This window comes from Chionomys nivalis, chromosome 19 (assembly GCF_950005125.1).
Source record: "Chionomys nivalis chromosome 19, mChiNiv1.1, whole genome shotgun sequence".
NCBI lineage: Eukaryota > Metazoa > Chordata > Mammalia > Rodentia > Cricetidae > Chionomys > Chionomys nivalis.
Window position 1 is genome coordinate 12,556,989 of NC_080104.1, and position 66,168 is coordinate 12,623,156.

Consider the following 66,168-nt stretch of genomic DNA (forward strand, 5'->3'; position numbering starts at 1 on the left):
TGTGGATGCTGGGAACTGAACCTGGTTCCTCTGCAAGGGCAGCTAACTGCTTTGATCCACAGAGCCATCCATCCTCCAGTCACCAGCCTCTTATTCCTGCCTGTCTTACTGTCTACTCCAGGCAGGCCTGGCCGCCTTACCGTTCCTTCATTATGCCTGAGAGAACAGTAAATTCTGCCTAAGGCTTTCCTGTGTCCCTTGATTTCCCAAAATTCTTTGCCTAGTGTATAAATTAAACTGATCTGAAAACAGATTGGTGGGGGAAATCAATTTTAATTATGTATGGACTCATGGGAGTTCTATAGGGAAAAAAACGTAAGGATGCAAGCATTGTGGCCCATGTAATATCCTGAGCTACAGAAAGGAACAGCATCACGATGTTCCTGGAGCAAGAGACAAAGTAGGGGCGGCAGATACACAGAACAGCACGGAGAATAAGTAGATTGTCTTGTTATGTAGATAAAAGTCTCAGGATAGGGCTCAGTGTGCCTTCCTTGATCCCATCTCCTCCTCTGGTTTCTTGGGTCTGTGATGTCGCTGTAGGGGCTCAGCTGCCACTGTCCTTGCCGTCCCCATATGCACCCAGCTGGCACAGGGAGGAGGCCCCGGGTGTCTGGTGTGCAAGGTTGGCTGTCCTCCTGCTCTCGGGGGCGCCCACGGTGGGCATCTGGAGCTGCTCTGAGCCCACGTTGGCTTCTGCCTTCACCTTCTTTGGCACCAGCAATCCGGCCAGCTGTGCCCTGCTGCCCACTGCCTCTGCCTTCCTCTTGGTCTTCGGTGCCTCGTCCAGAATGGCTGTGAGGTTGGGTTTTGCTGCTAGCGTGGTCGGGAAGGCAGAGCTTCATTTTCTGAATCGGAATCCTCCAGAAGCCTGCGCTGGCAGTGGTGAGCCTCCTCCAGCAAGGCCACAGTCTCAAGCTCATCTTCCTCCTCCTGCTCCTGTCGCCACTGTTCCTGTGACAGGCAGTGCTGCGGCAGCATGGACTCAAAGTCCACGTGTGCCTGCCGCTGGTTCAGGTCCTTCAGCTCCTGCAAGTTTTCCAGCACCTCCATCTCCAGCTTCGAGTCTTTGGTGCAGTTCTCTAGGACCTTCATGGGGTTGTTCAGCTCCTCATCCTCGCGCTCCTTCTGCACACGCTTTTCCTCCTCCTCCAGGAGCTTCTTGGCCTGGAAGCTGCGTGTGGCTCCATGCTCCACGGTGTAGTCCGTGTTCTCAGGGTCTGTCTTGAAGGTGATCTCAGCCAAGCAGCGCGTGCACTTGAAGTAGAGCTGAATATAGGTAGGCCCAGGTAGGCCTCATTCAGGACAGTTTCCATGCACGCAGTGAACTTCTTCCCTCTATAGATGTATTCTCCACACGTCTTGCACCTCATGTTGAAGGGGCCATCAGGTGAACCACGTACTGCCGGTCCTCGGGTCCCTTGAGTTTCGGGATAGTGATGGGTCGAATTCAAGGGGGTAGTAGTTTTTGTTTCCCTGTGTAGTGGAGAAAAAATGAAGGATGTGATAGCTCATTCCTGCTGGCTTTTGCTTATATGGGCCTACCTAATGTTATTAAAATAGATAATGGTCTTTCAGAGACAAGTAGAAAATTTCTATCTTTTTGTGTAAATAATGATATTAAACATCTTCCAGGTATTCCATAAAACCCTACTGGACAAGCTATAGTAGAAAGAATGCATATGGTCATAAAACAGTATTCCACACAAATAAATAGGGGGGAGTATATTCTCTCTCCCAATACACAATTGGCTTCTATTTTATTTATTCTAAATTTTTTGACTGAGGGTTGTGAGGGTCGCTAAGACATGGAAAGACATTGTATAAAAATTCTCAGTTCTTAGGATTGGGACGATAGAAAGACCTAATTACAGGACAACAGAAGGAGCCCACGCCCCTGTTGGCTAGGGTGTGAGGAGCTGTTTGTGTTTTTCCTCCAGGAATAGACAAGCCCATTTGGGTACGAGAGCGATATGTTCGGGCTGTGGAAAAGGATGGGAAAGGATCCTGTGATGAGCCTGAAAATGTGGATAACTGAATCCACAGAAAGCTTGAGAAAGCTTGGGAAAGAATAGAGTAAAGCATGGTTTCTTGGTAGCAGCAATTTCTCAGGTCTGTTCTGTTTGCTAGAGGCCAGCAAGTGCTCTCATCTAAGTGAGGCTTCCTGACTCAGCTTTAGCTGCGAAACCCTGCAGCTCTTTTAAGTGGTCCTGCCACGAAACACCTTAATGGTGTTGATGAAAAGCTGAATGCATTTTTTTGTTTTCAGCTGTAGCAGGAAAAGGTGCGTGGAATGAAAATGCTGGCTTTCTGGGCTGTCCTGCCAGGGCAAACTCTACTCTTTTTTCAGGCAGTCAGTCCGACTGTGTGTGGTCTGGGAGCAGAATGGTGCAATTTCCTTGCTGGCAGAGACCTTGAAACACCATAGAGTTGTGGCAATAAAAATGGCTACAGCTGGTACCTCTGCCATGAGGCTGGGAAGCCAAGGAATGGGCTGGATCCAGCCCTCAAAGTTACAGCTTTAATCCTCCCCTAAAAGAGTCACGTGGTCAGAAAGAGAGATATACTGTAAATAGTGATTCAAAGACGAAGTAAACATCTAAATGGCTTACAGTGTGTTAAAAATATATGCAGAGAAGGGTTAAAGTTCTTAAAAGTAAAAAAGAAAGAAAGAGAGTAGTTGGGTGTGGTGGTACACAGTTTTAATTCCAACACTTGGGAGGCTAAGGTAGATTGACCTCTGTCACTTCAAGGTGTGGTAGCATGCAGCTTTAATCCCAAAGCCTGGGAGGCAGAGGCAAATGGATCTCTGTGAATTCAAGGTATCATAGCACACACCTTTAATCATAGCACTGGGGAGTCAGAGACCGTTGGATCTCTGTGAGTTCAAGGACATCCTGGTCTACAGAACTATTCCAGGACAAAGATATACAGAGGGATTAGAGGTTAAAATAAAGCCGCATATATTTGGAAAATACACAGAGAATCTTAATTTTATGCTATTATGCTCTTTTTGAATTGTTTGAATGCTGAGGAAGGAGCAACAGCTGCTAAAAGACTTTTGTTTATAAATGCTGCTGAACTAACCCAAGATAGGTATTTTGAAAATACCTTGGCTTCAAAACTGAAGTCAAAAGGTATGTTACTTTGGAGAAGAGATTTTGCTTTTGTTTCCAAAGAAAATGAGAGTCTGTGGATTCATTCTTAGTTAAGAAAAATCCAATTTGATCAAGGAAGAACACCTGAGAAATTCAAGGCAATTTTTTAAAATTAAAATCACAAGAGGAAAAAAATACAGCCACATTAAAGCGACAAGAAAATAGTTGATGCAATTCTAGCCAAATACCAAACAGTGACTTGTGTTTTCTTTTCTTTCTGGGTCTGAGTAAGTTGGTCAAAAAATGTGTTATGAAGATCTGGGTATGGCAGTGTAATGTTTATAATCCCAGAATTTGAGGGGTAGAGGCAGGAGAATCAAGAGTTCAAGGTCATCCTCACTTAAAGTTCATTGCCACCAAGCCTGAGGAACTGAGCAAGAGAACCAAGCTTCACAAGCTGTCCTCTGTCCTGTCTTTCCTAGGTTCTTATTGTTGTGATAAACACCAAAAGCAACGTGGGGAGGAGAAGGCTTACTCCAGCTCACAGTTCTAAGTCATGATCCATCAATAAAGGAAGTCAGGGCAAGAACTCAAGGCCAGAACCTGAAGGCATGGGTTGAAACAGGCCACAGAGGAGTGCTGCTTACTCGCTTGTTCCCATGGTTTGTTCAGCCTGCTTTATTATTCCGCGGAGGACCACCTGACCAGGGATGGCACCAACCCTGCCTGCCTTGGATTGGCCCTCCCAATTCAATCATTAATGAAGAATATGCACCAGCTGGGCAGTGGTGGCACACGCCTTTAATCCCAGCACTTGGGAAGCAGAAGAAGCTGGATCTCTTAGTTCGATGCCAGCCTGGTTTAAAGAGGAAAAGGAAAACCGAACAGTGTAAACAACCAGTAAATAGGAATTTGTGCATGTGTGTGTGTGGATTTTCAAGACAGGGCTTCTCCGTGTAGCTTTGGCTGTCCTGAAACTCACTCTGTAGACCAGTGGGCCTTAAAACCACAGAGATCTGCCTGCCTCTGCCTCCCAAGTGCTGGGATTAAACGCATTTGCTACCATGCACAGCTAGGAACATTTTCTTATAATGGACCTGATAGGGGTGGTGGAACAACACAAGTACTACAGCACATTCCTGCTGCCCCATAAGGACAAAAGTAAGGGGGCTGGAGAGATGGCTCAGTGGTTATGAGCACTGGCTGCTCTTCCAAAGCACCTGGGTTCAATTCCCAGCACCCACTTGACAGTTTACAACTGTCTGTAGCTCCACTTCCAAAGTGATCTCACATTCTCAAACAGACATATACATAGGCAGAACACCAATACCCATAAATAGTTTATTAAAAAGTGTTAAAATATGCATTCAAACAATTCAAAGAGAGCATAATAGCATACAGTATCAAGATTTTCTGTGTATTTTCCATGTATATGCAGCTTTACTTTAACCTCTGAGTTCTCTGTATATCTTTATCCTGGAATAACTCTGTAGAAAAAGCTGTCCTTGAACTAAAAGAGATCCACCTGTCTCTGCCTCCCCAGTGCTAGGATTAAAGGTGTGTACTACCACACCTTGAATTCAGAGTTCCATGCCTCTGCCCCCCCCCCAGGCATTGGGATTAAAGGTACATACTACCACACCTTGAAGAAACAGAGGTCAATCTACCTCAGCCTCCCAAGTGTTGGGATTAAAGGTGCATGCAACCACACCCAACTGCTCTCTTTCTTTCTTCTTTATTTTAAGAACTTTAACCTTTAGTCTGCATATATTTTTAACACACTGTAAACCATTTAGAGGTTTACTTCGTCTTTGAATCCCTCTTTAGAGTATGTCTCTCTTTCTGACCACATGAGTCTTTTAGGGAAGGATTAAAACCGTGACTTTGGCGGCTGATTCCAGCCCATTCCTTAGCTTCCCAGCCTCATGGCAGAGGTACCGGCTGTAGCCATTTTTATTGCCACAACTCTATGGTGTTTCAAGTTCCCTGCCCGCAAGCAAGTTGCAACAGTCTGCTCACAGACCACACTCAGTCGGACTGCCTGACTGAAAAAAGAGTCAGAGTTTGCCCTGGCAGGACAGCCAAGAAATTCAGCATTTTAAAACGGCGCTACTTTTTTTCTGCTGCAGCAAAAAACCGAAAAGCATGCATTCAGCTTTTCATCAACACCTTTTAAATTTTTCGCGGCACGATCTCTTAAAAGAGCTGCAGAGTTTCGCAGCTAAAGCTAAGTCAGGAAGCCTCACAAGATGAGAGCACTTGCTTGCCTCTAGCAAGCAGAGCAGACCTGAGAAATTTCTGCTACCAAGAAACCATGCTTTACTCTATTCTTTCCCAAGCTTTCTCAAGCTTTCTGTGGACTCAGTTATCCACATTCTCAGGCTCATCACAGGATCCTTTCCCATCCTTTTCCACAGCCAGAACATATCGCTCTGGTACCCAAATGAGCTTGTCCATTTCTGGAGGAAAAACACAAACAGTTCCTCTCACCCAAGCCAACAGGGGCATGGGCTCCTTCCATTGTCCTGTAAGAAGGTCTTTCCATTGTCTCCATCCTAAGGACTGAGAACTTTTATTCCAATGTTTTTCCATGGCCGGATGACCCTCAAAACCCACAGTTAAATAATTTAGAATAAATAAAATAGAAGCCAATTTTGTACTGGGAGAAGGAATATACTTCCCCCTATTTATTTGTGTGTAATACTGTTTTATGACCACAGGCATTCTTTCTACTATAGCTTGTCCACTAGTATTATATGGAATACCTGGAATATGTTTAATATCATTATTTACACAAAAAGTTTGAAATTTTCCCCAATATATGCAGGACCATTATCTGTTTTAATGACATTAGGTAAGCTCATATATGCAAAAGCCAGCAGGAATGAGCTATCACATCCTTCATTTTCTCTCCACTATGCAGAGAAGCAAAAACTACTTTAGAGTAAGTATCAGCTGAAACATGCATGTATTTCAGCTTTCCAGCTGAGGGTAGGTGCATAACATCCATCTGCCAAATGTCGTTTGGTGTAAGACCGCGAGGATTAACTCCAGCAATGGGTGTATTATGAAAAGGAGCACAGGTGGAACATTGGGTGGTCATTTGTAAGGCAGTGGCTCTGGAGCGACCAGTATGGTGCTGCAAAGAACGAGCATTTCCTTGATTTCTTTTATGGAGTTTAGGAGCCTTTTCTTCGGGGCTCCAAATAATATTCAAGTATATACATCTGCGAGTTGATTACCCTCGGTCAGAGGTCCAGGTAATTGAGTATGACCTCTAATAAGACTCACAAATATAGGATCCCGCCTGGACCATAATAAATACGGTAGACAGCATAAGTGTTGTTGTATTGTAGGGACACAGGAGAAATATAAGGAGCAGTTTCTAAAGAAACAATCATTTGAGACAAGTAAGTACTATCAGTAAATAAATTAATTGACTCATCAGGAAACATTTGTAATGCTAGAATACAGGCTATTATTTCAGCTGCTTGAGCAGAGACATTGCCAACAGGTGTTTGGAATATTACATAGACCTTGAGAAACTACCTTTTTCTCCAAAATTTCCCTTTGGAGAACGATTTGTAAAAGCTGTTGGAGCTCCCACCAGAGGCCTAGGTTTTCCTATTCGTGGAAAGTACTATTCGTGGTTGAAGAGTCAGATACCACAGCCAATGAGAATGCTAAAGCCTGTGAACTACGTCAGTAACCCAGCCCAGGAAGTGACGTCAAGAAAACTGCGGCGCCAGTCCTGATAAATTCCGAGGGACAGAAGAACACTGCTTCTTAGGGCTCGGCATTCGAACTAGGAGTTGTGTCGTCTGTAAGTTCGAAGGGTTAGAGTTCTAGCCACGATGATGTTTGAGGTGGTTTGCAATGACCGTCTGGGGAAGAAAGTCCGGGTCAAATGTAACACCGATGACACCATCGGGGACTTGAAAAAACTCATAGCGGCCCAAACCGGCACCCGGTGGACGAAGATAGTCCTGAAAAAATGGTACGGGATTTTTAAGGACCACGTGTGTCTGGGAGATTATGAAATCCATGATGGGTTGAACCTGGAGCTTTATTACCAGTAGACAGGAATTCCTTCTCCTTGCTTACCCTGTCTTCCTCTCCCACCCTCATTTTGACACTGGTATAGATGCCCATTTTCAACATTCACGTGGATCAAAACTTCAGTGCTGCTTATAAGTCAGAACGGAAAGTTCTAAAGAAATGCTATCCACCTGACTTTGACCCGTCAAAGATCCTGACACTCAAGCTGCCCAAGGACCAGGCAGCTCCATGCTTCAACTCTTCAAACTTCAATTCTGCTTCATGCTGATTTTTATTAAACTCTTTCTGTGTCAAAGGCTTTTCCTGAGTGGAAGTCTCTAGACTCTGATGCCCAGAGGATTAAGGGAACTGACTCTCAAGTGCCTGCAGACAAGGAACAGTGAGTGTCTCCACCCCTTTACTGTTGATTACTTTGTCTAGCCTGCAGCTGCAGAGTCTCTGATGCTATTGTAACTGGTCTCCTGAGAACTCTCTCTAGGATTACTGCAGTAGCCATTAGGCTATATTCCTACTTATTTTTTATGGCCCAAACGATCTTTAGAAAACATGAATTGAATCTGCCCTCCTCTCTTCCAATGGCCCCTGGTTCCCACCTCATCTTTAAGTCAGTTAAGGAGAGAATTTCATGATGAATAGCTCAGTAGGAGGCCTCTCACCGACAAAATTTGGGGACCTGGGTGTCACTCCCAGCTCTGAACCAGGCAAACAGAACCAAAAAAAAAAAAAAAAACCAAAGGGTCCTGGTATCACCCGCAGGGGCCATAGATTATGTGACCTCCCTTCCTGATTGGTTTACCTGATTTCGTTTCTAATTCCTCTAAAAAAAAATGTTTTATGGATTTGTAAGGATATTCATAATTTCTTTTCCTTTAAAAAGGTATGATGAGCCAGTTGGAGGTGGCACACGCCTTTAATCCCAGCACTCGGGAGGCAGAGGCAGGTAGATCTCTGAGTTCGAGGCCAGACTGGTCTACAAGAGCTAGTTCCAGGATGAGCCTCAAGGATACAGATAAACGCTGTCTCAAAAAAACAGAACATAAAATTATTGTGATTTTAGGTATATATACGTTTTGTTTTTGTTTGTGAGGGTGTCTATTTTTTATTTTTTTTTATTTATTATTTTTTTCTTTTGATTTTCGAGACAGGGTTTCTCCATAGCTTTTGGTTCCTGTCCTGGAACTAGCTCTTCTAACCAGGCTGGCCTCGAACTCACAGAGATCCGCCTACCTCTGCCTGCCGAGTGCTGGGATTAAAGGCGTGCGCCACCAGCGCCCGCTGAGGATGTCTATAAACTACAGGATTGCCCATGGAGGCCAAAAAAAAAAAAAAAAAAAAAAGGCATCAGATCCCCCGGGACTGGAATTTCATCTTTTGATAACCAACTGCCATTTTTCACAGATGCTCGCCACCTCCAGCAAGGCCGCAGTCTCAAGCTCCTTCCTCCTCCTGCTCCTGTCGCCGCTGTTCCTGCGACAGGCGGTGCTGCGGCAGCATGGACTCAAAGTCCACGTGTGCCTGCCGCTGGTTCAGGTCCTTCAGCTCCTGCAGGTTTTCCAGCACCTCCATCTCCAGCTTCGAGTCTTTGGTGCGGTTCTCTAGGACCTCATGGGGTTGTTCAGCTCCTCATCCTTGCGCTCCTTCTGCACACGCTTTTTCTCCTCCTCCAGCTTCTTGGCCTGGAAGCTGCGTGTGGCTCCGTGCTCCACGGTGTAGTCCGTGTTCTCAGGGTCTGTCTTGAAGGTGATCTCGGCCAAGCAGCGCGTGCACTTGATATAGAAGCAGAAGAGAGGCAGGCCCAGGTAGGCCTCGTTCTGGATGGTTTCCTTGCGCGCATTGAACTCCTTCCCCTTGGTGATGTATTCTCCACATGTCTTGCACCTGATGTTGAAGGGGCCATCAGTCGAATCACCTACTGCCGGTCCTTGGTTCGCTTGAGTTTCGGGTTCTTTGGCGGGTCGAAGTCAGGTGGGTAGTATTTGTCTAGAACTTTCCGTTCTGACATATTCGCTTCAGGAACAAAGCAGCACTGAACTTTTGATTCACGTGAATATTGAAAATGGGCATCTATACCAGTGTCAAAATGAGGATGGGAGAGGAAAGCAGGGTAGGCAAGGAGAAGGAATTCCCGTCTACTGGTAATAAAGCTCCAGGTTCATCCCATCATGGATTTCATAATCTCCCAGAGACACGTGGTCCTTAAAAATCCCGTACCAAAAAAAAAAAAATAAAAAAAATCCCGTACCACTTTTTCAGGACTATCTTCGTCCACCGGTTGCCGGTTTGGGCCGATATGAGTTTTTTCAAGTCCCCGATGGTGTCATGGGTGTTACATTTGACGCGGACTTTCTTCCCTAAATGGTCATTGCAAACCACCTCAATCATCATCGTGGCTAGAACTCTAACCCTTCGAACTTACAGACAACACAACTCCAAACTCGAAAGCCCAGACCTGAGGAGCTTTGGTTGCCTAGGAATTTATTCAGACAGCTTCCCCGGGACCCCCCCCCCGTGGTTCTCTTGACGTCACTTCCTGGGCTGGCTTAAGTAGTTCATAGGCTTTAGCGTTCTCATTGGCTGTGGTATCTGACTCTTCAACCACGAATAGTACTTTCCACGAATAGGAAAACCTAGGCCTCTGGTGGGAGCTCCAACAGTTTTTACAGACGGTTCTACAAAGGGAAAGGCTGTGGTAGTTTCTCAAGGTCTATCTAATATTCCAAACACCTGTTGGCAATGTCTGCCCAAGCAGCTGAAATAACAGTCTGTATTCTAACATTACAAATGTTTCCTGATTACTTGTCTCAAATGATTGCTCCTTTAGAAACTGCTCCTTATATTTCTCCTGTGTCCCGACAATAGAACGACAATTATGCTGTCTACAATATTTATTATGGTCCAGGCGGGATCCTATTTTTGTGAGTCTTATTAGAGGTCATACTCAATTACCTGGACCTCTGACCGAGGGTAATCAACTCGCAGATGTATATACTTGAATATTATTTGGAGCCCCGAAGAAAAGACTCCTAAACTCCATAAAAGATATCACTGAAATGCTCGTTCTTTGCAGCACCATACTGGTCGCTCCAGAGCCACTGCCTTACAAATGACCACCCAATGTTCCACCTGTGCTCCTTTTCATAATACACCCATTGCTGGAGTTAATCCTCATGGTCTTACACCAAATGACATTTGGCAGATGGATGTACCCACCTACCCTCAGCTGGAAAGCTGAAATATATGCATGTTTCAGTTGATATTTGTTCTAAAGTAGTTTTTCCTGCGCTGAATAGTGGAGAGAAAATGAAGGATGTGATAGCTCATTGCCTGCTTGCCTTTGCTTATATGGGCTTACCTAATGTTATTAAAACAAATAATGGTCTTACATATACTACTGGAAATTTTCAAACTTTTTGTGTAAATAATGATATTAAACATATTCCAGGTATTCCATAAAACCCTACTGGAAAAGCTATAGTAGAAAGAATGCATATGGTCATAAAACAGTATTCCACACAAATAAATAGGGGGGAGTATATTCTCTCTCCCAATACAAAATTGTCTTCTATTTTATTTATTCTATATTTTTTTAACTGTGGATTGTGAGGGTCACTCGGCCATGGAAAGACATTGGAATAAAAGTTCTCAGTCTTTAAGATGGGGAAGATGGAAAGACCTTCTTACAGGACAAGGGAAGGAGCCCACGCCCCTGTTGGCTTGGGTGAGAGGAACTGTTTGTGTTTTCCTCCCGGACTGGACAAGCCCATTTGGGTACCAGAGCCATATGTTCGGGCTGTGGAAAAGAATGGGAAAGGATCCTATGATGAGCCTGAGAATGTGGCTAACTGAATTCACATAAAGATTGAGAAAGCTTGGAAAAGAATAGAGTAAAGCATGGTTTCTTGGTAACAGCAATTTCTCAGGTCTGCTTTGCTTGCTAGAGGCAAGCATGTGTTCCTCTCATCTAAGAGAGGCTTCTTGACTCAGCTTTAGCTGCAAAACCCTGCAGGTCTTTTAAGAGATCCTGCCAGGAAATACTGAAATGGTGGTGATGAAAAGCTGAATGCATGCTTTTCGGTTTTCAGCCATAGCAGGAAAAAGGCTCCGCCATTTGAAAATGTTGGCTTTCTGGGCTGTCCTGCCAGAGCAAACTCTGACTCATTTTTAGGCAGGCAGTTGGACTGAATGTGGTCTGTGAGCAGAATGCTGCAGCTTGCTTGCCGGTAGCAACCTTGAAACACCATAGAGTTGTGGCAATAAAAATGGCTACAGCCAGTACCTCTGCCATGAGGCTAGGAAGCTAAGGAATGGGCTGGATTCAGCCGTTATGTCATGGCTTTAAGCGTCTCCAAAGAGAATCACGTGGTCAGAAAGAAAGATATACAGTAAAGAGAGATTCAAAGACGAAGAAACCTCCAAATGGTTTACAGTGTGTTGATGTGGGAAGGTCATTTGTCAATCTGTTGTTTCATTGGTTAATCAATAAAGAAAACTGCTTGTTTTGATAGGTCAGAAAATTAGGTAGGCGGAGTAGACAGAACAGAATGCTGGGAAGGAGGGAAGTGAGCCAGACGCCATGCCTCTCCTCTCCAGGCAGTCGTAATAACTCTCCTCTCCAAGATGGATGCAAGTTAAGATCTTCTGGTAAGCCACCACCTCGTGGTGCTACATACATTATTAGAAATGGGTTAATCAAGAGGTGAGAATTAGCCAATAAGAGGCTAAAACTAATGGGCCAGGCAGTGTTTAAAAGAATACAATTTGTGTGTTGTTAATTCGGGGCATAAGCTAGCCAGGCAGCCAGAAGATGGGTGGCAGGAACACAGCCCACTGCTCCCACTACAGTGTGTTAAAAATTTATGCAGGCTAAAGGTTAAAGTTCTTAAAAGTAAAGAAGAAAGAAAGAATAGTTGGGTGTGGTGGTACACACCTTTAATCCCAACACTTAGGAGGCAGAGGTAGATTGACCTCTGTGACTTCAAGGTGTGGTACCCATCACCTTGAATCCCTATGCCTGGGAGGCAGAGGCAGATAGACCTCTGTGAGTTCAAGGTGTGTTGGGTAGCTCACACCTTTAATCCTAGCACTGAGGAGGCAGAGACAGGTGGATCTACAGAGTTATTCACACCTTTAATCCTAGCACTGGGGAGGCAAGGATAGCCTAGTCCACAGAGTTATTCCTGGACTAAGATATACAGAGAACATAGAGGTTAAAATAAAGCTGCATAAAGATGGAAAATACACAGAAAATCTTGATACTGTATGCTATTATGCTCTCTTTGAATGGTTTGAATGCTGAGGAAGGAGCAACAGCTGCTAAAAGACTTTTGTTTAGAAATACTCCTGAACTAATCCAAGATAGGTATTTTGAAAAAGCCTTGTCTTCAAAACTGAAGTCAAAATGTATGTTACTTTGGAGAAGAGATTTTGCTTTTGTTTCCACAGAAAACTGAACCTGAATTCAATCCCAGCACCCACTTGACAGTGTGTGCATGCATGCGTGTGTGTGTGAATGCCTGCATGTATGTGTGTGTTTGTGCCTGCGTGTGTGTCCTCCTTTGAGAAAATCATACCCATAGTATGTTTCACTTTTTCCCTGAGTTCCTTTCTATTAATCCCCGTTCCTCAATCTGCTAAAACTGTCCTTTAATAAACTTAAACTCTGCTTCATCCTGATTTTTATGAAACTCTTTCTATGTCAAAGGCTTTTTCTGAGTGGAAGTCTCTAGACTCTGGGGCCCAGAGGATTAAGGGAACTAACTCCTCAATTGCCTGCAGACAAGGAACAGTGAGTGTCTCCACCCCTTTACTGTTGATTACTTTGTCTAGCCTGTGGCTGCAGAGTCTCTGATGCTATTGTAACTACTCTCCTGGGAACTCTCTCTAGGATTCCTGCAGTAGCCAATAGGCTATGTTCCTACTGATCTTTCATGGCCCAAATGGTCTTTAGAAAGCATGAATTGAATCTGCCCTCCTCTCTTCAAATGTCCCATGGTTCCCACCTATCTTTAAGTCAAGTTAAGGCCAGGGTTTCAAGATGTATAGCTCAGTAATGGGCCTCTCACCGACAAAATTTGGGGACCCAGGTTTCACTCCCAGCTCTGAACCAGGCAAACCAAAGCCAAAACATAAACAAAAAACCCCAAAGGGTCCTGGTATCACCCACAGGGGCCACAGATTATGTGACCTCCCTTCCTGATTGGTTTCTTCCTGATTTCGTTTCTAATTTCTCTAAAGAAATGTTTTATGGATTTGTAAGGATATTCATAAATTCTTTTCCATTTAAAACGTATGATGAGCTGGGTGGAGGTGGCACACGCCTTTAATCCCAGCACTCGGGAGGCAGAGGCAGGTTGATCTCTGTGAGTTCGAGGCCAGACTGGTCTACAAGAGCTAGTTCCAGAAAAGGCTACAAATATACAGCGAAACGCTGTTTCATAAAAAACAAAACAAAACAAAAATTATTATGATTATTTTAGGTATATTTATGTTTTGTTTTTGTTTGCCTGTGAGGATGTCTATAAACTACAGGATTGCCCATGGAGGCCAGAAAAAGGCATCAGATCACCTAGGACTGGAATTTTACAGACAGTTGTGAGCCACCATGTGGGTGCTAGGAACCAAATCCCAGATTCTCTGGAAGAGCAGTTAGTACTCTTAACTACTGAGCCTTCTCTCCAGCCCCTACTTATTTATTTTTAATTCATGCATATGAGGGTTTTGCCTACAGGTATATTTATGAACCGCATGCATGCAGTGCCTGCTGAAGCCAGAAGAGGGCATCAGATCTTCTGGACCTGGAGTTACACATGGTTGTGAACCACCATGTGGATGCTGGGAACTGAACCTGGTTCCTCTGCAAGGGCAGCTAACTGTTATGTACCACGGAGCCATCTCTCCAGTCCCCAGCCTCTGATTCTTGCCCCTCTTACTGTCTACTCCAGGCAGGCCTGGCCTCCTTACCGTTCCTTCATTATGCCTCAGAGAACAGTAAATTCTGCCTAAGGCTTTGTTGCGTCCCTTACTTTCCAAAATTCTTTGCCTAGTGTATAAATTAAACTGTTCAGAAAACAGATTGATGAGGGAAATTATTTTAATTACGTATGGACTCATGGGCGAAAACGTAAGGATGCAAGCATTGTGGCCCATGTACCATCCTGAGCTACAGAAAGGAATAGCATTGCGAGGCTTCCTGGAGCGAGAGACAAAGTAGGGGCGGCAGATACACAGAACAGCACGGAGAATAAGTAGATTGTCTTGTTATGTAGATAAAAGTCTCAGGAGTAGGGCTCAGTGACAGACTGCTGACCTTGCCGAGGACTCCTCTCACTGCGGAAACAGGAAGCGAGAAACCTCTGTGGCAAAAGTTGTCTTAGAGCTTCTGTTCTCCTAGTATGGATGACTTTACGAAAGGGCAGTTTTTCGGAGAGAGCTCTGTGTCTTCAGTTCCTCAAAATAGCCAGTTGAAATAATCAACATGCCAAAGAGGTAAGGTTTGGGGTAGTATAGGCAGGTATCCTGATCCCCAGCTGAAGCCTCCCATCTCCTCCATGCTGGCTACCATGGACAACAGAGAAAGCCAAGGCAGGCTGCTAAGGATGGAAGACCATCAGCAGTCTTACTCAGAGGGGGGCCCTGACCTGCCAGGCCAGTGGCACTGTAGGGGCATGAACATTACAGAAATAGCCAACCACTTCCTCACTGGATTTGAGGATTGTTTCGCAAGAGGAAATTCCTGCTTGGTACTGCAAACTTGGTCAAAAGCCCAGAGTTCTGGGGTCGCAGCCCCTAGTGGGAAACTTACTCTTGCTATTTTACTAAATGGACATGCTCTCAAAACACCTTATAAATAGTTATGTTTATACCCATAGGTGAGTACAGCCCTCAATCCTAGTCAAAGAAGCTTCCCCCTCACAGTGGGCAACAGTTAATGCAGAGACTCAACTCATCACCATGTTGAGAATAGTGACAGCCCCTAAAAGGACTTTCCTATTTACCCCTTCAATTTCAGTGGATGTCACAGAATAGGGGGCAGAGAGAATGTCAGAGCTGGAGCATGCAGAAGAGCACTGTGATGTGAAATACTGTCTTCTGGATACACCTAGCAAGGCACTCATGAACTCGTACATTGGGAAAGACCCATGCAAATCCACTAAGAGATCAGTCAGCACTGCAGCAGGCAGCACTACTCAGACTATATAGGCTCCCAAAATATGGGATAATGTGAAGGTGGATGTGTTGGTTGTCTGCGAGAGTGGGAGGGAACTTTTGGAGACATATATGTGCAAGACACATGTATAAATTTATAAAGTAATAATTGTTTTTTTTTAAGTTTCACATTCCAGAAACTGGGTCTGGAGATTGTGTCATAACCCACAGACAAAGCATTTCTGTCTATGGAAACAAAAGCCTAGGACCAGATGTAGCAATGCAAGCCTGTAATTTCAGGTTTCCAGAGGTGAAGGCAGGAGTGTAAAGGTCTGTCCTATTCCTTTAAAAGACAAGCCCCACCCACTTCCTCCCCCATGAGGAGAGGCAAGCAGAGCTTCCTTCCTTGGCCCTTTACTTCCAGCCTGAGCTCTCTTTTTTTTCTGACTCTCATCTCTTCTCCCCTCCCCTCCTCTCTCTGCCTATCTTTTCTCTTTTTCCTTCTCCCCTCCATAACCCACTGAATAAAATATACCAAAAACCCTCTCTGCATGGCGAGCCTATCCATCTCTGTCTCTCACCCCCTACTGCTCCTCGTGGGATGGGTCTCTCACCCACCCCCTCCCTCCTGCTTGGGACCCACAGAGGCCTCAGGTGGTGGGACTGGCTGCCCCTCATCGCTGGCTGCTGCCCTAAACCACCCTCAGTGGCCCACAGTCGCCCCCAGTCACCATGGAACTGTCATGCTTTACCATTACAAGGAGGATTAGAGTTTGAGGCCTTCTGAGGTTAAGTAGTGAGTTCATGAGTTCAAGACTAGCCTGGGTAATAAGACAAAATAAAATTTAAATTAAAATTGAGAAAGGTCTCCAAACAATAACACACCAACACCATCAAAACCAACAAACCAGAGTATACTATGAGTTGGTTTCTAAGTCTAGGAGGTGCCGCCAGTCTGAAGATTCTGGTTGTTGGGCACTAAGCGCTTTTCCCAAACTGTCGATGCTGAGAGCTTTGCGAATCACGCAGTACCAGGCTCACAGTGTGCTATCTTATTTCTCCAGAGCTGCTCTCAAGTCCACCCGCTTCCTCCTGCGGGACTTCCAGGAGAGAAGTCCTGGCTTGGGTGATGCAAGTCAGAAAGTCAGAAAAGCTGGGCGATGATGGCGCACTTCTTTAGTTCACGTACTCAAGAGGCAGATACAGGTGGATCTCTGTGAGTTCCAGGCCAGCCTGATCTACAGAGCGAGTTCCAGGACAGGCACTAGAGCTAAAGAGAAACATTTTCTCAAAAAAACAAAAGAAGAAAGAAAGAAAGAAAGAAAGAAAGAAAGAAAGAAAGAAAGAAAGAAAGAAAGAAAGAAAGAAAAGAAAGGAAGAAAGGAAGGAAAGTTAGTTAGAAAGCTCCAAGCCTGATATGGGGGCTCACATTCTGGGGGTGGGGTGGGGTAGATTTTCATTTCTTCAGTAGTCTGATAAACTGAGAGACACAAGTGTCTCTTTAGAATGTCTTCATTTTTTCCTGGTCAGCTAATAACTTGGAAGGCTCCCTCTGGGAGCCCCCAAACTGTGAAGAGCCATGAAGGCCCCACCAAGAACCTGCTTAACATCTCTGATGATTTCATGTCCACGCTCACACGCAACCACACACTATGTCACACTGCGCTGTTTCAGTGGCTTCAGGTCTATCCCTTCCCCACTCCTGTCTCAAGCAGGCGGGGAGCAGCTCAAGAACCCAGAGTAGAGTAAAGAGACCCAGAGAGGAAGCAAGCTATTGTTTCAGTATCAATGAGTAATCAAGCAGTGGGGAGGGAAAGGCAGTCAGAGGCTCCAAGGAATGCCGATAATCTTCATCCTTTGTCCCCCTCCACCCCATCCTGCTATTAATCCTCTGTCCAGCTCCTTCCCATGCCGTCCTGGAATAACCCACCCTAACGGACCCCTTTGGCCTGCCTCGAGCATTGTCCCTGCTGGCAACACTGCTTGCTGCCAGAGAGCAGTTTCTTCCAGCTCCTGGCTGCTCTTTGGGCAATGGTGTAATCTTCCTGGCAGAAGAGAAGATATTCTAAAGAGACCCACCCTTTGGCTATCAGACTAGTGAGGGAATGGGCCCGGAGGAACTGGAACTTCCCCAGGAATCACTGATGCTATCCAAAAGAGGGGCTTGTCTTCTGTGCCAGAACTTTCACCCAGTTCTGAGATCCCCCGGAGCAACAGGTTGGAGCATCTTCGTCAGGGCCGCCTACTTAGGCAAACCTCTTGCTCTTCTATGCGGATAGTTCTTGATAACAACACAAATATCTGGGTAAAGGGGACCTTGATTAGAAAAATTCCTCTGTCACATTGACCTGTGGGCAAGTCTGTGGGGCATTTTCTTGATTAATGATTGTTGGGAGGACCCAGCTCACTGTGGGTGATACCACTCGTGGGCAGGAAAGGAGGCTGGTGTTAAACCTGAAGAATGAGCCAGTAAGCAGCGTTCCTCCATGGCCTTCAGTCTCTGCCTCCAGGTCCTGCCCTGACTTCCCTTCAGGGTGGACAAGAAACTGAAGGATGAAATGTACTCCCCTGCAGGATCCTTTGGGTCACAGTGTTGTCACAGCAAGAAGGCAAGCTAGGACACCTTCTATTTAGACCTAATTTGTGCCAAGGCCATGACCATGGACTTGGGAACGCACTGGACCTCTGTGTTCCTCTCCCCTCCTTCAATATGTAGCCTACTGAACACATTCCTTCTTTACTCAGTCTTTCATTGTTAATCAATCACGTCTTGACCTCTTGGAGCCTGGTGACTGAGCCTAGCTTGTTGGGGCTCCCAGGACACAGGCTCTCTCTCACGCTAACAACACTAACATTGGGTCTAGCCTGTACTTCCGACCTGTGCTTCCTGTAATCGTAATCATGAGGGGGTGGAGGGCAGGGAGAGCAGGCTTCTTTGAGGAGATCAATCTGACCTTCTGTTTCCTCAAGGTCAATTAAAAACCACAGCAGTGTTTTAGCAGGCTGGAAATCCTTACAGCCTTCCAAATGGATAGCATTAAGCTAATCGGGCCATTGTGTTGCAAACAAGCATTTATGTACTTATTGCATACCAGTTACATGCAAGATGCTGCAACAGATGGTAAAGAGGCTGGACACGCTAAGGGTCAAAGAGGGTCATGGTCACTGTGCAGGCAAAGTGAAGCTGCCTTGGTGAGAGTGTGATAGAGCTGATGAGTTCTGGCCAGACTTGGGAGCACTGAGTTCCTCCTTATCACATGCTTGTCTGTATCTCTCCACCCAGGGACTCCAAAACATGCCATATTGGCCGCCGCATCTACTGGGACCTGCAATTAAAAATATATCTAGGGGCTGGATTGTAGCTCTGGAGGCAGAATGCGTGCTCAAATCCCTTGGCAGTTTGAACCACTAGCACAGTGGTTCTCAGCCTTACTAATGCTGTGACCTTCAGTACAGCTCCTCATGTTACGTTGACCCCCAACGGTAAAATTGTTTTCATTGCCACTTCATAACTCTAATTTTGCTACTGTTGTGAATGTAAATATCTGATATGCAACTCCTGTGAAAGGCTGTTCAACGCCCAAAGGGGTTATAACTTGCCCTTTAATCCAGCACTCAGGAGACAGAGGTGTTGGTGGAGACTGCTCATTCATTTCCCCACCACCCAGACCTAAATATACACAGAAACTGTATTGTTACAACATTGCTTGGCCTATTAGCTCATGCTTCTTATTGGCTAGCTCTTATATCTTAAATTAATCCATTTTATTAATCTGTGTATTGCCATGTGGTTGTGGCTGACCAGTAAGGTTCTGTCCAGCGTCTGTCTCCTGCTGCAGCTACATGGATTCTCCTTGACTCTGCCTACTCTCTACTCCTCTATCTGCATGGAATTCTTGCCTTGCCCTATTCTGTACTGCAATAGGCCCAAAGCAGTTTCTTTATTAACCAATGGTATTCACAGCTTCCAGAGGAGAATCCCACATCATAGAGGCAGGCAGATCAAGGGCAGCCTAGTCTACAGAGTAAGTTCCAGGACAACCAGGGCTACATAGAGAAACCCTGTCTTGAAAAAACAAAATAAATAAATAAAAATAAAGGCTGTCAATAAATGATGCTTGCCTATAATGTTTCTGATTTCAGTGTTGTTTTAGCACCCCCCTCTCGCCCTTCAACTTAGACATATACTCCATAAAAGGCACCTTACAATTTTATATGCAAAGAAGGGAATTCTTTAAGAGAAGAATGTTGTAATAGGAGTGGCAGGCCGCGTCCCGCAATGCGGCTAGCTTTACCAGAAATAATTACACGGAAACTGTATTCTTTTAAACACAGCCTGGCCCATTAGCTCCAGCCTCTTATTGGCTAGCTCTTACATATTGATCTAACCCATTTCTAATATTCTGTGTAGCACCGCGAGCTAGCTTACCAGGAAAGATCTTAACCTGCATCTCTCTGGAGTGGGAGAATCATGGCAACTGCCTGACTCGGCTTCTTTCTCCCAGCATTCTGTTCTGTTTACTCCACCCACCTAAGGGTTGGCCTATCAAATGGGCCTAGGCAGTTTCTTTATTAATTAACCAATGAAAACAACAGATTAGAAAGAAATCACCCCCACATCAGAAGAAAAATAGTCAGGGGCTAGTGCTGGGACCTAGCTAAACCTGGCTTTCTGACCATGCATGAGATTCTGGGTTTGTTCCCCAACACTGTATAAACTCGGTGTGGAATATGCCTATATTACCAGCATTCATGAGGTAAAAGCAGGATGATCAAACTGGAGGCCAGCCTGGGCTACATGGAACTTGTCTGAAGAGAGAGGGGACAGGATATATTAATTCAATCTTCAATCATTAGTTAATCTTGCTGGCAGTGGTGGCACTGCAAAGGCAGCAGATCTCTGTGAGCCTGAGGCCAGCCTGGTCCACAGAGTGATGTCCAGGATAGTCAGGGCTACACCAGGAAACCCTGATTCAGAAGATGATAGATAGATAGATAGATAGATAGATAGATAGATAGATAGATAGATAGATAGATACACCCGCATCCATCAACCTTTAAACCTGCTGTAAATTACATCCACTGAGCAATGTAACACAGAAGGACGAGAACCGTGGGTGACATCTAAGTATGACTCTCTTGAGACGCCTCTTTTTCTGTGTCCTTTTCTCTAGATGCCTGTCCCCAAATCTCTACATAATAAACTCATAAGCTTCTGGGTGTGGTGACATATGCTATTTGTTCCAGCATTCAGGAGGCAGAGGCAGGAGGATTTCTGTGAGTTCAAGGCCAGCCTGGAGTGTTCTAGGATAGCCAGGTCTATGTAGAGAAGTCCTATATCAGAGAAAAAAAATTATGAAAAAACCAACCTGTGTGCTTTGCTTCTCTCTGACCTCTGACGTATTCCTACCCTGCAGTCAGGGATCAGACTGCACTTGAACGGAGGGTCCATGTTCAGTTTCAATTTCATTTTTGAGACAGGGTTACACGTCGCCTCAAACTCAGTATGCAGATGAATGATGGCCTTGAATTTCCAGTCCTCCTGCTTCCACCTCCCGGGTGCTAAATGACAAGCAGGAGCCACCACACTTGTCTTATGTCAACATGGGAATCAAACACAGGGTTTTGCTGCGTGGAGGCAAATGCTGTACTCACTGAGCATTATCTACAACCTTCACAGCAAAATCTCTGAACAACAGCCAGGGCAGCCTTATCAGGGACTCGGGTGTCAAAATTTACTATGACCAAGAAGAAGGGTTGGTGACTTTTAGGCCAAGTCTAGGCAGAGTGGGCAGACACAAGGCAGAGTACTAGCCCCATCTCTAAACACAACAGTTTTCTGCTCAGATTGATAGATCTGCAACCAGCTACCAAAATGGAGCCTGTGTCTGAGCAGAGCAACTGGGTAGTTGTTCAGTGAATGGCAGTTCCTCCAAGGTGGAGGTGTCTCCCACCGGGTAACCTTAGACAATCCCAAGCCCATAGCAGGCAGCTGGGCAGGACATGCTGAATTCAGCACTGTAAGACATGAGTAGATAGGACCGAAGGAGGCAGAGGTTGCTGGAGGGGGTGACTAGAGCCGACAGGTGGGGCAAGGCTGTCACTGGGAACAGTTGCTCGGGTCAGAAAGAGGAGGCCGAGGGCGGCGTGTACAGAGTGCAACCATTGTGCCCACAGAGCCAGCTGTCAGTCACTCAAGCTCAGCCAACAGCCTAAGGATCAGGCCGACACCCTACATCAGCTGCTGGGTCTAGACAGCTGCTTCTAGGCCAGTGGGAGGGGAGGTGGGAGGTCAGAGTCTGTGAGAGGAGCCAAGGGAAGACATGCTGAACATATTCCATGAGGGGAGAGAAAACAGCATACACCACAAGCCCTAGGGGAAAACATATAAGAATGATTGGGCAAGACTCTAATGGGGAATGCAAATGCATTACTACAGAGCCCAAAAGAGGTTACTTAAAACCTGAAGTGTTCCCGGGAACGATCAGGAGTGCCACTTCATAAGTGATACAAAGAGATTTGCTCTCCTCCAGATTCATCTAGAGGTTCAAGGCATTTTTTTTTCAAAATAAAATCACAAGAGGAAAAAAACACCGCCACATTAAGGCGACAAGAAAATAGTTGATGCAGAGCTTGAGAGATGGCTCAGTGGTTAAGAGCATTGCCTGCTCTTTCAAAGGTCCTGAGTTCAATTCCCAGCAACCACATGATGGCTCACAACCATCTGTAATGGGGTCTTGTGCCCTCTTCTGGCTTGCAAACATACATGCAGACAGACTATTGTAGACATAATAAATAAATATTTAGAAAAAAAAAAAAGAAAATAGTTGATGCAGTTCCAGCCAAGTACCAAACAGTGACTTGTGTTTTCTTTTTTTTCTGGGTATGAGCAGGCTGGTCATAAAAATGTGTTATAAAGATCTGGATATGGCGGTGTAATGTTTATAACCCCAGAATTTGGGGGGTAGAGGCAGGAGAATCAAGAGTTCAAGGTCATCCTCACTTAAAGTTCATTGCCACCAAGCCTGAGGAACTGAGCAAGAGAACCAAGCTTCACAAGCTGACCTCTGCCCTGTCTTTCCTAGGTTCTTATTGTTGTGATAAACACCAAAAGCAACGTGGGAAGGAGAAGGCTTACTCTAGCTTACAGTTCTAAGTCACAGTCCGTCACTGAAGGAAGTCAGGGCAAGAACTCAAGGCCTTAACCTGGAGGCCTGGGTTGAAACAGGCCACAGGAGTGCTGCTACTGGACTGTGCCCATGGCTTGCTCAACCTGCTTTCTTATACCACGGAGGACCACCTGACCAGGGATGGAACCAACCCTGCCCACCATGGGCTGGGCCCCCCCAAGTCAATCATTAATGAAGAATATGCACCAGCCGGGCAGTGGTGGCAAACTCCTTTAATCCCAGCATTTGGGAGGCAGAGGAAGCTGGATCTCTGAGTTCGAGGCCAGTGTGTTTTAAAGAGAAAAAAGAAAACTGAACAGTGTAAACAACCAGTAAATAGGTATTTTTGCATATGTGTGTGTGTGGATTTTCAAGACAGGGCTTCTCCGTGTAGCTTTGACTGTCCTGAAACTCACTCTGTAGACCAGTGGGCCTTAAAATCACAGAGATCTGCCTGCCTCTGCCTCCCAAGTGCTGGGATTAAAGGCATTTGCTACCATGCACAGCTAGGAACATTTTCTTATTATGGACCTAATAGGGGTGGTGGAACAACACAAGCACTACAGCACATTCCTGCTGCCCCATAAGAACAAAAGTAAGGAGGCTGGAGAGATGGCTCAGTGGTTATGAGCACTGGCTGCTCTTCCAAAGCACCTGGGTTCAATTCTCAGCACCCACTTGACAGTTTACGACAGTCTGTAGCTCCAGTTCCAAGGTGATCTGACATTCTCAAACAGACATATACACAGGCAGAACACCAATATCCATAAAATAAATCGTTTTTTAAAAGGTATTCAAATATGCATTCAAACAATTCAAAGAGAGCATAATAACATACAGTATCAAGATTCTCTGTATATTTTCCATCTATATGCAACTTTATTTTCACCTCTGAATTCTCTGTGTATCTTTGTCCTGTAATAACTCTGTAGACCAGGCTGTCCTTGAACTCACAGAGATCCGCCTGTCTCTGCCTCCTCAGTGCTAGGATTAAAGGTGTGTGCTACCATACCTTGAACTCACAGAGATCCGTCAGTCTCTCCCTCCCAAGCATTGGGATTAAAGGTGCATGTTACCACACCTTGAAATCACAGAGATCCATCTGCCTCTACCTCCCAAGTGTTGGTATTAAAGGTGCATGCCACCACACCCAACTACTCTCTTTCTTTCTTCTTTACTTTTAAGAACTTTAACCTTTAGCCTGCATATATTTTTAACACACTGTAAACCATTTAGAGGTTTTCTTTGTCTTTGAATCTCTCTTTACTGTATATCTCTCTTTCTGACCACGTGAGTCTCTTTGGAGACAATTAAAGCCATGACGTAATGGCTGGATCCAGCCCATTCCTTAGCTTCCCAGCCTCATGGCAGAGGTACTGGCTGTAGCCATTTTTATTGTTACAACTCTATAGTGTTTCAAGGTCTCTGCAAGCAAGCAAGCTGCAGCATTCTGCTCACAGAACACACTCAGTAGGACTGACTGCCTGAAAAAAGAGTCAGACTTTGCCCTGGCAGGACAGCCAAGAAAGCCAGCATTTTCAAATGGCGCAGCTTTTTTTCTGCTATGACTAAAAACTGAAATGCATGCATTCAGCTTTTCATCAACACTATTTAAGTATTTTGTGGCAGGATCTCTTAAAAGACCTGCAGGGTTTCGCAGCTAAAGCTAAGTCAGGAAGCCTCTCTTAGATGAGAGTACTTGCTTGCCTCTAGCAAGCAGGACAGACCTGAGAAATTGTTGCTACCAAGAAACCATGCTTTACTCTATTCTTTCCCAAGCTTTCTCAAGCTTTCTGTGGACCTAGTTATCCACATTCTCAAGCTAATCACAGAATCCTTTCCCATCCTTTTCCAAAGCCCGAATATATCGCTCTGGTACCCAAATGGGCTTGTCGTTCCTGGAGGAAAACACAAAACAGCTTCTCACACCCTAGCCAACAGGGGTGTGGGCTCCTTCCGTTGTCCTGTAAGAAGGTCTTTCCATCATCCCCATCCTAAGGACTGAGAACTTTTATTCCAATGTCTTTCCATGGCCGAGTGACCCTCACAATCCACAGTTAAAAAATATAGAATAAATAAAATAGAAGCCAATTGTGTATTGGGAGAGAGAATATTCTCCCCCCCTATTTATTTTTGTGAAATACTGTTTTATGACCATATGCATTCTTTCTACTGTAGCTTGTCCAGTAGGGTTTTATGGAATACCTGGAATATGTTTAATATCATTATTTACACAAAAAGTTTGAAATTTTCTACTAGTATATGCAGGACCATTATCTGTTTTAATAACATTAGGTAAGCCCATATAAGTAAAAGCCAGCAGGAATGAGCTATCACATCCTTCATTTTCTCTCCACTACACAGGGAAACAAAAACTACTTTAGAGCAAGTATCAGCTGAAACATGCATGTATTTCAGCTTTTCAGCTGAGGATAGGTGCGTAACATCCATCTGCCAAAGGTCATTCGGTGTAAGACCACGAGGATTAACTGCAGCAATGGGTGTATTATGAAAAGGAGCACAGGCAGAACATTGGGTGGTCATTTGTAAGGCAGTGGCTCTGGAGCGACCAGTATGGTGCTGCAAAGAACGAGCATTTCAGTGATATTTTCTATGGAGTTTAGAAGCCTTTTCTTTGGGAATGGCAAATAATATTCGGGTATATGCATCTGCGAGTTGACTACCCTCGGTCAGAGGTCCAAGTAAATGAGTACGACCTCTAATATGATTCACAAATATAGGATTTTTTTGGACCATAATAAATATTGTAGACAGCATAATTGATGTTGTATTGTCGGGACTCAGGAGAAATATAAGGAGCAGTTTCTAAAGGAGCAATCATTTGAGACAAGTAAGTACTATCAGTATATAAATTAATTGAAACATCAGGAAACATATGTAATGCTAGAATACAGGCTGTTATTTCAGCTGCTTGAGCAGAGACATTGCCAACAGGTGTTTGGAATACTACATAGACCTTGAGAAACCACCTTTTTCTCCAAAGTATCGTTTTGGAGAACAATCTGTAAAAACTGTTGGAGCTCCCACCAGAGGCCTAGGTTTTCCTATTCGTGGAAAGTACTATTCGTGGTTGAAGAGTCAGATACCACAGCCAATGAGAACGCTAAAGCCTATGAACTACTTCAGTAAGCCAGCCCAGGAAGTGACGTCAAGAAAACTGCGGCGCCAGTCCTAATAAATTCCGAGGGGACAGAAGAACACTGCTTCTCAGGGCTTGGCATTCGAACTGGGACTTGTGTCGTCTGTAAGTCGAGGGGTTAGAAGTCCAGCCACGATGATGATTGAGGTGGTTTGCAATGACCGTCTGGGGAAGAAAGTCCGGGTCAAATGTAACACCGATGACACCATCGGGGACTTGAAAAAACTCATAGCGGCCCAAACTGGCACCCGGTGGACGAAGATAGTCCTGAAAAAATGGTACACGATTTTTAAGGACCACGTGTCTCTGGGAGATTATGAAATCCATGATGGGATGAACCTGGAGCTTTATTACCAGTAGACGGGAATTCCTTCTCCTTGCCTACCCTGCTTTCCCCTCCCACCCTCAGTTTGACACTGGTATAGATGCCCATTTTTAACATTCACGTGAATCAAAAGTTCAGTGCTGCTTTGTTCCTGAAGCGAATATGTCAGAACGGAAAGTTCTAGACAAATACTACCCACCTGACTTCGACCCGCCAAAGATCCCGAAACTCAAGCGAACCAAGGACCGGCCGTACGTGGTTCGCCTGATGGCCCCTTCAACATGAGGTGTAAGACGTGTGGAGAATACATCACCAAGGGAAGGAGTTTAATGCGCGCAAGGAAACCCTCCACAACGAGGCCTACCTGGGCCTGCCTCTCTTCTGCTTCTACTTCAATTGCACGCGCTGCTTGGCCAAGATCACCTTCAAGACAGACCCTGAGAACACGGACTACACCGTGGAGCATGGAGCCACACGCAGCTTCCAGGCCAAGAAGCTCCTAAAGGAGGAGGAAAAGCGTGTGCAGAAGAAGCGCGAGGATGAGGAGCTGAACAACCCCATGAAGGTCCTAGAGAACCGCACCAAAGACTCGAAGCTAGAGATGGAGGTGCTGGAAAACCTGTAGGAGCTGAAGGACCTGAACTAGCGGCTGGCACACATGGACTTTGAGGCCATGCTGCCGCAGCACCGCCTGTCGCAGGAACTGCGGCGACAGGAGCAGGAGGAGGAAGATGAGCTTGAGACTGCGGCCTGCTGGAGGAGGCTCACCACCGCCAGTGCAGGCTTCTGGAGGATTCCGATTCAGAAGATGAAGCTCTGCCTTCCCGACCACGCTCAGCAGCAAAACCCAACCCCATAGCAATCCTGGACGAGGCACCGAAGACCAAGAGGAAGGCAGAGGCAGTGGGCAGCAGGGCACAGCTGGCCGGATTGGTGTTGCCAAAGAAGGTGAAGGCAGAAGCCAACGTGGGCTCAGAGCAGCTCCAGATGCCCACCGTGGGCGCCCCCGAGAGCAGGAGTACTGCCAACCTTGCACCCCAGACACCCGGGGCCTCCTCCCTGAGCCAGCTGGGTGCATATGGGGACGGCAAGGACAGTGGCAGCTGAGTCCCTACAGTGACATCACAGACCCAAGAAACCAGGGGAGGAGATGGGATCAAGGAAGGCACACTGATCCCTACTCTTGAGACTTTTGTCTACATTAACAAGACAATCTACTTATTCTCCGTGCTGTTCTGTGTATCTGCTGCCCCTACTTTGTCTCTCGCTCCAGGAAGCCTTGTGATGCTATTCCTTTCTGTAGCTCAGGATAGTACATGGGCTTCAATGCTTGCATCCTTATGTTTTTCCCCATAGAACTCCCATGAGTCCATACGTAATTAAAATTGATTTCCCCCACCAATCTATTTTCAGATCAGTTTAATTTATACACTAGGCAAAGAATTTTGGAATGTCAAGGGACACAGCAAAGCCTTAGGCAGAATTTACTGTTCTCTGAGGCATACTTAAGGAACTGTTAGGAGGCCAGGCCTGCCTGGAGTAGACAGTAAGAGGGGCAAGAAACAGAGGCAGGGGACTGGAGAGATGGCTCCGTGGTTCATAGCAGTTAGCTGCCCTTGCAGAGGAACCAGGTTCAGTTCCCAGCATCCACATGGTGGTTCACAACCATGTGAAACTCCAGCTCCAGAAGATCTGATGCCCTCTTCTGGCTTCAGCAGGCACTCATTGCATGCATTCGGTTCATAAATATACCTGTAGGCAAAACCCTCATATGCATGAATTAAAAATAAATAAGTAGGGGCTGGAGAGAAGGCTCAGTAGTTAAGAGTACTAACTGCTCTTCCAGAGAATCTGGGATTTGGTTCCCAGCACCCACATGGTGGCTCACAACTGTCTGTAAAATTCCAGTCCTAGGTGATCTGATGCCTTTTTCTGGCCTCCATGGGCAATCCTGTAGGTTATAGACATCCTCACAGACAAACAAAAACAAAACATAAATATACCAAATATAATCATAATAATTTTTGTTTTGTTTTTTTGAGACAGGGTTTCTCTGTATCTTTGGAGCCTGTTCTAGAACAGCTCTTGTAGACCAGTCTGGCCTCGAACTCACAGAGATCCGCCTGCCTCTGCCTCCTGAGTGCTCGGATTAAAGGCGTGTGCCACCTCCACCCGGCTCGTCATACGTTTTTAAAGGAAAAGAAATTATGAATATCCTTACAAAGCCATAAAACATTTCTTTAGAGGAATTAGAAACGAAATCAGGAAGAAACCAATCAGGAAGAGAGGTCACATAATCTATGGCCCCTGTGGGTGATACTAGGACCCTTTGGGGGTGTTTGTTTATGTTTTGGCTTGGTTTGCCTGGTTCAGAGCTGGGAGTGAAACCTGGGTCCCCAAATTTTGTCAGTGAGAAGCCTCTTACTAAGCTATCCATCCTGAAACCCTGGCCTTAACTGTTAAGGCCTTAACTGACTTAAAGATGAGGTGGTAACCAGGGGCCATTGGAAGAGAGGAGGGCAGATTCAATTAATGCTTTCTAAAGACCGTTTGAGCCATAAAAGATAAAGTAGGAATATAGCCTATTGGCTACTGCAGTAATCCTAGAGAGAGTTCTCAGGAGAGTAGTTACAATAGCATCAGAGACTCAGCTGCTGCAGGCTAGACAAAGTAATCAACAGTAAAGGGGTGGAGACACTCACTGTTCCTTGTCTGCAGGCACTTGAGAGTCAGTTCCCTTAATCCTCTGGGCCCCAGAGTCTAGAGACTTCCACTCAGGAAAAGCCTTTGACATAGAAAGAGTTTCATAAAAATCAGCATGAAGCAGAGTTGAAGTTTATTAAAGGACATTTTTAGCAGATTGAAGAACAGGGATTAATAGAAAGGAACTCAGGGAAAAAGTGAAACATAAGTGTGGGTATGATTTCCCCAGAGGAGTACACACACACGCATGCACACACATACACACACACACACACGCACGCAATGCACACACGCATACACACATACACGCGCGCGCACGCACACACACACAGAAGCATAGTTATGGTGGTTTTTAAAGCTATTATGTTTAAATCCTAATCATTCAGATGAGATCACAGGACAGTTCCTGAAATATCAGGGAAGATCAGACGGAACACTAGATCAAGATTAGCGATATTGGTCACTTGGTAGAGTGAATTCCTGGGTTTGACCCCTAGCACCACACAGGGATGCTGGTGCAACCCTGTAATCCTAGCACATTGGAGATAGAGACAAGAGGATAAGAACTTCAACGTGCCGGGCGGTGGTGGCGCACGCCTTTAATCCCAGCACTCGGGAGGCAGAGGCAGGCGGATCTCTGTGAGTTCGAGACCAGCCTGGTCTACAAGAGCTAGTTCCAGGACAGGCTCCAAAACCACAGAGAAACCCTGTCTCGAAAAACCAAAAAAAAAAAAAAAAAAAAAAGAACTTCAACGTCATCCTTGCTACAAAGTCAGTTCATGGTTGTGGTGGCTTGAATAGATATGGCCCCCATACACTCATGTCTTTAAATGCTTGGCCCATAGGGATTGCCACTATTAGGAGGTGTGGCCTTGTTGGAGTAAGTGTGTCACTGCAGAGGTGGGCTTTGAGGTGTCCCCTATGCTCAATCCATGCCCAATATGACAGTTACTTACCATTGCCTGTGGATCAAGATGTAGAACTTTTCTGCTTCTTCTCCAGCACCAGGTCAGCCTGCACCACACCATGCTTCTCACCATGATGATAATGGACTAAATCCACGAAACTGTAAGCCACACCAATTAAATGTTTTCCTTTATGAGAGTTGCCACAGTCATGGTGTCTCTTCACAGCAGTAGAAACCCGAACCAAGACAAAGACTAACCTGGGCTATGTAAGATCCTCTCTGGAAAATAAAACAAAAATCCCACCCGATCCCGGGGATGTAGGAGGTCAGGGTAGCTGTGAACCAAGGTGAGTCGTCTTGTTTGTGAGACTCCCACAAAATATCTGGGGAAGAGTGAGGCCCTAACCGAGATCATATGAATCGAGGCATTAAGTTTGGTTTATTGCCATTTCAACATTTTTATTTGAAAACATAGATATATAAAAGAAATATTGTCCCTGTGTGGGCTGCTTTCACAGCAAGTGTTGTTAATTATGCCGGAATTCCTGCTTTTCAGCAGCGAGAGCTTTAACTAGACTCTAGATGGAGAGGTTCCTTTCCGTTCTCATGCTCCCATAATTCTCCTATTTTATCCCAGCTTGAGCTCTCTGCCACTGAGCTTCACCCTCAGCCCCAGATTTCTTTTTGGTCCAGACTGGCCTCAAACTCTATGGAGCCCAGGAAAGTCTTGAACTGTTCATCCTCCTGTCTCCACCTTCCAAATGTTGGGATTTTAAGTATAAGCCACCATGTGTGCTCACAGGTTCCATTTTTTAAAGGATCTGATTTTGGGGGCTGGAGAGATGGCTCAGTGGTTAAGAGCAGTGGCTGCTCTTCCAGAAGACCTGGTTTCAATTCCCATCACCCACATTAAAAATTATCTGATTTTATTTATTTATATTTTTCTTCTTCTTGAGACAGGGTTTCTCTGTGTAGCCCTGGCTGTCCTGGAACCTGATCTGTAGACCAGACTGACCCAATACTTAGAGAGCCACCTGCCTCTGCCTCCTACCTGCCTCTGCCTCTGCCTCCCAAGTGCTAGGATTATAGGCATTTTTTTTTTTTAAAGGTGAGTGTACGGTGGCACTTACTTTTAATCCCAGAAAGGCAAAGGCAGGCAGATCTTCAAGAGTCAGCTTGGTCTACATACTGAGTTCCAGTACAGCTAGGGCTATGTAGAATTTTTTGTTTTGTTTTTAATAAATTGTGTGTGTCTGTCTGTGTCTGATTGTGAGTGCAATACCAGGGGAGGCCAGAAGATGTTGGATCCCCTGAAGCTGCAGTGGTTCTGAGACACCTGACATGGGTGCTGGGAACAGAACTCAGGTCCTCCTGAGGAACAGTATGTGCTTTTAACTGCTGAGCCGTCCCTCCATCCTCCCAAATCCATTTTGAAAGTTAAGCCATGTAGATTTACTGATGAGCAGAAACAGCATCAGGAGGAAGCAAGGAATCTAGGGAAACACCCCAAATCACTGGAAAATGCAAACCCCAGTTACAGAAGTTGGGGAAACCTGCAGAAAGGGCAGACCTGTCCATTCATCCCGTGACCCTGAGGGGGTACTTGGACCCTCAACCTCAGGTCCCTCACTTCTGAGACAGCTGTAACTGAGGCTTCCTCCAAGGTGGAGGAGAGATTGAGCAGGATCAGCAGCAGGCTGACAAGGGTGGTTTGAGGGGTGGGGAAGGGGTGGGGGTTGGGCCGGGTGGGGCAAACTTGTGACTCCTGAACCTGTTCACAGAAGGAAGAGAGCAACTGGTTGCCTGGAAATCTGCCTTCTCGCCTCTGTCCATGTTTTCCTTCTTATTCTTTAACACGGTCTCCTCCAGGGTCTTTGATGCTGATGGGTACAGTTAATGACAAGCGGCCATATTCCCACAGCTTTGAAGTTTGCAAAAACACTTCATGGCGAACAGAACCAATCGGATGACTATATCAAACTAAAGATTAAAAATTTTTTTAGAGATATACATAGATCTAATCTACATGGGAAGTAGAAAAAGACAAGATCTCCTGAGTAAATTGAGAGCATGGGGACCTTGGAGGAGGGTTGAAGGGGAGGGGAGAGGCAGGGAGGGGAGCAGAGAGAAATGTAGAGCGCAATAAAAATCAATTTTAAAAAAATTTAAAACAATTAAAAACAGAAAAAAAATTTTTACTGTTCCAAAAAGCTTTTTTTTTTTTTGCTGAGATTTTTCAAGATATTTTTATTTTTTAATGAGTATTGAGTGGTATGTTGCCTGCATGTATGTCTGTGTGAAAGGAAAGGTGTCAGATTCCCTGGAACTAGAGTTACAGTTGTGAGATGCCACATGGGTGCTGGGAATTGAACCTGCATCCTTTGGTTTTTCTTTTTTTTCCTTTTTCTTTTTTTTAGTTTTTTGAGACAGGGTTTCTCTGTGGCTTTGGAGCCTGTCCTGGAACTAGCTCTTGTATACCAGGCTGGCCTTGAACTCACAGAGATCCACCTGCCTCTGCCTCTCTAGTTCTAGGATTAAAGGCATGCGCCACCACCGCCCTGCTGAACCTGCGTTCTTTGGAAGAGCAGTCAATTCTTAACCCCCGAGCCATCTCTTCAGCCCCCAAATTAAAGAATTTAATTAAATCAATTAAGAACAAGAGGAACATCAATCCAACAAAAGTCATATCATTTTCCTTCTGCCATGTCCTTTTGCCCACCACCAGGGTGGCTCTTCCTGCATCAGTTAAGGCAATCATGATGTTCTTCAGGAGAGGCTCCCTACTTAGGTCACTTTAATTTGTGGCAAGTTGACATTAAAGCCAACCCTAATAGCCACTCTCTCTCCTGAGTCCAGCCTTGAATTACAGCTCCTTTCTGAGGAGAATGAAATTCTTCTGAAGACTTATTTATGTATTTCATGTCTATGAGTCTGTCTTCATGCACAACAGAAAAGGGAATCTGACCCCATCCCAGAGGGTTGTGAGCCACCATGTGGCTGGTAGGAATTGAACTCAGGACCTCTGGGGAGCAGTCAAGTGCTCTTAACCACTGAGCCATCTCTCCAGCCCTGAGACCAAAATTCTTTTTAAAAAAAATATATTTATTCATTATTGAAAGACCCCGGTAGGGACCTTCCCTCAGGTGGAGACCCCGGACCCACAGACCAGGCTGAGACCACTAGTCGGATGCAAACTGCAAGAGGTTTATTAGGTAGACACAGGTACCTGCAGAAGGCAAAGTCTTTCAGAGGACTTGTGCGCCTGCAGACTGGGAGGAGGTCTTTTTATAGGAAAGAGGGCAGCAAAAGCAAGTTTTACAGAAGCAGAAGCGTGGTTATCGGAATGAGGCGGGGGGCATGAATGGTTTTCCTCTCCCAGCATGGATGTCTGGCAGCAGACATCCTGTTCTTATCTTATAGATATCCTACTTTGCAGTCATCCTGCTTTGTAGATGTCCTATCTTATAGATATCCTGTTTTCCTCTCACGAGAGCAGGCTAGCTGCTGATCCTGAGAATCTTTCAAGCAAACAGGACGTTCTCCCGGGGAGCCTGCTAGCTGCGGGTTCTGAGGAGGGGGTCTGTAGGGTCTTTCATTATGTATACAATATTCTGTCTGTGTGTATGTCTGCAGGCCAGAAGAGGGCACCAAACCCCATTACAGATGGTTATGAGCCACCATGTGGTTGCTGGGAATTGAACTCAGGACCTTTGGAAGAGCAGACAATGCTCTTAGCCTCTGAGCCATCTCTCCAGTCCCAAGAACAAAATTCTTAAAATAAAAGAATACAAAACCAAATTCAGGTCATACACCCAACCAGACATAGCTGGAACTCTCTTCTCTTCTCTTCTCTTCTCTTCTCTTCTCTTCTCTTCTCTTCTCTTCTCTTCTCTTCTCTCTCTCTCTCTCTCTCTCTCTCTCTCTTCTCTCTCTCTCTCTTTCTCTCTCTCTCTCTGTGTTTGACCTTGTTTAGTCTAAGGCAGCCGGATGACTGGAGAACGTCTTGAACTGCATGTCCCTCCTCCTGTTCAGGAGTGGCCATGCCATTCGGCTATGAGAGGAGCTGTGGGTCCCACCCTCTGCCTCTGAAGATGGCCTACAGAGAACCCTAAGGCCCTCACTGGCTTGGCCCCTGGAGTAGCATGGAAGGGGTTAGCAAGTGTGTTTGTACACAGCATTACTGCATCTGAGGTATCAACCACTGCTGTCGTCTTCTGTGCTTCCTCCTGTTCTTTCTCCACTTCCAGAGGTAACACATAAAGTGTCCAGAGCCCAGAAGAATCCACATGCTTCAGGTCACACAGCGGACTCTGAGCTCCGTCTTTCCCAGGGGAATTCCTGCATGTGTCCCTCCTTCCTTCCCAGACTGGAAGAGGGACCAGCTGTACTCATTGTGCCAGGTGCCAGAACTCAGCTGTTCCCTCATTGTGGGCCTCCACACCCAAGTGAGCTGAGCAGGGGGGAGCCTAAGGGGGGTGGGGCTACCTCGTGCTAGCCAGTGATGCTGTGTCCACAGTAGGCAAATGCATCCTGAAATTGATTAGGAGCAGCAGTTCTGACTGGTGAGAGCCACCACTGACCGGTTAGAGGTGGTGAATGGGAGGGAAAGGAGTAGAGGCCTCGGGTTAGAATATGCAAAGGTGTGTGTGTGTGTGTGTGTGTGTGTGTGTGTAGGGGGGTTGATTAAAGGAAATGGGTACTGGACAGTAACAGTGCCAGGGAAAGCCAAACAGCAAGCTGTAGCCCAAGCTCCCCCGCACCCTGGGGCTCAGTTCCCATCCAGGCCAACAGTGAGTGAACCCCCTGAGCCAACTGTCTTGGTGCAAGAAAGGATTGCACCAAAGCAAAACTAATCCATGAGCTGAAGGCTAGGAAGCACAGAGGTATAGGCTGAAGGGAGGACTCCTGTCCGCCCGCGGTATAGTCTAGAACCTGGGTTTCCTTTGCAGGTCCAGGCTCTGCCATGCCCTCTCCGCTTCTCCCGTTGCTGCTTCGATCGCTGCTCTCCCGCTTCCTGCTGCCTGTTGCCCGCCTGGCCCGCCAGCACCTCCTGCCCCTGCTGCGCCGACTGGCCCGCCGACTGAGCTCCCAAGACATGAGAGAGGCTTTGCTGGGCTGTCTGCTGTTTGTCCTCAGCCAGCAACAGCCACCGGATGCTGGAGAGACCTCCAGAGTGGACCACTCCCAAAGGAAGCAGAGATTGGGCCCCCAGAAGTGAGGCCACCGGTTGTGGAAGCAGCAGCGTCCGGCCATTGAAGTGCCGCGCTGTCTTTTGGAGCGGTTCAGCCCAAGTATCTGCACTGACTGTAGAATGCCCAGTGGGAGAAGACGGAGTGGGGGCTGAGCGCGAGAGGATTCTGACCCGAGCTCCCACTCTCCTAGGATCTCGCAGATGACACACGTGCCGATCTTCCGTTCTTCCTTTCTCCCGGCAGTCCCCTCTGCCAGTGACCTCTGGCCTTCAGGGTAGACCTGCAAATGGGGGCAGCAAGGTCAGTTAAGAGACAATGTTCAAGACAATTTAGCTAAGAGATGGTATTTAAACCCAAACTGTCCAGTCTCCCAGACTTAATAGAAGGTTCCCTTTTGAGATAGATGTACCCTCAAAGTTCAGCATGCAGCGAGTAGTCAATAAACAACGGTACATTGTGTTGTTGTTTGTTTGTAAGACTGGATCTTATGTATACCAGGCTGGCCTCAGACTCCTGAGGATGATCTTGAACCAACTTTTCTGAGCCTCCTGCCTTTACCTCACAAGTGCTGGCATTACATCCAAGCCCAGTTCAAATGGCACTGGGGATGGAACCCAGAGCTTTGCATGCTAACAAGCCCTCTACAGGTGAGCCACACCCCATCCCTGTGCTGGATGACTGGGGTGCTTCTGGAAGCCGCACCATCCCTGCTCTTGCCTAGTGAGGATGGCTGTCTGTGGGAAGCTGGAGACGGGGTGGGAGAAGACGTTGGCAGAACTTCCTTTGGATAACTTGTTCCATCTGTTTCTCCCAGTCCTCACGAGCCACAAGTTGTTCGGAGTTGTGTAACTTCGTTCAGAATGCCCCCCTGTGGCCCAGGATTCTTAGGTCTGTGTTACAGGCTAACAGGCTGACGGGGAAGGAAAATTTATCCCTGGCAAGCTCTGAAGACATCTCAGCTAGAAGTAGTGGGGAAAGGAAAACTGACCAACCGGGCGGTGGGCAGGGGCGTAGGGACATGCCTGCCCATGATGGAGGCCATACTACACTGGAAGAAATACGAAACCACCTAAATGTTTCACTTCATCGGGCTGGAGAGATGATTCAGCAGTTCAGAGCACTAACAGTTCTTCCAGAGGACCTGAGTTCAATTTCCAGCACCCACAACCCCCAATTCCACACTCTTCTTCTGGCCTCTAATGGCAACAGGCCCGGACCTGGTGCACGGACACACACTCAGGCAGAACACCCATACACAAAATAAAATAATTTTTAAAAACTGACTTTATTTCCCACTCCCCAGCAGAGGCCATGCATGGGTGGGCATTTGTAGTAAGATCCTCTGGATAATTTGATTATGATTCCCACACAATAATCCTTTCAGGAATGCCTTGGGCTGTAGATTAAGATGTATATAGTGAGGAATGCAGGCCTTTGTCCCAATCCCCAATCAAGTTGGGGATCCCCCTACAGGTTCCTATAGAAACTTGAGGCTGGGAAAGGGATGACATCCGAGCTGAGCTCCAACTTCCCGCTCCCACCCCACCTGCCAGACCCTGCAGAATTTTTCTCTCCTCCAGATACTTCCTACAAAAGTCCGCAGAAACTAGAGCACATGAGACCTGTGGGGACAAGCGGATTAAAGGTAGTCCCAGCTTCCCTAAGACGTCCCTTCTCAGCCACGGCCCCTCCCACTGCGCCTCCTCCGAGCCACCTGGTGTCCTCAGACCTCCACACCTCGACCTGCCCGGGGCGGGGCAGGCAGAGCTCGAGGTTGTCCGGCTATCTCGGTGACGGTTCCTCTGGCGCCAGCAGGCCAGTTCCGGCCTTGGCGGTGGCCACCATCCCGAGGTGAGGAGGTCGGGAGGAAGCTGGGGTCCCCACGGCCTGGGAATTTTCGTCCCCCCACCCCAGATCCGGCTGACGGTCTCCAGCAGGTGCATAGGGGCGGGGCTCAGGAGGAGGGGCACTGACCGGGACTGCAGGGTTCTGCTGGTGTCGCGGCCAGCAGGCCCTTTGAGAAGGATGTAGTCCAGCAGAATCCAAACCTGCCGCCTCTTGAGGAAGGATATGTTTTTCTGGGAATTTGTAGGCCCACAGTTGGATGATTGTTTAGGGTTCAGACCACTTAAAATTGTCCCCTGCCTACCTGCCAACTTAGAGGGTTAGGAGACACTTCTGAGAAATCTGGCTAGAAGCCCAGGCCCAGAGCAAAGGAGCAAAGTCACTTCTTCAACCCTGACCTAGTGTTCACCCGGTGCACACACCTGTCTTCATTTGAAAAGTCGATATTGGGCATGGGTAAACTTGCTCAATTGGCTCAATCCTCGAAACTTAAGTTAAAAGAAAATGTTTTTGTTTGTTTGTTTTGTTTTTGGTTTTGGTTTTTCGAGACAGGGTTTCTCTGTAGCTTTGAAGCCTGTCCTGGAACTAGTTCTTGTAGACCAGGCTGGCCTTGAACTCACAGAGATCCACCTGCCTCCATCTCTGGAGTGCTGGGATTAAATGTTGCACCACCACCACCCAGCTGTGTTTTTCAAAGCTGCAATGCCACTTGTAACCCCAGCACTGGGAGGCAAAGGAGAGGACTGATGATTAGAAATTGTATGTCAAAGTACAAGGTGGGCCTGCCCGGTGGTGCAGGCCTTTAACCCTAGCACTCGTAAAGTAGAGACAGGCAGATCTCTGAGTTCCAGACCACCCAGAGCTACTTAGTGAGAGCCTGTCTAAACACACACACACACACACACACACACACACACACACACGGTGGCTGGAGAAACAGCTCAGTGACTACTGTTCCTGTAGAGGACCCGGGTTTGGTTCCCAGTACCCACATCAGGTAGCTCACACTGCCTGTGACTCCGGTTCCCAGAGATCCAAAGCCTTCACACCTCCATCCGCATGCGCGTGCACCTGTGTGTGGTGTACTTGCAAATGCATGAAAAACAGAGCAATGTGGATGGTCCCTGAGGGGCAGCAGCCAGAGTTGTTCTCTGACCACACACTGCGGATTCTGGCATCGTATTCATTATGGGGTCTTTCCACTAACTTAGTTTTGTTTCATTTTTTAACAGTGGCATTAGAACCGAGGAGCTGGCTCCGTGGCCAAGCCTGTCCCTAGCATGTTAGCAGTGGCATTAAGACCGAGGAGCTAGTTTCGTGGCCGAGCCTGTCCCTAGCATGTTAGCAGTGGCATTAGGACCGAGGAGCTGGCTCCGTGGCCGAGCCTGTCCCTAGCATGTTTCAGGTCCTGAACTTGACCCCCTAGCATCACAAAACAAAACTCACATTTCCTTAAATTCCCTCTGCATTGTTAAATCTTTCGGTATCCCCTAAATTTAACAGGTTGGGCAAGTGTTTCGCTGGGCTTCCCCTAGTTCCTTTTCTGCCACAAGGTCACAGAGATTTAATCACAAACAACAGAAAACTTGAGCCATAGCTTGTGACAACCCCACAGGCCGGAGCAAACATTGTTGCTGCAAACACAGATGGCTGTTGCTAACACAGGCCTGGGGAGGAATCTAGGGCTGTGAGCTTGGTGTGAGGTAAACCTACCTTCTAATGGGGGAGGTGGAGATGAGCCAGTCCCAGCTGGGGCGGAGAACATCTGGCTAGGTGGACCAGCCCTCACAGCCCAACCTTAGGGACAGAGAGGAGAGAATCATGGAATGAGGAAGGTGGAAAGGCCTGGTAGAACTGCCTAAGAACCTGTCCAGGCTCAGGCCTGTGTGAGCTGGGTCCCCAGGGCTGTCCAGCAGAGGGCCCTGGCACCAGTGACTGGCTGAGGCTGCCTGGGGTGTGGGTGCTGGCTGGAACCCAGGCAGGGAGCTTGCCAGATGGGCTATTCTCCAATAATAACAGGCCTGGCTGTGGCCATCTGCATAGATGGTCAGGTCCCAGTGGGCGTGAGGAAAGGAACCAGCCTTCCTCGGTCTGGCCAGGACCCTCACCACTTCCCTCCTTTCTCCAGCTTCCAGCCTCCTTTGTACACAAGGGCAGGCCCCTGGACCGCGTCCTGGCCATGCTAGCAGACTGACAGCTGTGAGTCAGAGCTAGGAAAGGAAGGTGGGTGAGAGGCAGGGGCTGAGGAAGAAGGGAGGCAAAGACGGGAGACAGACCGTCAAAACAGAGGGCAGGAATCTAGGGTTGTGGACAGACATGAGACGGCTCTCTAGCCGCCGTGGGCTAGTGCCCAGAAAAATACCACCCAAACCCGACTTCTTGCCCTGTTTACTCAGTGCTAGTGAGGAGATGTGTCATTTCTGAGAGCTGGGAGGCTGGATACACCCCACCAGAGCAGTTTGGGAGAGCCCACTGTCCTTAGGAGAGTCAGCCACCTCCTTAGGGCCCAGTCTTTCTCTAGGGAGAATGACTGCACCTTACCCCCTGTGAGGTATAGTACTGGTAATTGTTAGTTAGTTCCAATGGCTTCTCTGGGGGACCCGCTCCTTGGGAAGGCAGGGTGAGGCAGGTAGCCTGGATGGAATTATCTCTCCTCAGGACCCTCCCCAGCCTCTGGGTCACCCTACAGTAGGGACAGCGAATAAACCCTTCCCTCTTTGTTGCCAGCAGGAATGAATCCTGGCCAGCCCCTAGAGGCACGTGATGGCAGCTCCCCCAACTCCCCCAGCCAGCAGAGAATGTGGACTCAGTGAGGCTTCTAGCCCTAATGGTTATCATCTTGGGTTGAGACAGTGAGATGCTGGCTAGGACAATGGGATGGTCAGGATGGGAGTCTACTCCGGGCTCTCCCTTCTCCCGTCTCCAGCTGTGTTTCAGTTTTTCCTAGAGGCCTCGGGACTGTTCCCTAAGCAAATGGCCTTCAAGGCAAAGTTGGAAAGTGGGGGGGGGGGGGAGGTAGGGAGGAATGTTGTTTGTGGTGTGTGTGCCTGTCTGTGAAGGGTGGAGAGAAAACAAGCGCCCGGGATCCAGAACAATTAAGTCTGAGGTATCCCACCAGGGTAGGTGGCAGAAAGCCTTCTTGAAGGGAAAAGGAGGGGTGGAAAGGAAGAAGGCTGTATTAGAAGTGCGCCGTGTGAGAGGGTGCTCAAAGTAAAACGGTGGAGTGTGAATGATGGCGTGGGCGGGGTTCGGAGAGGGATAACGGAACACCTGGGTGGAGTGTGGCTGTGGGGGCGTCTGGGCCTGTGTGAGCAGAGGGCTTGTCTGTGCAAGAGTCCCGCCGTGGAATGCGTAGGAGTTAGGAGCACAGGCTCAGCGCGGAAATTAGGGGCACCCAGTGTGGGACCGAGCCCCCTCCCTGGCTCGCGTATCCTAGGAGTACCCAGTGTGGGACCGTGCCCCCTCCCGGTTCGTGTGTCCGAGTGACGGTTGGGAAGGGTCCGAAGATGTGGCTGCCACCGAAGCAAACCGCCCAGGCGGCCCTAGGCGCAGGGTCTCTGGGGCTGGGAGCCCATAACTGCTGAGGGGGGCCGCGGGGAAGCGGGGGCGGGGCCAGGGCGGCGGCTGTCGCTGGAGGAGGTGGCCCGCACGGTCCCGGGGCGGGCCCAGCAGAGGGCGGGTTTGAAAGCGCTCGGGCGGGCGCGGGAAGCGCGGGTCGAGCGCGCAGATTTCGGCGCGGGAGGTGTCGTTCTCCAGCAGGTGCTCGTAGGGTCCGGGCGGGCGTTCCGGGGGCTCCGGGGCAGAGAGTGGCGTGTCTGGCCTGTCACCAGGGGAAGGGAGGCCTGGCCTGCCAGCTCCTCGGCCGCGACAGAGACTTGGGGTGCGGCCCCCACGCGGCGCGTGCGGAGCAGCGCAGCACGTGGCGTGCATGGGCCTGGCTCTGGGTTGGGGGTGTTCCTTCTGTGGGGCCCCGGGTGGAGCGGGGCCCAGGTCAGCCTGGCTTCTGGGCCTGAAAGCCACCGTCGCTATGCTGACCTCCTTCCTCAGAGGGTCGGCAAGTGAGCGGTTCAACGTGACCGCTCCTGTACGAACCCGAGAAGGGCCGCTTTGCCTTCTGCCCTGAGGCAGGAGGATGGTGATTCCGGTATTCAAACGAAGGCATTCAAACGAAGGCGGGGGTGCTGCTTCTTTACGGCTAAACTCCTGTCCTTGGCCTCCCTTTCCTGGGTGCGTCCTCATTTACTCAGCACAGAGAGTGAGAGACGAGACGAGGACGCGCACACCCAGGCTTCCCGGTGGGATGAAGGCTTATTCCAACCCTGCACCCCAGCCCACTCGGGCTCTCTTTGCAACCTGGTGCGGATAGTCAGGCCCCTCTTCCTTATTAACCCCCATTCTGTTCGTCTGGTCTTAACTGTGTGACCTTTGCATGCAATAACGTATGTGTCATGGATTTGCTGTGAGGTGCCTTGAACCCAAACTAATGTTATGTGAGAGTGACCTGGATCGCCTAACTTGTTTTAACCTTTTAATTGGAGCCAGAGTCCCCCCTCCCCGCGCCTCGAAGTCTACAGGGCTAACTAGGGAGCCGCTTTAATTTCTCCTTCCCTACAGAAGAAATCTAGAATAATCTGTACATTAAGGATTAATGCTGGTTCCCCCACTCACTAGCTCTGCAGCTCTTGTTCAGTGAAGCAGCCTCTCGGAACCTCGGTTGGCCCTGTCTGTTTAGTAGAAACTGTCTACTACTAGCTTCTGGGCCGCTGGGAGAGGGGACCCCTGCATATTGCAGCCAAAGACTCTGATGTAGCACAAGCTTCGTTGAGAAACAGACATTGAGAAATGTTGGGACCCTAGGACACGGAAAGGCTCAGATTGGTGGTTGCCTTCGGGGCTCCTTCTCCGAAGATCGAGGCGTGACTGAAAAGGACACCAGAACCCCTGACCTGCTCTCAGATCGCTGGACAGACCAAAACAAAGCACCTAGACAGTGAATAACTGTTAGGATGTGGGCAGGACCCATGGCTTTAACTGGTGCCCAGGAGTCGATGGGGATTGCTGCAAAGGAGGGCAGTGTGTTTGTGTGTGTGTGTGTGTGTGCACGTGTGTGCATGTGCACAGCAGAAGTAAATACTCTGCAAGCCTAGGCCAGTTTTATGAAGGAAGAGCGTTGCCTGCCCCTCCCCTGTCTGGCTGGGGGCTACACACTCACTCTGCTGGCTGTGGGGGCCGTGGAGGGCTGTGCTGAGGACGGCTGTATGTGATGGGGGTCCGCTCCTGACTCTCTAATAGAGTCCTCAGGCTCTCCCCAGACCCAGCAGAGCCCTCTGGGCCTAGAAAAACAATTGCAATACTCTGTCCCCAGTGCCTAGGAAGGTGCCTGGCCGACACACAGAGACCTTCAGGAAATACTTCTCGAAACCATTGGAAGGAGCCTCTGCCTCCATCAGGAGGTATGTGGGTTTGCTGCCCAGGACTGGGAAGACCTTTGGACAATCTGGGGTTTACCAACTGAAGGGTAGAACTATTGCAGGGCCACAGGGTGACCAGCTGTGACTCTTTGGGTGGGTGGAGTTCTAGCTGCACCTGAGAGCTGCCCTGGCTGCCTCACGCTTAACTCCCCTGCTGAGTCTTCCACTTCTGCTCTTTTATCTCCCAGCTACAGGGTGGCCCTTTATCTATCTCTCCCAGCTCGCTGGACTTCCAGCTTCTGCTGCTACTTAGCTTGTGGGAGTCCACAAATGGGGCCCCCTGAGGCCTGAGGGATTCTCTTCTGATAAGCCTTTGCACCTTTTCACTCTGGACCCTCACCCAGGACCCAGCCTTCTGCCCGAGCCAGGACCCCCTCCTGGGGACTACCCAGGTTCCTTTGGCTCCAACTCTCCTGCCAGCGTCCTCGGCGTTGACGTCGAGTCTATCAATCCGGTGAGTGATGAGACCGCCAAGAACTAGCAATCTGAGCTGGGTCTATGCGCCGTGTGCCTTGTTTGTATATTTTGGTCCTGTTTCCTTGCAGCAGAAGAACTGTTTAGCCCGCTGGTGCTGGGTATCTTCCCTTTGTGAGCTGGGCCGGAGAGGGATGCCGAGTGGGTGGCTAGGAGCTTGGGAGCATCCTGTTAGAGCCTGTGTGCCACTTTTCCGATTTTCCTGCCAAGGCCACTGTCAGAAAAGATAGTGGCCTGGGACTGAGAAAGGGACTGAGTGGGGATGGGATGGCTCTGGGGCTAGGACTTGGGGTCAAAGAAAGGAACATGCTAGGGTGTGGAAAAGGCTATATCGCCTCCCTTCATTATGAAATAGATTCTTGGAAAACTGGTTGAGAACTCAGGAAGCCCCTGGGCAGTAGTTGGAAAGACAGCTCAGATGCTACCCTACCAGAAGACTCTGGCATCCTGGTTACTCTAGGAGACAGAGTGGGAAGGCCTCCCCACCACAGCCTCGATGGGGGTGGGGCTGTACGGCCAGGAGGCGGACTTACAGCAGGCCCTGGGAGACCCGAGGCCCTGCAGATCTGGGTTGTGGGAATCTTGTCTGCACTTTCACCCTTTCCCCTCTGCTCTGCGTCCTCCCCTTTGCCTCCTCTGTCCTCCATCACTGTCCCTGACCTCTGTCATCTCTTTTCTGTCTTCTTGAACTGTCTTTCCCTGCCTCTCAACCATGCGTCCTCCTCTCCTGATCTCCACCCTTCGGTTTCCAAGCTTATAAACTGCTTCTGCTGCTGGATAAAAATAGCGGTGGCAGCGGCCAGGCCGGCAGCCAGGTGCAGCCCAATCAGGCAGGGAGACGACAGCACTGGCTTACTGGGGCCAAAGGCCAGATGGGGCCGGGTTGAGTGGTCCTGAGCCTACAGTGGCTCCTAGGGGGCCTTCCCTTGCCTGCTCTGTGTGCCCAGCCCTACCCCCAAGAGTCTGAGAAGGCCCTGGGGCAGTGTGGAAGCAGACCTCAACGGGGCCTCAATATTGCTTTATCCCCAGCAAGAGCCAGAGGAAGGGAGCTGCCAAGCAGGCCCAGCTGATAGCACTGGAACCATGACAACCAGTCACCAGCCTCAGGACAGGTACCGGGGAGGGGCACGGAAGTGGGTCTCTAGGGCAGGGGTTGGAGTAGGTGCAGTATTTGGGACTTGAGGTTATCTCACTACTGACTGCTCCCAGACTGGTGGTTCTGAGTTGCATCAGGTCTCCATGGGGGTGGGGTGGGGAGCATGCAGACCTCCACCGTCTGGGAGCTGGCTGGTGTGCCTGCTGGACTAGGTGGGCAGCAGTCCCCTAGTGGATTGTGTCAGGGTTTCCACTGTGGCTCTGCAGCCAAACGGCAGCTCTGGCCCCTCCCACCACCACTGTGGGGAGACACTTGGCTGCCTCCCTCATTCCAGAACACATCTGGCAGGACTGCCCTGTCCCTGGGGGTTGCCCTGGGGCCTCTGCCTTGTATGACCTCAGCCCACCCTGCCCTTTGGCCTGACCCTTCTAGCCTGCTGTCTCTGGAGTCTGTGAACTTCCTTAAGTTAGTGAAGGTCGGGAATGTGTGTTAGGATGGAAGAAAGAGGCGCTTGAGCCAAGTTCTCCAGAGGGGCTGAGGCTTGTGAGAGTTGAGGAAGCCCTGCTACCCCTCCTTCCAGATGCCCGCTTTGTCCCTTGCGTCTCTGAACCCCTCCCAGCTCCTCTGCCCACCACGTAACTGTATCTAGGCCCATTCTGACCGGAAGGTTAGCTTCATCTTTTCTGGGACCTTTTCCCTACCTGCAAAATCTGGTGAGAGTGTCAGCCTTCTGTGACTGTTTTCCAAGGGGCAGGTTGGGGATTGTTTGTTTTTTCCAGACAGGATTTCTTTGTGTAATAGTCCTAGCTGTACTAGAACTAGCTCTTGTAGACCAGGCTAGCCTCGAACTCACAGAGATCCTCCTGCTTCTGCCTTCCCAGTGCTGGAATTAAAGGTGTGCGCCACCGCTGCCTGGCTGCAGGTAGGGGTTGTAAGTGTAGGTCCTAGTTTCTGCCTCCTTTCTTTCCCAAGCTGCCGGGTGCCCCAGCCCAGCCCCTTAACATTCTACCCACTTTATTGCATTGCTGCCTGGCTCCGTTGTTTCTCCTCTGTCCTCCTGTCCTGTAGACTCTCCCTTGGGATTTTGCCTTCCTCTGAACCATGCCTTGAGCATCTTGACCTCAAGGGGAAAGTTTAAGGTCTGCGGTGGTCATGGCTCAGACCTGCCCACTTCGGTTACTCACTCTGGCAGTCCCATTTAAGGCTTGCAAAAAGCTAAGCTCCTGTTGCCCTGGCCAGACCGGTCCGTGTTGGGCCTCCTCACCACTGTCTCTGAAGCACGTGGGTGCTGGCCAAGAGGAAGGGTTGCTAAGCTTATAGGCAAGGACTATCCAGAGTCTGGCTCTGTCCTCATGCTCAGGACCAGATGATATCCATAGACCTTAGTCTACTTGCACTGCCCTAGGACCTACAAAACTGGTTCTGTCTGGTTAGGGGGAGAAAAGACCTATAGCTTCCTACTTCCCAGCTCCCTCAGGCACCCAGCCCATCTGTGTCACTGGGTCCAGAATGGTCTGGGTGTTTCTTGACCTCAGAGTCCTTCAGGGAACTACTGAGTTCCCCACTTAGACAGCCGAATTACTTCTAGCCTGTGTGGTGGGATAAGGGGGAGACGTGTGTTCACTCTTCTGTCTACCCACCCAGTCCTTTAGCAAAGTTCCAAAGCCATCGCTGGATATGTGGGTCACTCTGCTTCCCAACCTGAAGGCTTTCTGGTACTTGAGAACAGAGGTTCCGTCACCCATGTCATTTAGCACTGTGCTAATGGCCCTTCTCTCTTGCGCATCTCCGTACTACCTGAGGACCCATACATCCCCAGTGGCACACCTCCATGAAAGGACATGTGCGCATGGACTCACATAGCTAGGACAGCTGGGAAGACGGGGAGGGAGGGCAGGAGGGCTGGTGGGCTACTTTGCCTTCTTTCTATTCAGGTATAAGGCGGTATGGCTTATCTTCTTCGTGCTGGGCCTGGGGACATTGCTCCCCTGGAATTTTTTTATGACAGCAACTCAGGTGAGGCTGGGGGCGGGGAGGCACTGGGTCCCAGAGGATGTGCCTCCCAGGCTTTCAAGGCCTGTCTCTGTGCTTCTGGGCACAGAGCGAAACAGAGGTTCCAACGCTCAACCTTTGAAAACCCCACAGTATTTCACAAACCGTCTGGACCTGCCCCAGAATATGTCCACAGTCACTGACAAATCAAGCCGGGACACGGAGACCTTGCCTGCTCCCACAGTGTCCGCACCAGAGCGGAGTTATCTCAGTACCATCTTCAACAATGTCATGACCTTGTGTGCCATGTTGCCCCTGCTGCTCTTTGCCTGCCTCAACTCCTTTCTGCACCAGAGGTGAGCCTCCCCATCCCGGGTGCCCTAGGCTGCCCTTCCTCCCCATCCCGGGTGCCCCAGCCTCTCCATCCCGTGTGCCCCAACTTCCCCATCCCGGATGCGCTAGGCTGCCCTTCCTCCCCATCCTGGGTGCCCCAGGCTGCCCTCCCTTCAGTCCCCTCCTAACATCCACGCCACCCCCGCCTCTTCTCTAGGATCTCTCAGTCTGTTCGGATCCTGGGTGGCCTGGTGGCTATCCTGCTGGTGTTCCTGATTACTGCCATCTTGGTGAAGGTGGAGATGGAACCGCTGCCTTTCTTCATCGTCACCATGATCAAGATCGTGCTCATTAATTGTAATCGAGGGACAGAGTGTGGGCAGTTCTGGGCCTGGGTTGGGAGTTGGGGCAGAGATAAGGAGTCCAGGTTAAGGCTCCCTGGGAGCTCCAACTGCCAGCCCCTTATCCTTGCTGACACGCTGTCTTCACTGTTCCTCAGCATTTGGTGCCGTTTTGCAAGCCAGCCTTTTTGGTCTGGCTGGTGTCCTGCCAGCCAACTACACAGCCCCCATCATGAGTGGCCAAGGCCTGGCTGGCTTCTTCGCCTCAGTGGCCATGATCTGTGCCATCGCCAGTAAGTCCTGCTACCCCACGTGCCGGTGTGGGAAGGCAAGGGAGGATGACGTGGAGTGATGGGGTGTGTCTGATCTTGTCCACTGTCTGCTGCAGGTGGCTCCGAGCGGTCAGAAAGCGCCTTCGGCTATTTCATCACAGCCTGCGTAGTTGTTCTTTTGGCCATAGTCTGTTACCTGGCTCTGCCTCGGCTGGTGAGCACATGGGGGATGGGGGAGGCCCAGGGTTTCAAAGCGGGGGGTGTCCTGAGATTGAAACATGGCAAGTTGGGGTTCTGGAGCTGCCTCTGACCCTACTTCCCCCATCTCCCTTGCTCAACAGGAATTCTATCGCTATTACGTGCAGCTCAACCTCGAGGGGCCCTCTGAGCAGGAGACCAAGTTGGATCTTATCAGTAAAGGTCTTAATTACTAAAGGAAGTCTTGATGGGGCGGCAGGAGGCGGGGTCAGGTGTTGGTATGTGGTATCAACTGGCAGATGAGCCAAAAGGAGGCAGAGTGACCATGAGCAGTAAGCTGAGGCTAACGGGGGACTAAGTTGGGGAAGATAACTTGGTGACCTTAGGGGACTTGGAGCTTTGCTGAGTTGGTAGACCGTTTGCACAAAGCCCTCAGTTGATTTCTGCACTGGGCAAGGTGCTGGTAACCCCACACTTGGGAAGTAGAGGCCGGAGGATCTGAAATTCAAGGTCATCCTTGGCTATCTAGTGAGTTCAAAGCCAGTCAGAGCTACACAAAACCTTGTCTCAATAAGGAAAATAGAAGAACTTGGATTACCCTGAATGTCTCAGGCTTTTGTACTGAGGTAGCAGTTTCAGAGGGAACAGAGAGTAGCATGAGCTCCTGGGGGGAAGGGGAGCCCCCAGGGACTTGAGTCAAGGGCATTTAGGTCTATGGGGTTTTAAGGTGTTAGGTGTTAGGAACCAACCAGTTAAGGAGGTGTCCACCTCCAGCTCAATCTTCCAATTGCTTTGTCCTCCCCAGATGTAAAGACCCTTCTCTAACCTCTAACCCAACAGGAGAGGAACCAAGAGGAGGAAGAGAGGAGTCTGGGGTTCCAGCTCCCAGCTCTCTGCCCACCAGCAAAAATCACTCTATCAAGGCCATACTTAAGAATGTATGTGGGGCTGGGGCGTCCTGCCCTTCCTTCCTCACCCCCTTCTCTCCTTTTGCTGTGTCTGTCCTTACACCACCCCTCCTACTGACCTAAGATTGAGCTTTTCCTGTCTTCCTTACTGTGAGTGTGTGCTCTTTCTTTGTGTGTGTGTGTGTGTGTGTGTGTGTGTGTGTTGGGAGTTCTTTGAGATGGGATTGAGACAGCGTTTCGCTGCATAGCCCTGGCTGTCCTGGAACTTGGTGCTCTGTAGACCAGGCTGGCCTCAAACTCAGAGCTCTTCTCCCAGGTGCTGGGATTAAAGGCCACCACTTGTCTCTTTGATCATTGGTACACAGCCACCAAGTCAACCAGGAGCCATGACGACTCTCTTTTCTCTCTCCAGATCTCGGTCCTGGCTCTGTCTGTCTGCTTCATCTTCACGGTCACCATTGGCTTGTTCCCTGCTGTTACTGCCGAGGTCGAATCCAGCATTGCGGGCACCAGTGCCTGGAGTAAGGGCTCTGGCTTCCTGGGACAGATGCAGCAGGAGGCTAGAGTGGGACCCATCTGCCCAGCTGGATCTCCAGGGCCTGTTCACCCTGCCATTGGCTGGAAACAAGCCTCAGAGAGAGCCAGGTGTTGTCTCTAAGTCTCTCTTTTCTCTTCCAGAAAATTACTTCATTTCTGTGGCTTGTTTCTTGAACTTCAATGTCTTTGACTGGTTAGGCCGGAGCCTCACAGCTGTTTGCATGTGGGTGAGTAGAATATGGGCTCTGGGACCTGTAGGATCAAAGTGTCCAACTGAGGCTAAGAGAGAGGCCCCAAGAAAGTAAATGGTGGGGCTGGGAGTGTGGCTGTGTGGTAGAGGGCTTGCCTACCATTCATGACCCCTGGGGTTCCATCTTTGACCCCTTCAAGACCCTACCATTCATGACCCCTGGGGGTTCCGTCTGTGACCCCTTCAAGATTGGAAAAAAATACAATGGGAAGGGAACTGTCTCTTTCAAGTCTACATGTAACTTATGTGTAACTTTGTGCATAATTCCTTTCTATTTTTAGATTTTTAAATTACTTATTTCTATCTATCTATCTATCTATCTATCTATCTATCATCTATCTATCTATTTATCATCTATCTATTTGAGACAGGGTCTCGCCAGGTAGCCCTGGCTGTCCTTGAATTTGCTATTGTAGATCAGGTTGGCCACAAATATCCATCTGCCTCTGCCTCCAAGTGCACGTGCCACCATGCACAGTCCAGGTAAGAGTATATGTGGGGGTGTAGGCGTGTGATTGCAAGTGCCCACAGAGGGCAGAAGAGGGTGTCAGAGCCCTGGAGCTGAAGTTACAGAGGTTGTGAGCTACTTGGTGTGGGTGCTGGGAACTGAACCTGGTCTTAACTGCTGAGCCGTCTCTCTAGCCCACATTACGATTCTTAGGTATGTAACCTGGCAGGGTCGTGTATGTGCTTACACACGTATCTACATTCCAGTGTTTAAGACTGGGGGCATTGCTCAGTTGATAAGACTGCTTACCTAGTATACTTCATGGGTTAGCCCTGAGTTTGACCTAGAATACCTCATAAGTCAAATATGGTAGGTGCATACCTGAAACCCTAACACTTGGGAGCTGGAAACATGAGGATCAGAAGTTCGAGGACATTCTTGACTGTATACAGTGAGCTTGAGGCCAGCCTGGGATAAGTGAGAACTTGTCTTTAAAAAAAGAGAGGGGGGAAAATCAGAATCTCATGCACTCCATTGTACCTCTGGCAATCAGCGTCCCCCAGAGGTAAGCAGGCCTAGAGGTTTTACCCAAGGGCCCCTGAGTTCACAGTGAGTACTGACATGGACTGAAGCCTGGCCTGTCTCTTGCAGCCTGACAAGGATAGCTACTGGTTGCCGGTTTTGGTGGTCGCCAGGATCGTGTTTATTCCCCTGCTGTTGCTCTGCAATGTGAAACAGCGCTACTATCTGCCCTCCATCTTTAAGCACGATGCCTGGTTCATCATCTTCATGGCTGCCTTTGCCTTCTCCAATGGCTACCTTGCCAGCCTCTGCATGTGCTTCGGGCCCAAGTGAGTGGGGCAGGAGAGAACTTGGTGACATCAGGCAGGAGGGGGATGGCAATAGGAGGGTCCTTCACCTCAAAGCTGCGAGGAGCCGGTTGTGACAAAATGCCCAGCTTGGGGATTGTCGGGGACAGTGGAGGCAAGGGCTTCCAAGTGTGCTCATGCTGAGCTGTGGGAGAGGGTGGAGGACGGCCCCAAGAAGTCTGGGATTGGGAATTTCGGGTGGTATGCGAGGGGGACTGGGCAGGGCTGGCTTGGCTATCCTAAAATCACCCTGCCTTCCTTTCAGGAAAGTCAAACCAGCTGAAGCGGAGACGGCCGGAAGCATCATGTCCTTCTTTCTTTGTCTGGGCCTGGCTCTGGGAGCTGTATTGTCCTTTTTGTTAAAGGCACTTGTGTGACCAACCATACGGGGACAGATGGACTACACTGCCTGCCTGCTTCCTGCTCAGTTTCTTCCCTGCCTGGGATGAGCAGGGGTCCAGGGGTTTGCTCTTCTGGCTGACCTTGGCTTTCTTCTGGCCTTTGTTGGGCCTAGATGCTCATGCCTCGGGAGGGAGCCTCCTCAGATGGACTTGGGATTGAGGACTCAGAATGGCAAGGGGGCACAGTCTCTTACCGAGAGCTCTGCCTGTCCCTGCTTAAGCCAAGCACTTGAGGCTCCTGGGCTGAAAGAGGTCTTCTGCCTGCCTGTCACAAGGGTGGGGTGGAGGTGGAAGGCTGACTGGTGTATCATGTGATTTGTTGCTGTTCCTTCTCCCTCCTTGTGCGCCTGTTCTCCTTCTTCCCGGTCCCTGTCGTTTTACTGCCTTTTTATACTGACAGAAACCAGGTGCCTTCAGAGGCGCTCTGATTAAATAAACTTTGTTTTTTGGTTTTTTTTTTTTTTTTCCTTCTCTACAGCTCCCTGTGTCCTCCCAAGTTTTAACCCCTTGGAGAGGAAGGCTGGCAGCCTGAGTCTAGGGCTTGAGTGTGACCCAAGATAGGGCCTGGGTATAAGAGGGTAGGAGCCCTTTAGCCTCAGAAGCTGCAGTGCCCCCTGCTGGGCCACAGACAAGGGACAGGCCTGGAGCCAAGACACCCAGACTGTGGCCCAGATCTAGAAAGACTAAGGTTTTCTTTTCTGCTCACCTTTTTTTTTTTGAGACAAGATACAGCTCAAGCTGACCTCACATTCCATATATCCTGGAGGATGACCTTGTACCGTTCCTCCTGCCTTCATCTCTTAAGTGCTACGTCCTGGATCTAGGGACCCAATCAAGGACTTTGTGCATGCTAGGCAAGCACTCTGCTAACTGAGCTACACCCCAGCCCCTTTTTTCTTATTCCAAAGGACTGGAAACGGAGGCAGCTCTATGTCTTTCCTGTCCTCAGTGTTATCCGCCCCTCCCCCACAGATGCCGTCCTGGGGCCTGAAATGAACTCTGCCAAACTGGCCAGCACCACCCCCAGCTTCTGGCCATCCTCCCACATCCCTGGGCAGGAAAAGGCTGAGGCTTGAGTTCTCCCTTACCCTTGGCTCCAGGCCCTGACACCGAAGCCCAGGCTGCCAGGCTTCCTGGAGAACAAGGGACCTATGTGTCCTCATGTTGGAGCTGGACCTTCTCTTTCTCTAACCACATCGCGGCCTAAGGAAGGGTGGGTTGGTACGGGATGTGAGATCTACTCCGCCGAGGACTCGCTGTGTGAGTGGAGCTGAGAGACCACCTCTGGCCATAAGCACACCTCAGCCCCAACCCTGAGAGGTGTCTCTGGCTTTTCCCAGAAATGCATGAGCTTTTGCATCCTGGCCCAGGCTGTTTACTTGCTGATCCCTGACTGATGACTACGGACAGAGCTGGCCCTACTTTTAGGACTTCCTTTTTATACGGAAATTTCATTTAAGCCAGTGGTTCTCAACCTTCCTAATGCTTCGACCCTTTAATACTGTTCCTCATGTTGTGCTGACCCCCCAACCTTAAATTTATTTTTGTTGCTACTTCATAACTATAATTTTGTTACTGTTATGAATCATAACATAAATATTTGTGTTTTCCAATGGTCTTAAGTAACCCCTCTGAAAGGGTTATTTGATCTCTGAAGGAGTCATAACCCACAGGTTGGAAACCATGGCTTTAAACAAAGGTTTCAGGCTTTCATTTCATGAGTAGTAGTGGCATTTTTTTTTCTTCTCTTTCCTTTTTTTTTTTTTTTTTTTTTTTTGGAGACAGGGTTTCTTTGTATAACTGACTGTGCTGGAACTTTTTAGACCAGGTGGACCTCGAGTACAGATACCCACGGGCCTTTGATGGTATTTAAGGCATGCGCCACCACCATTTAGGCTTGGCTTGTTTTCAGTCCCCTGCCCCACCTCCACACACACACACGCACACACACACACGCACACACACAGGGTTTCGCTGTGTAGCAGCCCTGGCTGTCTTGGAACTCACTCGGTAAACCTTGAACTGAGATCCACTTGCCTCTGCCTCCCAAGTGCTGGGATTAAAGGCATGCGCCACCACACCAGGCTTTGTTTTCAATTTTTTTTTAAAGATTTGTTTATTTATGTATGACTACCTGCATGTATACCTTTATGTCAGAAGAGGGCATCAGATCTTAACTTGAGAGTATTGGGAGCCACGCTGTGGTTGCTGGGATTTGAACTCTGAAAGAGCAGCCACTGCTCTTAACTGCTGAGCCATCTCTCTAGCCCCTTGTTTGTTTGCTTTCTTCTTTCTTTCTTTCTTTCTTTCTTTCTTTCTTTCTTTCTTTCTTTCTTTCAGATTTATTTATCTATTATGTATACAATGTTCTTCTGCCTGCATTTCAGACAAGGGCACCAAATGATGGTTTTGAGCCACCATGTGGTTGCTAGGAATTGAACTCAGGACCTGAAGAGTGGGCTTCACCAAGATGGTTCCTGCTACGCATTCCTAGCTGGCCTGGTTTGTTTCCGCTGCTAGCCTCAAACTCTTGGCAATCCTGCTGTAGCCTTCCGAGGGCTGGGGTTGTAGGCATGGCATCATCACAAGGAGACTTGGGTGCAGCAATTACAATGGGCTTCTCCCTGGAATATGCACCCGCTTCCTCAAAGTTTCCTGATGTTTGACCAGCCACCGTCAGATTATGTAATTTTCTTCCCCTTCTGCACCCCAGGATGTTTGCAATGTGACTTATTTCCTTTGAGGCCTTTACCAGCCATGGGCTGTCCTGGTGCTGAGGCGAGGGTTTGCATTTCACTCGGGTTTTGGCTTTTTGAGCTGAGAGTGCTGTCCCACTTCATTAGCTCACGACCATGTGACACCTGCCCCTTTGCACCATCTCATGCCCCATGGCATTCATTGCCCATGTTCTTGCCCTCCTACACTGAACTGAAGGGGTCAGGGGAGACATTTACGATTCAGTCACTTTATTACTTCCTGTACCTGAATCAATGTGGAAGAAAATAGCTGGAATATATGTAATCTTTCCCCCCAAAGTCTTCTGATCACATGCAGGCTGGAGAGGGGGGAAGAGGGGCTAAGAACATCAGAAGCCACTGCTGGGCACTTCTTTTTTTTTTTTTTTTTTTTTTTTTTTTTTTTTTTTTTTTTTTTTTTTTTTGGTTTTTCGAGACAGGGTTTCTCTGTGGTTTTGGAGCCTGTCCTGGAACTAGCCCTTGTAGACCAGGCTGGTCTCGAACTCACAGAGATCCACCTGCCTCTGCCTCCCAAGTGCTGGGATTAAAGGCGTGCGCCACCACCGCCCGGCACACTGCTGGGCACTTCTGCTTCCTATGAAGGGGGAAGAGTTGAGCAAGGGACTGCCAGGTAGTCTTCCTGCCCTAGCGCTAGACATCACTTCCTGACATTTCTGTTCAAAGCAGTCTGTTCAGCTTCTGTCTTCTGGCCGGCTGCCAAGTGATCTTCCCTGTGCAGGCCAAGGTGGTGCTGACTTCAGTGCGCCCACTTGTGGTCATAGCCTGCCGCAGTGGAGCAAGCAGGCAGCTGCAAGGGTCCATTTAGTTTTTGCTGTTTATCAGATGAGAAGTCTACTAAATTCTACCTGAAAAAAAAAAGAAAGAAAGAAAAATGTAATTTAGCTGGTGATGGTGATGCACGCTTTTAATCCCTTGGGAAGCCAGAGGCAGGCCATCTCCAGGTTTGAGCCAGTCTGGTCTACAGAATTCACAGACAGCCAGAGTTACACAGAAAAACCCTGCCTCCAAAATAACAAAACACTGGTTTAGGTTCAGAAAGGAAATTGAAACAGGGATAAAGGAGAGGTGGAGTGCCAGTTCTCACAAAAACTGAATTATTCTAAGAATTAAGCTGGTAGCCGCTAAAAATGGATGTGAGCCAAAACATGCAGAGTCACTAGGGAGCTGGGCTGTCTGGCTGGTACAGACACAGGAAGGGTGACTTCAGGAGGCTGGCCAGAAGATCTGGTGCCAAGGCCAGGCTGGCAGAGTCTGCCCTGGGGACTATCTGGTTCCTAGGGTGGGTGTGGGCGGAGTCTGGTCCCCTTAACCCATCATTGGCTCTGTCGTAGCCAGGTCTAAGAACTTAACAGTCTGTTAGGGCTCCCTGCATGTTTCCAAGGTATGACCATTCAGCCCTCTGCAGCTTTTCAGGCGGTCCCGAAAAGTCTCCAAATACCCAGATGCATTCTGGCTGCAAGCTGTGGGGAAGTGCTAAGTGTGGGTGGGCAGGGCCCTGTGAAGGCCTCTGTCCAAGACAGCAGCCACCTCTTCCTTGGCTTTTTCTGAGGGTGGGGCCACTTGGCATGAATTCAGATCCATAGAGTATCTGTCCTGGGCCCCAGCTGTTCAAACCTAGACGAGCTTTTCATTCTGTGGCTCTGTTTCCTCACCAGGACATGGCAATATCAGGAAGGACTTGCTAAGGGAATTACAGCCAGCTGTCCAGAGATGGCACAGGCTAAGATAAGAGCCTTAGTAACCAGGATGAGTCTGCATATCCTGGAGTGATCTACCTACTTGCTCCCCTCCCCCGCACCTCTAGGCTCTGGAAGCCTGAGAACCAATCCTTACTGGCCTAGTTAATCCCAGGGTTTATTAACTACACCAGCGTTTTATTACTTCTTGCTGCAGCCAGTCAGCCCCTAGGAATTAAGACCGTGGGGGGCAGGATGCATGCTAGGGTTGGAGAGGGCCTGCCAGAACTGAGAAGGGTAGATGATATCACAGGTCCCATGGTGGGAGCATTTCCCCACTTGCTTGTGAACTCAGGCATGTGGGAAGTCACGACTGTGGAACCTGCCCCACTGTGCCTTGTGTCCAGGTCACCTTGAACCAGGTACTTAACGTCTTAGAGCCTGTGTAAAGCAGAGAGGGTAACATCTGGAAAGCCACTGATAACTCAGGACGAAAACAATGGTTTGTCCCTCTGGCCAGCACTTAGCTACACTGTCTCACAACCCCCCAATAGCTACAGATTGGGACTATTTCCTGTTAGGCCTGTTTTATTCTAGAAAATGAAATCAGAAAGGTCAAAAGGTGAAAAAAAAGATTCCTTAAACTGCAGATACTAAATCCTTTAATCCCCTACTCATCCCCACACACAGGCAGGAAAGTTATCAGGAAAAGGGACAAAAAAACAAGGCATTGCCCATCTTCCACCCTTCTGGACACTAGACCATCCATCCACATGCCCAGGGACCCGAGGCCTGGCACGCTGAACTCTCAGCTTGCCAGTTGAACGCTAAAGCGTTTGATATGTATCTCTGCTGTCCAGGATCACGGTGGCAGCCCTCCCAGTCCCATATCTGTGTAGAGGCAGGCCAGGCAGGCACAGAGGGCAGAGAATGCCTCAGAAATCCAGTCAGTTGAGACCTGTGCTGAAAAGGAGTTACCAGTTGCTTGGGGGCAAGATAGATGGCAGGCAGAACTATAAGTAGGTTCTGCCACCTGCCACCTGGTCCCTACCCTGACAGGGCAGCTCCAGAATAAACGCCATTCATGGGATTTTTTTTTTTTTGTTTTGGTTCCTTGAAGGGTTGGGAGCACCAGAGGAAGTCAAGTCTGAGAGGACTTGAAAGTAGGAGAGGGGACAGGGCAATGACTATTTTGAGCTGGTTAGTCACACACCTTAGGGACATGGGTCCTTGGGACAGAGACGAGCGGTCATGGTGTAATAACATGGCAGGTTAGCAAGGTCTCCACTAACATTTTGAGAATGGGGTAGATCCCAAATCCGCCTCTTGTCACCAGACCACCCTGTTCTCGCCTTTCATCCGAGTCAGTTCCGGCCTCTCCCTGCCCGCTGCACAGCTGTTCTTGCTGCCCACAGTTGCCTAAAACCAGTATCTACCTCCCTCCGACCCAGGAGCGCCCACTTCCCCACCCCACAAGGTTTCACTGTGCGGTTAGTCTAGGTTTGAGATCACTACCATAGCTTAGGATATGACTTCACTGTCGTAGCTTAGGTTGCCTCCAACTCACAACGTAGCCTAGGCTGGCATGGAACTCTCCAGCTTCCACTTCCTGAGTGTTGGGATCACAAGCATGTACCATGCCCAGCTTTTAGCCCCTGCTCTGCTGTCTCTTAGACTCTCTCTCCACTGGCTGGCTGACCTTCCTGCCTGTATATAATCTTGACCTCAAGACTTCTCACTGTGAAACCTCCAGGCTGGGTTTTGTGTGTTCACTGTCTCTCCTCCCTTCTTTCCCTTTTTCTCTCTGGTTCCTCTTTGTTTTCTCTTGTTGAGAGTGTCTTGGGAAGGTCAAACTTCCTTTGTAGGTGAGGAAGGCTTTGTATCCTGCATCTACTTCCTCAATTCTAGAATTGGACACCCAGCCATAGTCATTCATTTTTGTTTGTTCTTTGAGACAAGGGCTCACTACACAGCCCTGGCTGTCCTAGAACTAGCTATGTAGACCACACTGGCCACCAGTTTACAGAGATCTGCCTGTTTCTGCCTCCTGAGTGCTGGGATTCATAGTCAGTAATTTTAAAGTCTTCTAAAGGTATTGTTAGTTTTCTTGATTATGCCAGTAATCCAGACACAATTTTAACAAAATAGAAAACACAGTGGGGGGTTGGAGAAATGGCTCAGTGGTTAAGAGCATTACCTGCTCTTCCAGAGGTCCTGAGTTCAATTCCCGGCAACCACATGGTGGCTCACAACCATCTGTAGTGAGGTCTGGTGCCCTCTTCTGGCCTGCAGACATGCACACAGAATATTGTATACATAATAAATAAATAAATAATTTAAAAAAAAAAAAGAAAGAAAACACAGTGACACCAGTTTCCCCATCTTTTCTTTTTCTTTAGTTATTATTTTATGTACATTGGTGTGAGGGTGTCAGATCCCCTGGAACTGGAGCTGGAGCTACAGAGAGTTGTGAGCTGCCATGTGGGTGCGGGGAATTGAACTCTGGTCCTCCAGAAGAGTAGTGAAGCTCTTAACCACTGAACCATCTCTCCAGCCCCCACCCCCATCTTTTCTTTTTAATGAATATATGTGAACACATGTGTATGTTCATGTGGGGAGGCACACCTGTGCGAGTGTGCGTGCAGAGGTCAAAGGACAACCTGGAATGCATCATCAGGAAAAATGTCCACCTCCTTTGAGATAGCTTCTCCCCATGACCAGGAGCTCACCAGTTAGGCTAGACAGATTAGCCAGACAGCCCAGGGGTCCTTTGTCTCCCTTCCCCCAGTGCTGAGATCATGCTCAACACTTCAACACTTCTGTGGATGCTGGGGGCTTAAGGTCCTTGTGTTTGCAAGACGGAGCAGGCTCCAGTCCCGTATATTTCCTACACACTGCCTTTCTTGTTTTTGTTTTGTTTTTTGTTTTTTGACAATCTCGGGTAGCCCAAATTGTCCTTCAAGTCACTATGTAGCTGATGGTGATGATCTAGAACTTCTGCTTCTTCTGTCTCCACGCCCTGGGCGCTGGGATTACAGGCTTGTGCAACCATGCCGGCTTATGCAGGGCTGGGGTAGAACCTTTGTGCATGCACTTGACCTTTCTGCCACACGCACATGCATGCACGACACACGTACACACAGATGATAGGGTCTTATGGAGCTAAGATTGGCCTCAAACACACTCTATAGCTGAGGCTGACCTTGAAGCTGTTATCCTCCACCTGCTGAGATCGCAAACATGCAACCCCATAACTAGCTGTGCAGCATTTTAAAGGAACACACAAACACAAACAGTGTGTATAGTGTTTTGCCTATACGTATGTAAGTACACCAGGTACTACTAACATGGTGCCCACAGAGGACAGAAGAGGTTGTCATCAGATCCCCTGGAACTGGAATGACAAATGCCCCGATGAGTTGAACCCATGTCAACGGACAGAGCAGTCAGTGTTCTCAGCCAGTGAACTATCTCTCTAGCCCCATAGTATTGTTTTTATTTTATTCCTATTATGTGGATGTGTCTGCGTGAGGCCAAAGGTGTCATATTCCCCTGGAGCTACAGGTAGGACCTACCTGATGTGGGTGCTGGGAACAAAACTTTGGGTCCTTTGCAAGAGCAGTGTGTGACTAACTGCTGAGCCATCTCTCCACCTTTTTGTTTGCTGTCTTTAATAAGGCATTTAATAGGATTGACTTAATAGGCTTAACCCGGTGACTAGATAGTTTATTTCCTCAAGCTTATCTGGAAAATTTACAAATATTAACAGTTTCATTTGGGTTTAGTAACTCATGCTTATTTTCCCAGAACTTAAAATCTGATCTGGCGTAGGAGGATTGTCCTGAGTTCCATGCCAGCCCGGGCTACATATTTTCTTTTAATAATTTCTTATTTCATATGCTTTTGTGTTTTACCTGCATGTATGTCTGTGTGAGGGTGTTGGACCTGCTGGAACTGGAGTTACGAGATAGTTATGGGTGCTGGGAATTGAATCCAGGCCCTCTGGAAGAGCAGCCAGTATTCTTAACCACTGAGCCATCTCTCCAGCCCCCACTACATATTGTTTTACAGGCCAACTTGGGCTGCAAAGTGAGACACTGCCTCAAAACAATGTTGGGACTAGAGAGATCGATGAGTGGTTAAAGCCACTGGCTGCCCTTCCTGGCACACACATGGTACACAGACAAACACGGAAGCAAAACATCATATACATGCTTAGTGTGGTGGTGCACACCTTCCAGCCCAGCACTCAGGAGGCAGAGGAAGATGGATCTCTATAAGTTCGAGGCTAGCCTGGTCTACATAGCAAGTTCTAGGACAAAGAGGACTACACAGATAGACCCTGTCTCAAACAAGCAAAACAAAAAACCCCACCTATATACCCTTAAAAAAAATATTCAAAGAAGCCGGGTGGTGGTGGCGCACACCTTTAATCCCAGCACTAGGGAAGCAGAGGCAGGCGGATCTCTGTGAGTTCGAGGCCAGCCTAGTCTACAAGAGCTAGTTCCAGGACAGGCTCCAAAGCCACAGAGAAACCCTGTCTTGAAAAAAAAAACGTGTAACCTTAAGTCCTCATGTTGGGAAAAGCTAAAAATGAATGGGCTAAATATTAAAGTTAGGAAAGGGAGGGGCTGGAGAGATAGCTCAGCGGTTAAGGCTCCGTGCTCAAGAGCACTGGCTGCTCTTCTAGAGGTCTCGAGTCCTGATTCCAGCGACCACATGGGGGTTCACAGTCATCTCTAGTGGGATCTGATGCTCTCTTCTGCCATAAAAGCGTACATGCAGCTAGAGCACTCACATACATCAATACATAAATTTTTAAAAATGGCTTTTAAAAGTTAGAAAATAGAAAACAAAGAAAAGAAAAGGGGCTGGAGCACGTAAGATGCTCTGCTTGGTTTCCAGTACGCACAGTGGGTGATTGACAACCACCTGTAAGCCAGCTTCAGCGAGTTCAGTGACATCAGAAGAGGGCATCAGATTCCTCTGGAGCTGGAGTTATAAGCGGTTAGGAGCCACCCAACATGGATGCTAGGAACTGAACTTGGTCCTCTGCCTTTTGATTCTGTGGAAGTAGCAAGTAGTCCTGACTGCTGAGTCATCCCCACATCCTGTGTCCTCCTGCCTCAGCTTTGGGAGTACTGTGCCGTGGGATATTTTTCTGTTTGCTTTTTGAGGGGCCTACCACCCAGCTCCCAAATAAATTATTCACGGAGGGCTATTCTTACTTATGGATGCCTGGCCTTAGCTTGGCTTGTTTCTTGCTAGCTTTTTTTAACCTAAATTATCCCGACTACCTTTTGCCTTTGGACTTTTATCTTTCTCTATTTCCATATACCTTTCTTTGCTTCTTTCTCTGTGGCTTGCTGTGTAGCTGGGTGGCTGGCCCCTGGTGTCCTTCATCTCCTTGTTCTCTCGTTTGCTCCTTGCGCTCCTTGGTCTTTTTTTTTTTTTTTTTTTTTTCTTTTTCGAGACAGGGTTTCTCTGTGGTTTTGGAGCCTGTCCTGGAACTAGCTCTTGTAGACCAGGCTGGTCTCGAACTCACAGAGATCCGCCTGCCTCTGCCTCCCGAGTGCTGGGATTAAAGGCCTGCGCCACCACCGCCCAGCGGTCTTGGTTCTTTTATTTTATACTCTCTGCCTGCTAGCCTCCCTATCCTTGCTCCTGCCTCTCTATTGGCCGTTCATTTCTTTATTAGGAACATCAGGTGTTTGAGACAGGCACTGTAACACAGCTTCACAGAGTTAAACAAATGCAGTGTAAACAAAAGTCACACACCTGAAAATAATAGTCCCCAACAGTACTGGGATAACATTTCAGTTGCTACACCCATTTGAAACTTGACTTATTTTTGGTTTTTTGAGACAGGGTTTCTCTCTGTAGCTTTGGTTTCTGTCCTGGAACTAGCTCTTTTTTTTTTTTTTTTTTTTTTTTGGTTTTTCGAGACAGGGTTTCTCTGTGGTTTTGGAGCCTGTCCTGGAACTAGCTCTTGTAGACCAGGCTGGCCTCGATCTCACAGAGATCCGCCTGCCTCTGCCTCCCAAGTGCTGGGATTAAAGGCATGCGCCACCACCACCCGGCTGAAACTTTATAACCTAAAATATAATTAATATTTATAAATGCTCCAACTATCTTGGGGGGCAGTGGTGAACAGGACCTCACTGCATAACTGTATAGACCTGGCTAGTTTGGAACTTGCTAAGTAGACTAACCAAGCCTCAAACTCACAAAGATCATCACGCTTCTGCCTCCTGGTTTCCTGAGTGTTGGGTGTAAAGGCATGAGCCAGCATTCCCACACAAATGCTCCAGCTTTCAAGATGGCTCTGGGAAGATGGCTCAACTTTAGGATTGATTGCTGCACAATCATGAGGGCCAGACTTAGGGTGCCAGCACTCATATAATCACCTATGTAACTCCAGCTCTGAGGGACCCAACTGCCTTTGTGCAGGAACAGATTTGAGAAGCCACACACAGGTGCACACATACAGGTGCACACACACAGGTGCGCGCGCACACACACACAGGTGCGTGCACACACACACACACACCACTTTCCAAAGGGTTAGGGGTTTAAGCCTAGTTGTAGACCTCTGGTTTAGCATCTAAGAGAGAGCCTGGTTTAGTTCCCAGGCCAACAAAGAAATGCAGGGAAAGGATTTGACTTGACTTCTTAGGTGCCAGATCCCCTGATGTGTGAGGGGCAGGAATCTGTGAACTATTCAGCATGGGTGTTGAGATCCAAACTGAGTTCCTCTGGAAGGCCAGCAAGCTCTCTTAACTGCTGAATCATCTGTCCAGACTGAGACGCCTTTATACACACACACACACACACACACACACCAGACAAGACAGGCTAGGCTAGCTACTATGCTACTATGTGGTGCACATAAACTTCGTGTTTTCCTGCCTCTTGTCCCCCAAGTGCTAGATTACAAGAATGAGATTATAAGAATGAATCATGGCCGGGCGGTGGTGGCGCACGCCTTTAATCCCAGCACTCGGGAGGCAGAGACAGGCGGATCTCTGTGAGTTCGAGGCCATCCTGGTCTACAAGAGCTAGTTCCAGGACAGGAACCAAAAGCTACAGAGAAACCCTGTCTCGAAAATCCAAAAAAAAGAATGAATCATGACTGCTTCAGTCAGCTTTGGGACTCCAACCTAGGTCTTCCTGCATGCCAGGCAAACACTCTCTATTAGCCGAGCTAAAGTCCAACCTTAAAATATTTCCATTTGGGAAGGTGGAGAGATGGCTTGACAGTTAAGAGCACTTGCTCTTGCAGAAGATGAGGGTTTAATTCCCAGAGCCCAGGGTGTGGCTCACAAGTATCTGTAATTTCAGTTCTAGGGAAACAGTGCCCTCTTCTGGCCACAATGGGGTACTGTGCGCACAAGCTGCACACAGAGATGGGTTGGCAAAGTACCCATACACATAAAATAAAACTTAAAAATAAATGAATAGAAAAAAAATTAAAAGATGATCGAAACTTTAAAGAGACTAAAATTCAGATTTTATGTCATTTTCACTTATCAAAATGCCCTCTTTAGCTCGGGCATGGAGGCATTTGCTTGTCCCCGCATTCTGGAAGCTGAAGCAGAGTAGCCTAGACATCACTGGGAAACCAGTCAAAGCAAGAAAAAGGCAGGCTGGGAGGCTGATGACAAACAGAAGTGGGAAGGGATTGATTTTATGTTTCTGACTTTTTTCCCAACTAACAATGGTAAAAATAAGTCTTTGCCTACAGGTCATGAAAAAGAAGCATGGGCTCAGCTGCAGCAGGTAGTGGCCTGTTAATTCCTGTTTTAGCTGGCCACCTTCCAACAGCTTTTGAGGCCTGATCAAGCAGAAAAAAACATCTTGGGAACAATGGTGGTTGAAGTTGCCGCTGGGCCCAAGGGTCCCGGAGGCCTAGGGGGTTTAAGGCTGTCCCTAGTGACCTTCCTCACGCTTCAGCTTAGAATTAAGCGTGGCAACCGCAGCCTTTTATAGCCCAGCCCCTGCCTCAGGGCCACTTTAAGTCCTCCGCCAGGTTTCTGGAAGGGGTTCCTGGGCTACGGTTCCTCTCTAGGTCACTGGGAGTCTCCTGGCTTTTTCTCTTCTGGGAGCAGACTTCCACACTAACCTGACTCCACAGGCCCTAAGCCGGTCCCTTTCCTCAGGCCACCCTGGGTCATCCTTGGCCCAAGCGGGCTAAGAGTTCCATGCTCCCTACCCCTCTTGTGCACATTTCTTTGCATCCTCAGGCAAGGCTTTTCAGTGGGGACCCAAGAGTGTCAGTGGAAGGAGGGGGAATCTTCCGGACACAGACAGGGCTCCAGCCTGCTAGGTAAGCATCCTACTATTGAACTATCTCTCCGGTCCTCCTCCCTCCTTTTAAAAAGTTTTTTGCTTGTTTGTTTTTTGTTTTTCTTTTTAAAATATATTTATTTATTTTGTTTTTCAAGACAGGGTTTCTCTGTAGCTTTGGAGCCTGGCTTGGAACTAGCTCTTGTAGACCAGACTGGTCTCAAACTCACAGAGATCCGCCTGCCTCTGCCTCCCAAGTGCTGGATTTAAGGCAGTCACACCTGTTTATCTTTTTTATTATTTTAGGGGTCTAGAGAAATGGCTCAGCAATTAAGAGTGCTTACTGATCTTCCACAGGCCCTGAGTTTGACTTCCGGCACCCAAATCAATCGGGCAGCTCACAGCTGACTCTAATCCCAGTTCTAGTGGGTCCAAAGCCCTTTGGCTTCTCCACATACGCACACATGGCTCACGTGTGTGCGCGTGCGTGCGCACGCACACACACACACATAACATTTTTCTTTTTGAGACTGGGTTTCATTGTGTAGCCCTGAATGTCCTGGAACTACTAGCTCTGTAGACCAGGCTGGCCTCGAACTCACAGAGATCTGCCTGCCTCTACTTCCCAAGTATTGGGATTAAAAGCATCCACCACTACTGCCCAGCACAATTTTTAAAAGTAAATTTAAAAACTAATTGTACTATTTTGTGTGATCAATGTGTGTAGGTGGGTGTGTGCCATGGCACACTGAAGTCCAGATGACAACTGTGTCTCTCTGTGGGTTTTGGAACTCAAACTCAGGTCACATTTACACTGCAAACACCCTTAACCTATTGAGCTATCCCACCTTAAAAATAATTTGTTGGGGCTGGAGAGATGGCCTAGAGGTTAAGACCACTGACTGCTCTTCCAGAGGACCTGGGTTCAATTCCCAGCACCCACATGGCAGCTCACAACTGTCTATAACTCCATTCTAGGGGATCTGGCTCTCTTGCATGGACATATCTGCAGGCAAAACACCAATGCACATAAAATAATAAATTATAAAAGATAATTTGTTATTAAGTTAAAGAATAATAAATTATAAAAGTGGGGCTGGAGAGATGGCTCAGCGGTTAAGAGCACTGACTGCTCTTCTGAAGGTCCTGAGTTCAATTCCCAGCAACCACATGGTGGCTCACAACCATCTGTAATGAGGTCGGGTGCCCTCTTCTGGACTACAGGCATACACACAGATAAAATATTGTATACATAATAAATAAATATTTAAAATAAAATAAAATAAAATAAAAAAATTATAAAAGTTATGTTGTATGTATGTGGTATGTGTGTGCGCACTTGAGTTCAGGTGCCTGTGGAGTTAAAGGCTTTGGATTCCCTGGAGCTGGAGTTACAGGTAGTTGTGAGTCGTCCAACATGGACGCTAGGAACAGATCTTGGGTCCTGTGGAAGAGTAACAGTGCTCTAAACTGCTGAGACAAGTCTCTAGCCCCCAGGCTGTTATTTTTTCCTAAAGAGAATTTATCAGCTGGTACATTCCTTCAATCCCAGCACTCAGGAGGCAGTTGGAGAGGAGTTTGAGGCCTGTCTGGTCTACAAATTGAGTTCCTACAAAGCTACACTGAGAGATACTATTTTTTGGTATCCTTTGCCCCAAGAAAAAGAGAATTTATGATATGTATAAAATATGTGAGAGACAGGTGGTGGTGGCACATGCCTTTAATACAAGCACTTGGAGGCGGGGGCAGGTGGATCTCTGAGTTCAAGGCCAGCCTGGTCTGCAGAGTAAGATACAGGATGCCAGGACTCCATAGAAAAACCTTGTTCCTCAAAATAAAAAAAGCATTTGTGTGTGTAAGTATGGTAAGCGTGCTACACGGGCACCTCTGTGCACAGAGAGAGGCTGGAGGACAATTTTAGGGGTTAGTTCTCTCCTTTCGCCATGGATCTGGGATCAAGTTCAGGTCTAGGCTGAGGCTTGCAGGACAAGGGCAAGTGTTTTTAGCCACTGAGTCATTAGTTCCCTAGGCAAGCCTCCTCCCCCGCTGTTTTTGAGACAGAATCTGCTACATAACCCTTAACTGGTCTGGTAATGTGTAGTCAGACTGGCCTTGGAATTACAGGCATCCTCCTGTCTCAACCACCCTAATACTGAGACAGACGTGTGCCACCAGACCCAGCAAAATGACTTTTTTTCTCACTTTTAGTAACTATTAATGCAACAGGATCTCTCTTAACCTATGCCAGCCTATAACTTGTAACCCTTTTGCTTCAGTCGCCCCTGTGCTGGAGTTACAGGTGTGTATCACCATGCCCAGTGACTCTGCCCAACTGAGAATGTCCCTGGAAGCTGCTGAGGAGCCTCGGTCCTGACATTGCTGGGGGCCGGGCAAAGGGAAGACCATGCATAGGGGTGACTTCTGGTCTGCTTCAGACTTGGGTCCTGGAGAGACCATGCCCCTCCTGTTCCCACTCCATGACCAGAACTGAGAGGACCGAGGGTTTAAGTGACCCTGCTATTGATGAACTCTTCATTTTCCTGTTCAGGAAATGTATAGACTAGCTAGCTTTCACCTGTTCAGAGGCCAAGGAGAGGCTGTCAACACTGTCTGAGAACTAGGGAACCTAAGCACTCTATCCCAGAGCTAAATATCCAGTCCAGAAAACAGCTAGGCCCCTTTTACTGAGAGAGGGGATGGTTTCAGATTTTGATCCAACGCAGCACCCTGGGGTCTTTCTGGCAACCCTACCAGTGTCTCTACTTTCGTTTTTCTATGGGCTTCTAGCCCGCTACAGTTGAGAGGATAAAGACAGGGACGGATTGGAGGATAACGGAGGGGATGAAGAGGACAGAGGGGCAAAGGAAGGGGACAATGAAATCCCATTAGGAACTGGGAACGAAGGTGTGGGGACCCTGGCCAGAGTGGCTAAGAAAGGAGAGGAACATTTACAGGGCACCGAGTGGCCATTCTCTCCTGGAGTGTTTATACCCAGCAGGCTTCCAGATGGGGCCTGGGAAAATGGCAAGGCTAGACTGACAGCTTCAGGCCAGGTGAGGCTGGAGGGCGGGCTCAGTGGGAAGGCAGGGCGGAGAGGTTCCAGCGCAGCTCGGTTCTGACACCTGGAACTGGGCCAACCTGTGACCAGTGTCTTCTTGCAGCTGCCTAGAGCTCCCACTAATCTGAAAAGATGGGGACCTCCTTCTCCCTAGGTCTAAAGAGCTGCAGTAGGGAAGAGGGCTAGAAAAACGAAACCA

At 48.3% G+C, this 66,168-nt stretch overlaps 5 protein-coding genes and 3 pseudogenes across 7 annotated transcripts; 5 read left to right on the forward strand and 3 right to left on the reverse strand.

The window, feature by feature from the left end:
* Window positions 1-547: 547 nt before the first annotated feature.
* LOC130862030 (splicing factor YJU2-like) lies at window positions 548-1,515 on the reverse strand (annotated as a pseudogene).
* A 5,437-nt stretch (window positions 1,516-6,952) lies between these two features.
* On the forward strand, window positions 6,953-7,177 carry LOC130862362 (ubiquitin-like protein 5). The gene has a single exon (XM_057751932.1). It carries the CDS (start codon window positions 6,953-6,955, stop codon window positions 7,175-7,177), a length of 225 nt encoding a protein of 74 aa, XP_057607915.1.
* A 1,344-nt stretch (window positions 7,178-8,521) lies between these two features.
* Window positions 8,522-9,159, reverse strand: LOC130862032 (splicing factor YJU2-like; annotated as a pseudogene).
* Window positions 9,160-9,286: 127 nt separating this feature from the next.
* LOC130862359 (ubiquitin-like protein 5) lies at window positions 9,287-9,542 on the reverse strand. Its single transcript, XM_057751929.1, has 2 exons — window positions 9,402-9,542; window positions 9,287-9,370 (listed from the first exon to the last, which is right to left on the reverse strand). Exons 1-2 carry the CDS (start codon window positions 9,540-9,542, stop codon window positions 9,287-9,289), a joined length of 225 nt encoding a protein of 74 aa, XP_057607912.1.
* Window positions 9,543-25,766: 16,224 nt separating this feature from the next.
* On the forward strand, window positions 25,767-26,007 carry LOC130862348 (ubiquitin-like protein 5). Its single transcript, XM_057751918.1, has one exon. It carries the CDS (start codon window positions 25,767-25,769, stop codon window positions 25,989-25,991), a length of 225 nt encoding a protein of 74 aa, XP_057607901.1. The 3' UTR covers window positions 25,992-26,007.
* A 111-nt stretch (window positions 26,008-26,118) lies between these two features.
* Window positions 26,119-27,063, forward strand: LOC130890368 (splicing factor YJU2-like; annotated as a pseudogene).
* Window positions 27,064-34,418: 7,355 nt separating this feature from the next.
* Window positions 34,419-34,784, forward strand: Mymx (myomixer, myoblast fusion factor). The gene is made up of 2 exons (XM_057752075.1): window positions 34,419-34,449; window positions 34,516-34,784. Exon 2 carries the CDS (start codon window positions 34,530-34,532, stop codon window positions 34,782-34,784), a length of 255 nt encoding a protein of 84 aa, XP_057608058.1. The 5' UTR covers window positions 34,419-34,449; window positions 34,516-34,529.
* Window positions 34,785-40,238: 5,454 nt separating this feature from the next.
* Window positions 40,239-50,649, forward strand: Slc29a1 (solute carrier family 29 member 1 (Augustine blood group)). 3 transcript variants are annotated; one of them, XM_057751521.1, is made up of 15 exons: window positions 40,239-40,362; window positions 41,969-42,056; window positions 42,419-42,528; window positions 43,578-43,660; window positions 45,579-45,660; window positions 45,790-45,992; window positions 46,187-46,326; window positions 46,469-46,603; window positions 46,699-46,796; window positions 46,924-47,002; window positions 47,621-47,718; window positions 48,101-48,209; window positions 48,367-48,452; window positions 49,575-49,774; window positions 50,058-50,649. In XM_057751521.1, exons 4-15 carry the CDS (start codon window positions 43,632-43,634, stop codon window positions 50,167-50,169), a joined length of 1,371 nt encoding a protein of 456 aa, XP_057607504.1. In that variant the 5' UTR covers window positions 40,239-40,362; window positions 41,969-42,056; window positions 42,419-42,528; window positions 43,578-43,631; the 3' UTR covers window positions 50,170-50,649. The 3 variants fall into 3 exon arrangements, with proteins under 3 accessions (XP_057607504.1, XP_057607502.1, XP_057607503.1); XM_057751519.1 differs by having other exon boundaries at window positions 40,313-40,362; window positions 42,263-42,528; XM_057751520.1 differs by having other exon boundaries at window positions 40,313-40,362; window positions 42,263-42,528; window positions 46,924-46,996.
* Window positions 50,650-66,168: the final 15,519 nt, after the last annotated feature.

Bases quoted from the DNA above. Each gene is read 5' to 3' on its own strand.
- LOC130862359 (XM_057751929.1), bottom strand. From the start codon at position 9,542: ATGATGATTGAGGTGGTTTGCAATGACCATTTAGGGAAGAAAGTCCGC. The intron at 9,371-9,401 runs TGGTACGGGATT...TTTTTTTTTTTT, and splicing joins CGAAGATAGTCCTGAAAAAG to TGGTACGGGATTTTTAAGGA.
- LOC130862362 (XM_057751932.1), top strand. From the start codon at position 6,953: ATGATGTTTGAGGTGGTTTGCAATGACCGTCTGGGGAAGAAAGTCCGG.
- Slc29a1 (XM_057751521.1), top strand. From the start codon at position 43,632: ATGACAACCAGTCACCAGCCTCAGGACAG. The intron at 46,797-46,923 runs GTGAGCACATGG...CTTGCTCAACAG, and splicing joins ACCTGGCTCTGCCTCGGCTG to GAATTCTATCGCTATTACGT. The intron at 49,775-50,057 runs GTGAGTGGGGCA...CCTTCCTTTCAG, and splicing joins TGCATGTGCTTCGGGCCCAA to GAAAGTCAAACCAGCTGAAG.
- Mymx (XM_057752075.1), top strand. From the start codon at position 34,530: ATGCCCTCTCCGCTTCTCCCGTTGCTGCTTCGATCGCTGCTCTCCCGC.
- LOC130862348 (XM_057751918.1), top strand. From the start codon at position 25,767: ATGATGATTGAGGTGGTTTGCAATGACCGTCTGGGGAAGAAAGTCCGG.